Source organism: Barbus barbus (genome assembly GCF_936440315.1).
Source record: "Barbus barbus genome assembly, chromosome: 44".
NCBI lineage: Eukaryota > Metazoa > Chordata > Actinopteri > Cypriniformes > Cyprinidae > Barbus > Barbus barbus.
The window spans coordinates 22,882,002-22,942,949 of record NC_136722.1 but is presented as its reverse complement, the minus strand read 5'-3'; the positions used below and the strand labels follow the sequence as shown (position 1 = coordinate 22,942,949).

The following is a 60,948-nucleotide window of genomic DNA, read 5'->3' as shown; positions in this document are numbered from 1 at the left end:
CTATTTTATTAAACCATGTCTTTGCTGCTGATCTTCGATGATCCAATTCAACCATATTAATAAGCAAAAATTACTTTAGATTAGCACAACATTTGTTTCTTTCTTTCTTTCTTTTTTTGTTTGTTGCTGAAGAGCAATAAAAAATTGCGTTGAACTTTCTTCTCCTGTGTCCTTTAGAGACATTAATTTACATTTCCTTCAGCTTGAGGCTTACTCATTTCACTTTTTGGTGTGAAAGTGCTTTTACATTTGTCAAAAAAAAACTTTTTATATTTAAAACAAATAAGCAAGCCAGCCAGCCCAGATTTTCAAAGTAACGCAAAAACACAAATAAACAAACAAATAAAAAATAAAGCATTACTTCCCATAAAAAGTAAAAAAAAAAAAAAAGTTATGTAATTAGTTCCTTTTTTTAAGGAGTAACACAATATTGTAATGCATTACTTTTAAAAGTAAGTTTGCCCAATGCTGCTTATATGATACTCGTGTTTAATTTGAGAATATATATATCTATTTTCCATGAAACAGTGAAATAAACATTGAAATAAATCTAAAACTTAAAAGCACTGTAAGTTGTTTTGGAAAAAAAGTCTGTCATGTTTACATTTATACATGAGAGTTTATTAAAAAAAAAAACTTTTACATTGCAATTCCATTGACACACATAGGATAAGAATGTTTTAGATCGAGTTCACTTAGTAAACAACACTTTGTCAGAAACAACTCAGAAAATAAAAAGACTTGGAGATTGGAGCTGACCTTAGATTTTACTGAATACTAATTTAAGTCCAGCAATTTATTGTTGTTCAACGTTGTCAATATAGAAAGCTTACATACATTTGTTTTTATATTATAATATTTTATAAACTACAGCCTATAGACAGGCCACATGGAGAGCTGAATATTTTGCTGGTGGGTTTCCCAGACACATCACTGGACTGACGGACACAGACACGCTACATGTGAGTGATTCTATTACAGAGAGCATCGGTGCGTGTAAATTCACATACTTGAGGTAGTAGTTGCTCCTACTAAGAAAAATCCAATTATCTCACCAACTCAGTATAGTGAGAAAAGTAGCCTAACTTTATAATGATTGTACTGGTGCACAAAAAAAAATCTTTATAAATCCTAAAATGTTATCAAACCCCAAATCAGAAAACAAAACTAACCAGAAACACATTATCTTCTCTAAAGGCACATGATTTAAGTTAGCAACATGGCTAAAATCACTTGGATCAACTTTATTTTTAGATTTCAGAAATATGAGAATGATTCCTGATCACTCCATAACACATCGAAAATGTAGGAAAAACTGTGACTGTTACAAAATATATCTACTCTATACAAATGCTTAATCACAACAAACCTGTAGTAATTAAGAGTATATTTAACTACAAAATTTGGCATTTTCTCTCTCTTTTTTCTCGTCTCCTTTGCCCACTGCCCTCTGGCCCCTCGAGTGTTTGTGCTGAATGTGATAGCGATGTTTCTTCTCTTTCCTGTACCTGTGGTTGTACAGCTGGGGAAGATCTCTCTTGCTCTACAGCAACAGTCTCTTGTCTCCTTTCTTGAGTGCTTTGCATTGTTGCTTCAGGACTCTCTTGGGCTCTTTCTGTTAAACTTACCACTTCTGATCTTAGTCTTTGCAGAACTTGATCTGGGGATGATAACTCTTGCTCAGTGGCAGTACTCTCTTCTCTAGGTTGAACTGTTCTTAGACTGCCACACTCTCCTTCCACTGCGGTTATTGACATACAAGCAAAGAAACTGGCCATGCATAACTCTGAACTAAATAAATCACACATGCAAGTGTCTATTAAGGAGTTAAAGTGGTATCTTACTGAGTGGGGAAATTCCTTCCATACTTCTACTGGTGCATGTAGAACCTTAAAATGAAAAGAAGTTAAACAATGCAGGTCAGAGGAAATCTCTAAACCTCGTTCTGTAATTTTATATAATTTTCTAGTGTATTTTTTTTGTTTATATGCTAGTAATAATCTGGGGGGAGCTAAAAGTCCTCTTTTCTTGTTTCTCAGAATCCTTCAGACTAACCGACAAATGTCTTTTCATTATTGTGGAGGTATCTCTTACAGTGTCAGTAGATAAATTATATTTATACTGTAATTCTGAAAATACAATCTATGATAAGCTTTAGAACCTAAAAGCCAACATTTGGCACTTCAAGATACTGTGTGATATAAAATATTCCCCACCAGAAGCATACAGCAAGTATCTACCTGCTCTCCTGTCTTCTGTGTCACATCTTTCCTGTTTGCTTTGATCTTGCACTGCAGGAAATGACAAGATATTGTGAAAATCATGTCATTTAATGTCAATCCCACATAAAAATGAAGTAATTAGTTAAACCTCAATCCAATCAAAGACAGAAAGTTTCATTACAGTTACAGTGATATGGTGTTAACTGCAGGGTTGTGCAAAATTAGATTTGAATGAAATGCTTTCCTTAAATTTATAAGTTTGAATTTAATTGGCCAGTCCATTGCAATGTAATGACATGAAGAGGAATTTACTGACTTGCATTTCAAAAGTCAAAGTCTTTTTTCATAGTTTTACATTTTTCAAAACTTTCAAACAAGGCTTTTTCAATCTAACATGTAAAGAATGTCTTGATAAACTTTTAAAATTAAATTTATAGATTATAACATTAGATATGTTTTATAAGCTTGTTTCCCCATGGGGACACAAGTCTCCTTGAGTTGGTGTGTATTCAGGTCAGGATAGAAAAACGTACACACACACACACACACAACACAAAAACAACACACACACACACACACACACACACACACACACACAACACACACACACAACACACACACACACACAACACACACACACAACACACACACACACACGTTGGTTTTTGTGGTTTATGGGGACTCTCCATAGGCGTAATGGTTTTTATACTGAACAAACTGTGTGTGCTATTGCCCTACACCAACCCTACACCTAAACTTAGCCCTCACGGGAGACTTTGTGCATTTTTAGATTTTCAAAAAAACACCATTTAGTATGTTTTTTAAGCCTTTTGAATTACGGGGACATAGGCAGTGTCCTCATAAACCACCTTCATATTGTAATACCTCTGTCATACCCATGTCATTATACAAATATGTGTCCTCATAAACCACATAAACATGCACACACACACACACACACACACACACACTTAACAGCATTTAAAGTGGTAAATTTAAAGTCTTACTGAATGGGGGTATTCCTTCCATACTATTTATATGCCTAAATGACCGATCTAAAATGAAAATGAAATAACATAATTAATAAAAGTTGTCATAATCCATCACAATCAAAAATGTATACATTCCCATGAAGAACTTGGTCATGCAAATCTCTGTATTTACTTTATTTTTTTATATAAGAATTTAAAGATATTTAAGTCTCTCAGACTTACCATCATGGTTGAGTGTTGCTTCAAGCAACTTTATGGTTTCGTTTAGTTTTTCTCTTTGTTGTGTAATGTCTTCATGTGCTTGCTTTAGGACACTGAGGAGATGGTTCACTCTCTCAAACTCTAAAATCAACCAAATACAGTATCAGTCTTCAATGGAGATGTATTTAAAGGACAAAAAATAATTATGCTAAATACAATGATACATGATTGCCATACATGTAAATATAAAAAGATCTTAAGCAATGTACACCTGCTAGTCACTACAATATTTTAATCAGGACACCTGTATGACTGTGCAGTAGTTCATACCATGCATGAATATACTGTACAGAAATAAGCTGTAGAAGAGAACCTGCAGCTGCAGTAAGTTTAATCAATACCTTACCTTTCACTTGCAAGTGAACGACTCCTCTCTTCTGACATCCATCATGAAAAACTTTGCATGTATAGACTCCTGAAACTGACGGTTGAACATTTCTCAAAGTCAGAGCAAGATTTCCTCTCTCCAGCTCCTGGATGGACAAACTCGCTCGGTTCTCGAAATCATTATTTGTCATCTCCTGCCCGTTATTATACTGATAAATGAGCTCTGTCCCTTTAAACCATCTGATGTCCATGGACACAGCACTGGTTTCAGGTGAGAGATGAACAGGTAAGATGACGTCTGATCCAGGGTCAGCAGATAACGTATCAGAAGGAACCACAAGACTGAAGTCTATAGCTGAAAAACATTTATTATCAAAAACATGAGTAACATTCATAATAACTTTTAACATTGTGGAGAATTCATTATCACTTTCATTTTTGATTTACTGGTAGATCTAGGGTGGAACGTCTTGTCAAAAGGCAAACTTTGAAATATGGCACAGTTTTATATTTGACTGTCATTTCTGCTCTTTTCTAGCTTGCTTCTTAATCTAGAATAATCACTCTTTTCAAACAAGCGATCCATTATTTTCTTTTAATGACTAAAAGAGGATCTTACAATAGTTTAAGATATTATTACTGCATAATGTTTCTGTAAAGCTGCGTACATTGTGGAAAACTAACTGACCTGACTATACATTTGATCAATACATGTGCTTGTGATCATTTGCTAGAACAACACTCTGCCAGCTGAGAGGAGCTATTTCAACTTTCCACAGCTTCAAACTGAAGATGTTTTGACTAATGGGGATTATCTTTTAAATATGTTTAGTTGAATACTTACAGCTGATATGAAGAAAAACAGTATCTTGTATTGATTGACCTTCATTGGTGACCTCACAAATATAGAGGCCCTTCTGTGAACTTCTGACGTCTCTGAGAGTCAAAGACACATTTCCATTGCGTAGATCTTCCAATGAGAGACTCACTCGACCCTCAAAGTCTATGTTCACTGTCACCCGTCCATCCTTATAATAGAAAACTGGATCTTCCTTATGCCACCACTGAATTTCCATTGAAGCAGCGCTGATAGCTGGCTTAAGACGACACGACAGAACAACATCATCTCCAGGATGGGAAAATACAATGTCAGACTGGCAAACAACAAACAACTCTGAAGAGAAGAGAGAAAAAAGAATGATTATTAATAATAAAATAAGTAAAAACATACCTGTTAGATGTGTCATTACTGTAATTGTGTTTTATGTACAGGGAGCATTACAGTTATACATAATTCTCCTTTTGACCTGCCTTGACTAGTGTTTAAGACTTCTTCAGCTGCAGCCATTTTCAATATTTCTGCACATCTGAGACACTGATGGAAAATCCACTGAAAGCCTAGAAAACAAACTATGACAATATGAATGTGTCCAGGAATATGTCCTCACATCTTTTATTTCACCTTATTTAACAACCTTAAGTTAATGAGCAATAAATCAACTGAATTCAAACCTCTAAATCAGAGGTCTCCAAACTCGGTCCTGGAGGGCCGCTGTCCTGCAGAGTTTAGCTCCAGCTTGCTTCAAAACACCTGCCTGGAAGTTTCTAGCATGCCTAGTAAAACCTTGATTAGCTGGTTCAGGTTTGCTTAATTAGGCTTGGTGCTAAACTCTGCAGGTCCCTTCGGGACCTAGTTTGGAGACCCCTACTCTAAACTCATAGGCTATATTGTAAACTAAACTGCTCAGCATGGCTAAAATAGATGTAAATATTATGTGAAGGAATAAAAAACGATCAATCATAAATTCTTGTAAATGTCACATTAGCCTAATAAAACAATAAATTAATATATTACAAATGTCGATGTTGCTTTGTCTAAAACCTCCAAAACCAAAATATATTATTATGCAAACTTTACTATAAACTTGTCCTTTTTATATTAAAATATAATAATAATAAAAAAATAAAATAAAATAAAATAAAAGTAACTAAAATAGGCTGACCCCCATACTGGCGAAACATACAGCAGGCAAACTCTGGTTTGGAAATAATAAATACAAAAATGAAAGGCACTTTTCTGGTAATACACGGCCTTTGTAAATAATAATAATAATAATAATAAAGAAATAAAGATTTGCTACATTAAATATGAAAAAACTACACTATATTCATCCAGTGTTATCTATAACATAAAATAAAATAAATAAGAAATAAACGAGGCATTTTGCTTTCAGATGCATGTCCATTTAAAGACATGTTTAAACTCTGAGAAGAGCAACCTTTCAATTATAAGCCCAGTAATGTGCCTCTATATTTGAGACGCAATCATAGTGTGGTTATAATTCAACTTACATACGATCAAACTTGTATTTTAAACACGTAAACTTCCTAAATAAATAATTTCCCTTACCTTCCTTGTTGTTCCTGCTTCGTTAACTGGTCAGGTGAGATTCTGAACTGAACTACAACTGAACAACAGAGATTTATTTCCTTAAAGCTGTTCCACTTTCAGTCGCTTAAATATTCTGCTAAATTTGCATTACCACGCATAGAATATTAAATATAGAAAATATAATACATGATGGATATTTTCAATCATAATTGTATAGAATATTTATAGATAAGTTTATGTAAAAAAAAAAAACACTTAGCCTACATTATTATCCCGTTGACACAAAACAAATAAATAGTTTTATTATTATTATTATTATTTAGTTCATTATGCATAAAAAGCGTTGTTTTGAAGTTGAGCTGACCTTCGTTTTTTCTGAATCCTACCAAAGTCGAAACTTGTTCAGCAGGTTTTGCAACTTAAACTAATAGGCCTAATCTTTTTGGTAATAATTATAAATTATAAATAAGTTTGTTTGTAACATATGTATATATATCTATGTATTCTACATAGAGACGATATTCTAGATGTCGCGCTGAATATCTATGGTCACGCGCTTCCTGTTGCTAAGCAACCGCTTTCCAAACTTTAGCTTGTGTTTATAAGGCACGAGGAGCGAGAGGTGAGTTTCACACATATCTGTTATGTATACGGCTACACATACTTCTGCTCATACATACTTTGTAAATGTAATCTTGTTTTTTTTGTACTAGCATAGCATCGATACATATATATATATATATATACACAATACGTCACTACTTACTTACTTACTATATTGCTATGAAATGTAAGTTCAGTCAGCTGCTAGCCAACTGAAGTCAACATCAGTCCGCTGAAACTTGATACTAATATCAACCGTGAGTTAATGGGTTAATATTATTTAATACTCGCAGTCAGGCACTATCCTAATTTACAATTTCTAACTATTTGTGAAGAATGAGCGCCGGTCGGACTGTTGAGGGAGCGGGGGGTGTGACCTGGTGGGGATTCGGGCCTGCTCGAGACCTCCTGAACTCAGGTAAAACCAGACTAATAAACCACAGAAAGAACAGAAGAAATCACTAATCATAGTAAACCATCAAATATCTATAAAACATCAAAGTTTGTTTATATTTGAATTCTCATGATTGTGTATTCACAGACACACACAGAGCGAGGCCGCATGGAGAGCTGAATGTTTTGCTGGTGGGCAGTGCAGATCCCAGACACATCCTCAAGACCATCACTGGACTGATGGACACAGACACGCTACATGTGAGGGATTCTGTTACATGCAGCATGTGAACTGAGTTTATTCACTCATTACAGTGTTCTAAATTAGTTGTGTTGAACATGCTGTATTAATAATGAGATGTGTGGTTTGTTGTAGGTTTGGGTGATTGAGAACAGCATGGAGGTGCTTGCCAGACAGCTATTACTACTTTATTTATCACTTCTGAACCCTGAGAACATGAGTCGACACAGTATGTACTTCATATATGACATTGCTTCTGCTATTTTAAAATTATATCCCATAATTTCCAACAAGAACAAAATAAAAAAATTATACACAGGGAAATATAGGAAATAATGCAATCTCCAGAAAATACAAAAAACCTTCTGTTTTAGTTTTTGTATACACTATAATTGTCACGTATTGCGTGCATGTTTGCATCAGGTAACATGGATTTGGGTTTTATTTGTGTTGTATTTTTATAGAGAAGACAGAAGTGTTTCTGGAGGTGTTTGGGAACTCTGAGATTCGCAAAGAGACGGAAGAGACGTTAAAACACGCTGCGGCTCAGCTCTCTCTGTCCATCACAAACACTCTGTCCTCTGACTCACACAGCCACCCTTGGCTTGATACAAGTCTTCTGAAGGTCCAGCACACATGAATCTGATATATTTGCATTTATACGGCATGTCATAATCAAACTCAGCTCAGTAGTATCCACTCTTCTGTTTTATCATAGTTTAAGGAGAGAGATGAGTTGGTCCGGATCTTTAAACTGTGGGAGCGGCCTCCGTCAGTGCCAGCGAGTGTACGTAAGGTCTGGGACGCCCGTGTTCGGCAGCACCTGGGGACTCGCTACGACTCACGACTGGGCTGTTTCGACTGGGATCTCACTATGAAACTGCACCAGAGCGACGTATGTACCACATCTGACATTATTATGCATCTTTACTCCTGACGATCAGAGCAGAGCAATGAAACTTACTTTTTAGACTTATACAAGCTTATAGATTTGTAATATTTAGTTATTGTAAGTGTTTAGGCAATTTTGAAATTACTAGCACCTAATTTACGTATTAGCTAATAATAGCAGACACTCATTCTATATTTCCATGTATGTTATTTTAATATACTATTATTTTTAATTTAGTTTTCATTTTTATATTTTAAGTTTTCACTTCAATTATAAAGTTTCAATTTTGTTGTTTTTGCCATTTTATTAGATAATTAAAATATTAAATATTAAAATATGAGTTAAACTGGAAAACAAAAAAGTTATTATATAATATTTACTGTATTGTAAATATTATTTTATTCATAATATTTATTGTATTTTAGTTAACAGTTAAGTTCAGCTTTCAATTTTTTTTTTTAATTAAATTTAATTTAATAACTAATTTAATTTAAAAACAAATTACTTAATGATAATATAACCCTTTTTCATTGCTATTCTACAAAATCTACTGTTTTTTTTCTCAGTGTGGTGTCATTGGCAAACATCAGTATGTGAAATGGAGGGAAAGCGGTGTGGCTTTTGAGATGAGGGAGGGCCTCTACCAAACAGCCAATCAGAGTCTGCTCTCCACACGAGTGTTCAATCATGTGAGTAGATTGACTTTTTTACTATAATAGCTGTTGTTATTGTGTGGCCCATGAAACACTGTCATGCAACTCCAACTGTTGTGTGTTTGTACCAGAGAGGAGATCGGGTTGCTGTTAGAGGATATTGGGGCGACATCGTCTCCAGTCCGTATCTATCCTTTGGCATAGAGACAGAAAACAAAAACCTGCTGAAGAAACAGAATAACCAACATTTGAAGGTGAAAGAATTAGTTCATTACCTCACATTCAAAGTCACAGATGAAAAGTTCAAGACCGCATTTGAAGCTTTTAATTTATACTGAATATTACAGTGGGGATCGAAAGTTTGGGAACCCCTTGCAGAATCTGTGAAAATGTGGATAATTGTACCAAAATAAGAGAGATCATACAAAATGCATGTTATTTTTTATTTAGTACTGTCCTGAGTAAGATATTTTCCATAAAAGATGTTTACATATAGTCCACAAGACAAAAAAATAGCTGAAATTATTAAAATAACCACATTCAAAAGTTTGGGAACCCTTGGTTCTTAATACTGTGTGTGGTTCAAACATTCACTGATGCTCCTGAAGGAAACACGATGCATTAAGAGCCGGGGGGTGAGAACTTTTGAACAGGATGAAGATGTCCAAATTTTTCTTATTTTGTTGAAATATCATATTTTTCCATTTAGTACTGCCCTTCTGACGCGACAGAAGATACTTGCATGTTTCCTGGAAGACAAATGAAGTACAATTTACCTTGATCTTCAAATTCAAAGTTTTCACCCCCGGCTCTTAATGCATCGTGTTTCCTTCAGGAACATCAGTGAATGTTTGAACCTTTTTTAATTGTTGTGTTTGAGTCCCTCAATCATCCTCAGCGTGAAAAGGTGGATCTCAAAATCATACAGTCACTGCTGGAAAGGGTTAAAATATGCAAAAGATGCTGGAAAACTGAAGATTCTGCAGGACCTGGAGGATTTTTCTGAAGAACAGTGCTCAGTTTAACTGTTCAGAACAGGGACTGTTCAAGGGACTCATGAACAACCATCACAAAACAAAAAAACAGTCGTAGATCATCCAGGTAGCCACACACAGTATTAAGAACCAAGGGTTCCCAAACTTTTGAATGTGGTTATTTTAATAATTTCAGCTATTTTTGTGTCTTGTGGACTATATGTAAACATCTTTTATGGAAGATATCTTACTCAGGACAGTACTAAATAAAAAATAACATGCATTTTGTATGATCTCTCTTATTTTGGTAAAATTATCCACATTTTCACAGATTCTGCAAGGGGTTCCCAAACTTTCGATCCCCACTGTATATATTGTATTACAATCACATTTGCATCATGAGTTACCATTCTCTGGCCATCTTTCTCTCTCAGACGGCTCAGGACATTTCAGAAGTGAACGTCCTGGCATTGTTTGAATGTCTTTCCACTAGAGGGAGCTCTTTACTGAATGAAGACCAACCAAATCCTTCAAGTTCCTGCTGTCAATCCACAGACAGTATCACAGAGGAGAAGATACAGAAGGATGCACCTGCTTCTCAAACTCACACTGAACCTGAGCAACATCCAGCAGAACAAAAGACACACGCTCATGGTAACATCATATTATGCAAAAATATAGTTAATGTAATTTTATTGACAGTGAAATGTTGCAAACAAATCAAACCGAAACAAAACTGTTTTAAGTTACAGTTTCCCATAAATTTGCTTTGTGTCTCTGTGTGTTTTTGCAGATTTGTTGAACGTGAGTGGAGTGAAAGTGTCATTTCTGTCTCCAGACTCGCTCAGCAAACTTCCTCTCAAAAATAAGTACAGGAGCTTGTTTAACACCATCTTCTGTTCAGCCAGGTGAAGCCCCTTCATAAACAGAGCATTTGAGTTTGTGTGTCAAGTGAACAACATAAAATACCTGCTGATAACACAATCTCTGTCTTGTCTTCTCAGTATGGTTCATCAGCTGGATTCTTCTCTGAGAGAGATCGCAGCGCCTGATGCTGCTCTGGTAATAGAGTTAGCAAAGTGAGTCCATCACACACAGACAAAAATACAAACATTGCCACTAAATGACTTACATTTGTGCTCATGATAACCTTTTTATACACAGCTTGTAAGCAAAACTCCACTAAATATCCATGATGGGTTTTTTTTCAGCTTTCTGCTAGACCTTTCAAAAGAGCAAGTGTCAGGTTTTGCTGACAGAGTGAAGGAGATCGCTGAAGAATCAGGATTCACAGCAACGCACGACCAGAGCAGTGACGTATATGCAATATTCACACGGAAAAAAGACTAAAGGACATTTTGAGATACTTACATTACAAATGTACTCTGCACTACATCAGCCATATGCATTTGATGAACTACAAAATTATGTGTATATAAATTTATACAAGATGTCTGCACATTTCAGCACAACTTGGAAGTACTGATAAAATGTACCAAATAACAACAACAAAAAACCCTAAAAGGATAAACATTCTTATGGTAACTGTAGTTCCCTCATTTTCTGTAAAGGTAGGTGGTTTATGTTAGCAAAAAGCTGAAACCACTAATACTGCAGCAACTTAAATTGAGAACAATTCCAAATGACTCCAACATGACAATTAAAATAGATGAAACTATGTAAACATCAGTAAACATGTTACAACTTAATTACATAATCTGGCAGTTTTTCTCTGTTCGTTAATGTCTCCTTTGTGCTCCGTCTTCTGGCCTCCTTGGTGTTTGTGTCCTACTTCCTACTTCTCCCAAGTAACTTGCAATGCAAACTATATGTGCGCTTTGAAGACTCTAACCTGTGACTTTGCAGTTGCACCATGCTTTACAATTTAAAACTGAAGTTTTTTGGCTTATGTGGATCTCATGTTTAGTTTTGGTCAAACAAGAGTGCTATACTTAAGTAACAAAATCTGCATAATACTTACATCTGATATGAAGAAAAATATACTCTTTCACTGATCTCCATCCATGGATGATTTCACAAATATAGATGCCCTTCTGTGTTCTCCTGACATCTCGAAGAGTCAAAGACACATTTCCATTGTGTAGATCTTCCAATGAGAGTCTGTGTTCACGGTCACCCGTCCACTAAATAGCCATGTCACCCGTCACCCGTCCATCCTTATAATGGCAGACCAGATTAGCCTTACTCGTCCACTTGATCTCCATTGAAGCAGCGCTGATAGCTGGCTCAAGATGACGCGACAGAACAGCTTCATCTCCAGGGTCAGAATATACAAAATCAGACGGGCAAACAAGAGACAACTCTGGGGAAGAGAAAGAGGCAACCACAACAAATATTCCTATTATGTGTCATTTTTGTAATAGCGTTTAATGTGCAGTGTTAAACACAGTCAAAACATTAGTTAACTTTTTTTGCTTTAGCCATTTTCAATTCTTCTGGACCTCATAAGATGGAAAATCCGCTGTAAGCCTAGAAAACATACTATGACAGCGTGAGTGTTTTACTGACCTAAGTTAGACATGAGTAGTAAATCAATTTTAATCTGTTCAGGTCAAATAAATAAGATAGAAATTGATTGAATATTTTAGTATGGATAAAACATATGTAAATGAGACAGTAAAAATCTAAATTGTTTTAAGCTAAGCAAAAATCTAATCATTTAAGTTTGAAGTCTGCAGTTACTTCAGGTTATATACAAGAGACACTCCACCAATTAGTATTCTCTCAGTTGAGGCAAATCCTGCTAATTCACACTTTCATTAATAAATTAAATTAAAAATGAACAAGTGACATTCATACAAAATCCAGACTTGACTAGAATTTAACATTTAGTACAAAAAGCATTTAAACAAAACAGTTGTTCAAAGGATTAATCATATATTCTAATCATAAATTATACTAAGCCTATAGGAAAAAATCATACAATAACTGGTACTTATAAGGTGACTGATGTTGTGTCTGGCTGTCAAACTACCATACCACAGACTGGGAAGGGATACATTTGTTCAAGTACAAGGTTTTTAAGCACACACTTTTTCCCTCCGTCCTAGAAACTAAACTATGTTTCCATGAATGTCCTCACATCTTATTGTTAAATGTATGCCCCATTTGAATTTTACCTGTGACAAATTACAAATGGAATTACATGTTGCTCAATACCATAGTAAGTTACTGATACATCTTTAACGAAACGATTAAACAAATTCCACTTAAGTTAAGCAGTATATACACTTGAAGAGATAAAAACCGATCAGTTATGTACCATCTGTTTCCACAAATGGCTTCTTGGATCACTTCCACTTGATGTCATGTGAAATGTGACTGCGGTCAAGCAGGTTTGACAAACCAGTCGTCATTTCACAACAACAAAAATGGTTTTAGAACACTTTTTTTTTTTTAATTGCCCAGTGAATTGTGAGATAATATAATAAAGTGTCCTGTTTTAAGATTATTTTGCTCTTTTGTACTTAAACTTTGTTCTCCTATTATCTGAGGTGGAATGTCTTTGAATAATAGTTTTCTATATTTCTCTTTAAGCAAAATGTATAAAAATTACATCGTTTCTAACTACTTGAATATACATGAATGATTTTAAGCATTGCATTAATGCATTTGTTTAATACATTTTAATGAAGTGTTTCCTAAATGAGCTAATAAGTTACCTAAACAAATAAATGATCAACAAAATCACAAATAAGAGTGGATGGGTGATTCAAGAAAGGGCATGAATGACAATTAGTCTACACAAATGGAAACAAGACATTTCTCAGGTGAAGATAACGCTACAAAATCTGCTAAAGCAATAAAAGGAAAATATAACGACAACAAACAGGCTAAATTAAAATAAAAAGGACAAACGAAATGACAGCTGAACAAACAATAAAGTCAAAGTAAACAACTTTATTGTAGCAATAACAGCAAAAAAAAGGAGAATAAAAAGTGAAACAAGTATACAACTGTTCAAACACCTTATAAAAGTGATTTTTTTTGCATAATAGGTCCCCTTTAATGCAGCACTGCGCAGAGCAGACCGATCAAATGGCATATCAAAGTATCGCGAGAGCTATGCTTTCCAATTGCTCTCACGATACTTTGATGTCATACAAGTCCAACACACCTCTTGGCATTGAAAAAGTTTGCCTTGGTGCCTTTTCCAGTATATTTTCTCTCACATGTGAGAGTGTGCAGACTTTTTTCCAAGTAACATCATGACAATTATAATAAAACCACAAACACTTGTGTGCTTGAACAATTTTAATTAAAAAAGTGACCTGTTGTCTTTTCCTTTTCATTCATATACAAAATGTCAAGGAATGACAGATTGCCAGAGTAAGAGAGAACGTGTAAAGCTCTGCGGTGGACAGATAACCAAAGAAAATCAGAGAAAGAGTCAGGCAGATACAGAATACAGTACTGGCCCGGGAGAGAAGAGAGATTGATCGGATGATTCAACATTCATCAGACAGATGAGGTAAAACACTGCCGCTCCAGACTAATACCAGCACTACACAAACGCTTGCATTGCTACTGTTTTCAGGTTCAAGTTAATCATTAGAATAGTGACAATAATAATAATATAATAACAATAATAATAAAATTCTTCAGTAAGTTTTAAACTCAAGTGAAAGATACAGTGTAAGCAGTGTTAAGCAGTACAGAAAAAGACCTTTTTGAAGTATATATTTCAATATTTCCACAATGACCATACCTAGTTGTGCAAACAAGATCTCGTGCCCTTGAAAGGCAACTTTATATTGTTTAAAATGCCAAATATGAGGGCATAACAGAGATAATAAAGAGTAGAGCTGCCAACGGATTGCAAAGACAAAACAGAAAGATTAGAAGCCCTTGCTCTCAGTCCGGCCAAGTGAAGCAAAGGGCCTTCAGCAAAAACACATTCTAGTGAAATACCACATTAATACAGACTGTATATCGATGTTGATGAGCATTTATAATTCATTTAGCTGTGAAACCAGTCACCACCTTCATGTCCTTCACAAATGTAATAGTTTTTGGTGTTATATGTTCTAATCCAACAATTGTGTTCAATCATATAGTGGTTATAATAGTAGAGTAGTTATAGAAATATGTCCTGCATCTCAACTATAATCGGTCTATTTCTTCATATTATCATACCTGATGTTTTCTTTTCATTGTTCTGTCAGTAATTTAAAGGAATGGCTCACCGAAAAATGAAAATGAGCTAAAAATGTGTTCACTCTCAGGCCAATCTAGATGTAGATGAGTTTGTTTCTTCATCAGATTTGGAGAATTTTATAATTATATTAATGGTTCCTCTGCAGTGAATGGGTGCCGTCAGAATGAGAGTTAAACAGCTGATAAAACGTCACAATAATCCACACCACTCCAGTTCATCAATTAATATCTTGTAAAGCGATAAGTTGCATGCTTGTAAGAAACAAATCCACCATTAAAGCATTTTAACACTTACCCAAAATATAGGCCAAGTCTATAATCCATAAAAAAAAAATTATTGTAAACTGTGCTTGATCTGTGCATATTTTTCTCCTGATTCAGATGAGATTAAGCTTTTAACTGGACAAAGCAATTATGGACTCATATTTTAGCCGGAAGGAACTGTTAATGCAATCTTAATGATCAATTTGTTCATTACAAACACTTCAGGTATTGCGGTGACTCTCATTCTGACGGCACCCATTCACTGCAGAGGATCCAAGCAAGTAATGCAATGCTACATTTCTCTGAATCCTATGAAGAAGCTCATCTACATTTTGGATGGCCTGTTAATTCACAGAAAATCTTCATTTTTGAGTGATGTTTTCCTTTATAAGTTTTCTACTTTTTTGAAAATAGAAGTTTAGTATAAATGGTTTAGTATTATTATTAAATACATAATAATCATATTTAGATTTGAAAGCATCCTAATGCAATTTAATCAGTTCGTTAGATGGTTAACCATATCTTTTAATTCCAAGTACACCATTTAGAATTAAAATCAGATCTTGTACTTTACACTTAGCTTTGTTAAGGGGACGTCTCTTCAGGTACAAGTAAACAGGAACTACTTAACTGGCCTTGATTTAAAGTTAAATTGTGCATTCGAAACACCTGAGATAATAACAGAAATGTGTCGTGGCGTAAATTATTTCTTCTCGGGCATCGCTTTCTTTTGACTAATTAGACATATTCAAACTTACTAAATACATTGAGAATAGATATTAAGTTTTTTTTATCTTAACTTGACTGTGTAAAAAAGAAACAGAAAAAGACAGTACATTTAAATAAAAATAAAAAAACAGTTAAAAATTAATAGACTTAATAGTGAGATCAACACATTAATATATCTGGACAATCACATTAAAACTGCAGTCACATGTAATATTCTGAGTCATTAGTCACTGAAATCTTAAATATACTTCTGCTCTGGGATTCAAGTAAAATCACTCTGGATTTGAGTCCAAAGTCAAGTCAACATATCCAGTTTCGATGGGGAGTTTCTATTTGGATGTGATTTATGTTACTGTAAGAGCAGTGAAGTGCCTTCATCAGAAGGTACAGAGGTGATGCGTTACTGAGATCCTCGGTCAAGCTTACTTTTAATGAACCAACAAACATTTAACTAACTGATCAGATCGTTAACCATTAGACTCCCATCACCCTGGTGGTGATGCACGCTAATAATCTCGATTCTTCATTCTATTTAAAAATGAGGACCAAATTAAATCTAAACTAACTGGTCCTTCTGGAAAACACAAAAGGCTTTCCGCTATCAAACTATCTCTTGCTTTTAATGCTCTTTTATACATTTTATTAAACTAATACCTTTTTAGACGAAGCAGCTTCCACCATTTTTACATCATTATGTTGTTCATGGCTTCATGGCATCGATTTGTACAACAAGCATGGAATGTATGAATGCATATTTGTATGTAATAACAAACATGCATTCAAACGAACATACACTAAACACGCTATTTCCTAGTTCTATGCAACCTCATGTCTTCTTCTGACCGTCATGGGCGATCTGTTCGACCTCTACAGGTCTTTTTTGCTTTTCTTCGAGTGGTTCTGCTCAGCTTTGGACGGGTCTGGTTTCTCTGGTGACATCAGCTCCAGAAGATCCTCCAAAGCCTTCTTGATATCAGCTCCAAACCTGTGAGAATCCTGCAATCCAGAAAGAATATGAGAAACAAATTAACATTTTAATCAAACACTGCCATAAACCGGTATAAAGAAATCCAAAATGTTATGTTGTTCTCCCAAGCCTGTATGAATTTCTTTATTCATACAGATTTTTTTTGAAGAATGTTGGTAACCAAACATAACATATATGTACTTATTCTAATACTCTAGTACTAATACTTATTCATATTTTATCTTTATATTTTCAGTTTAAGATTTAGTAGTTTTGTTATATGTAACAACATTTTTGTACTTCAACTTCATTCTATATCAGTTATTTGCCATATCAGTTTATCTTTTAGCATATATATTAAATTTTTTCAGCTTTATTTCAATTACCAAAAATATTTTTAATGGTTTTAGTTTGAGGTTTTGAGGTTTTTAGTTTGTTTTATGAGTTTAGATCCTAACCAACTTTAAAAAAAAAAAAACACATTTTATCGATTAGTTTGCTAGTCTCAATTTTTCCCTTTTCTGTAGTTTCAGAAAAATGGTAATGGAAAAAAAGCAAGCTTGTGTACTAACAGTCTGAGGACAAGAGTGTTTGCAGGAAATGTGCAGGTTGATCATGTTTTCTCCGATGATAATGTAAGACACGCCATAACCATCATCTGCAACCTGTCAAGAGCACACAAATGAAAATAAATTAAATGCACACACAAAAATAAATAAATAAAATTGTGAATTTGCATGAATATTTCTGACCGGGCCAAATCCTCCACCGCAGGTGGTGTACTCTGGGTGGTTAACGAAATCAAACAGCTCCACCTGCTGAAGAGGAGTCTGACTGGTGGACAGACGCCATGTTTCTGAAAGCACCTGAAGGAAACACATTACATAATTTTTTTTAAGAGTATAAATATTTTAAGTATTATGTCAGTAACAAGAATTCGTTTTTTAGCCTAACGGTAATGAGAACTGTCATGAATGCAAAGTCGCAATGCAAAAAAAAAACGCTCAATCTGAGAAAGAATGAGAACATTTTCTTTGCGCAATTGTTTCTTTCACTCATGACACACATGCAAGGGCATTTGCAAGGAAGCAAGAATCAGATAAACTTGTTCAGTAGATCTATAGTAACTGCCTGGCCCTTCCCAGAGTTACACACCTCTTTAAGGAAAGGTGACTCCTCTCCCAGGTATTTGGACACGATGTAGAGGCAGAACAGGTGTCTGTCTATTCCTCCTCCTGTCATTGCCATCCTGTACAGATGCTGGTGTTTCTCAGACGCCGTACTGAAGAGACGCCAACACACTTCCTTACTCTAAAGTCACAGAGAAAGAGATGTTTATGCACTTGTGTTTGAATTTGTGAATTAATTGTTCTTAAACGATTCACAATGTAGCAATACAGGGTGAAATGATGTAATAAAAAGCAAAATAAAACTATTGTATTAAATTGAGAATTTCAGTAATTTGAAGGCATTTTTATGGCAATCATCATAACCTGAGGCATCACTCATGGCAATTACATTTAACAGCATTTAACAAATGTTTATGTCACTACAAAAGCAGAGCATGTAGAAGAGTGTGTACTGGAAGTGTCCTTTATCAATATGTTGATATATTAGTGGATTGTTACCTCTCCGCCCTCCAGAGCTCTGATGAAGGCGCAGCTCTCGCTGGTGCAGGAACGCACCGTCTCAGTCCGGCCCTCGCGGAATAAACGGGTCATAGACGCTTCGTAGGTCAGAGAGAACGTGCCTCGATTCTGGATGTGGGGAAGGAACAAGAACAGAAGAATATTATTGTTTGATCAATTATTCAGTCAAGTTTATATTTTAATACAATATAACTAAATTTAAAAAATTGTGGTTACTGGGCCTTTTGTGTAGCTACAAGGGCATTGCTGCGGTGTCCTGGGTGGTTGCTAAGGGTTTGGATAGTTGTTAGAGTGTTGCTATGCAACTGTTAGCATATGTTATGTTGTTAACTTGTCTTAGAATGTTGCTGGGATGTTTTTACATTGCTATCATGTTTTAGAACACTGCTTAAATGTTTCAACGTACTAATAGAATGTTTTAACATGTTACTAACAAGTTTTAAAATGTTGCTAACATTTTAACGTACGTGTTAATATGTTTTAACATTAACAACTTGGTAACATGTTCACCATGCTTTTAACATGTTTCAACATTGTTTTTACACATTTTTTGGCAAGTTTAATAAGCTTTTAACTAGGGATGCACCGAATGTTCGGCAACCGAAATTATTCTGCCAAAAATAGCAAAATAAGCGAAAAGACCGAACAATGACGTGATGCGATCAAATAGCAACCAGTGTAGAGTGAAAGGCGCACAGCAAACATGTCGGCAGTGTGGAAGCATTTAAAACTGTCCGAGAAAGACACAAAAATCATTATATAAGCACCGACAGCGAGAGACTGTTTAGGACTGTATCACATGTCTTCGATGAGAAGTGGAAGGGTGGTTGTTGCTGGTTAATGTATGATGATTGAAATCACAAAATAAACTGTATTTTTTTTACTTTATGTATTCTAATACACGCAAGAATTGCATGTATCCAGGCAACGCTTCACGAGATCGTTAGCCAGGTTTCAATGTCCAAAGTGCGAGGAAAATGTGCGCTGAATCAGTGTTCCTCGTCAGTTGCTCAGTCACATTTTTATGATTTTTACAAGGCATGTGACAGTGTGATACGCGTGACAAACATCTTCCCAAATTCATAATGAGAATCATTTATAAATCTGCTGTTCTCAACAAAAAGATGCAGGTTTCCTGCCAAAATAAAAGCAACAACTCATTAATTCATAAATGTTGGTATGGTAATTTTACTGTTGTTCGGTTAAATAAAATAAAGTAAGCCTATACATTTATTATAACATTCACACAGTGTTCAAATTGGGATCTGTAATATTTTCTAATGTTTTAAAAGGCTACATTTATTTGTACAGTAAAAAATACATGCCTGATTCAAGAAGGGGTCTCAAATGGCCAAAAAAATATTATTTTACTAATTTACTAATTTAAATTAAATTGTGCTTTGTTGGTATAATGTCTGCTAGAATGTTAAATAAATATTTTTTAATTGCTTTGTAATTTTTTATTCTTTGAAAAGCAAGACAAAACAGTAAAAAGCACATTTTGGCTATTTAATTCATGCAATGGTAAAACAAATTGAAAAATACATAGGGGAAAAAAGGCATTTCATTTTGTTCAGTTTCAGCCAAGAATTTTAATTTCGGTGCATTCCTACTTCTAACATGTTTTAACACAATGTTAGCTTCTAACATGTTTCTAGCATGTTTCAACACATTGCTACACTTTTTTTTTAAGCAAGTTTAGTAAGCTTATAACAGGTTTTAAAACATTGTTGCTATCATGTTTAACATTCTTCTAGCATGTTTCTAACATCTTTAACATTTCCAACATGTTTTAACACATTGTTTGTTGTAACACACGTTTTAACATTGTTTCAATATATAATATAAATATATTTTAATAATTAATCAAACTCGTATGTGTAAGTAATAGTCAAGATCACTACCTTAATAAAAACAATTATCTAGGGTTAAAAAAATGAAAACAAATCATATTGTGCCACAGTGTTAGTGAAACACATTCATAATTAATGTGATTCTCTACGTTCTGTTAGTGTGAAGTTGAGGAGAACTGACTTCAGTACACTACATGTGGTTTTGTGTGTTACACGGGTTCAATCTTACCCTATAATAGGCCAACTGTAGCGCAATCTGAATGAAGGCATCCGGGCTGATTTTACACTTTTTGATGGCGCCCTTGCCAAACTCTTGTATTGGCAACACATGAAAGTCGACGTCATCGGCTAGAGCCTGTGCCACAGCGAGAGAACGTTCGATACGCTCCTGACACTAAATACACATACAGGAAGATGAATTATTCAGTGTGTCCATTAGCGGTCACTGTATACGGCGTGTCTGTAAACATGAGAAGGTGTGACGGTGTGTTTGTACCTCTGCAGGTATGTTCCAGGTTAGTCTAGTAGGTGGAGGCAGGGAGGAGGCCACGTCTCCTTTACAGTGACCTTCTTCAGTATAACCCAGCTGGAAACTATCAGTAGTCATCACATACTGAGAGAGAAAGAGAGACAGCAGTATTAGAGAACAAATTTGAATGTAGTCTTGGAAAATTACTGAAAAAGTAAATTACTAAAGTTAAAAACCTAAAGATAGCGATTTTAAAAACTGGACAAAAGCACAAAAAATGACTTGCACTAAATTTAAAGAAAACTGAACTTATAAAAATAAAAGCTAATTCAAAATATTTAATATTTATTTTAAAAATGGGTTGATCTGATTAGTGTTGTCCTTATTATGTAGGAATGATTTAATTCAAACTAGATTATTATGTTTTACGCTTAAGAAACAAGCATCATTATTTAGCTTCTCTGATATTATACTCATCAGTACTCTTTTTCCCTCCTTCTGTCTCTCACCTCCCACACGTGAGCCATTATAGGTGCGTCTGCCCAGGAGTGCTCAGCATTGAGGCCGTTCTTCCCATTCTTATACACCACCACAGTGAACGACTTATCAAACCACCTGAAACACAAACACAGTGCAAAACACTGGCATGGCAAAGACAGAGACTATCACGCCTAGCTGTGTAAGAGACTACTGATTCTATTTACAATTAAGACAACATTTAGCATATTTGAAAGGTTTTAACTGATGGACGAATTTGGATGGACAAACATCTCACCTGTCGTAGCATTTGCCGTGCAGAAGGGACTTGGCATAGCGATCCAAATTGCCGGCAGGATCATCTCCCCTCATGCCTTGCTCATCGTCGTCCAGGGCAACGAAGAACGCCGCTTTCTCAATGCAGTCCAGAGATCTTTTATTCACTCCTGAGCTGAAGAACTCTTTCCTGGCCTGAGCCCAAGGGATTCTGGGAAATGAAGTTCAAAACATTTCATAGCAAGAATTAAAAAATGGAAACTTTGATTTCATATTAAAAAGATTTATATAAGGAAGGATTCTTAATATAAATGCATGTGAAATAATAAAATCAGGGTTGTTATATTTAACTAGACACAAAAAAAACACTTGAAATAAATGTCAGCTGAAATAAAATATAAAAAAACCTTAAACTTATTTTTAGCTAGTTGTCAAAGCAGCATTTCTGATTTTTGTTTAGTTTCACTTGAAGTACTAAAATAGTAGAAAACACAACTGATAAAGAAACTACATTTTGAATACATAAAAACTGTCTTATTGTTTATTTCCATCTATTGTATCTTGGCCTACTTCCATAAAAGCCGTATTTTAAATTTCTTTACATATAGATCACATGCATGTTTGTTTTGTGTCAAATAAACCCTTTAAAGTGCGTCAGCAGACATTACCTGTCTCCTGCCGTCAGGGCCGCAAGTTTGGCCTCTCCGGGCACCGGGGGTGATGGGTCGTCCATTATACGCTGAATCTGTTGCTCGATCTCTCTGGGAGACAGCATGCGGCCGGCGTGGTACAGCCACAGGCGGAAATAACGGCCTTGGTGGAACACCGCCACATACTCACTGTCCTGCCAGTGGATCAGGGAGTCTAAATACACATAGAAAACTAGTAAATGCACGCAAATTCTCACCGTTCACAATCATGCTTTGTGTATTATGTGCTCTTCAAGCATCAGCGAATGGTGCCAAAAGCAGATTAGAAGACACTCGGAGAGAAGGACACATCTGAGAGTGTTTGTATATCTGGGTCAGTCTGTGTGCGCAAAAAAAGGTCTGTCCAGGGTGTGTGTGTGTTTATCTGTGTAAGTTTATACAGTAAGATGTGTTTGTAATTGGGACCCTTCCAGGAAACTACTGGAAATATCTTTTGATCCTAGAAAGTATGAGGAAATGTGGTGGAGGAAAGACTGAAAAATGAACATTTTGAAGAAACTGTCAATTTAAAGAGAACAAATATACAGTAAAAATATATTAATTATATATATATATATACAGTTGAAGTGAAAACTTTACATACACCTTTCAGAATCTGCAAAATGTTAATTATTTTACCAAATGAGATGATTACCATTAATGAGATGATATGCTATTGCATGAACAGGAAAAAACTAAATAGTGTTTCAATCCCATCAGTTCCACCTAAAGAAAAGCTGTAAAGAAATTCTTCAACCAAAAATGTTATTCGTTTACCTATATGTCATGTAAGATTCAACAAGGCTGCATTTATTTAAACGAAAACACAGTCAAAACTGTGATATTGTGAAATATTAGCATAAATATTTAATTTTTATAGTTTTGCTAATGTAATTTATTCCTGTGATGCAAACCTGGATTTTCAGCATCATTACTCCAGTCTTCAGTGTCACACGATCCTTCAGAAATCATTCTAATATACTGATTTATTATGAGTGTTGAAACTGTTGTGCTGTTTCTTATTGCTTTTTGGAACATGTGATACTTTTTGGTGAATACAAAGCTAAAAAGAGCAGCATTTGTTCAAAATAGAAACATTTTCTAACAATATAAGTCTTTACTGTGACTTTTTATTCATTTACCCATCCCTCCTGAATAAAAGAATGAAGAAAGAAAAAAATGTACTGACCCCAAACTTTTGAATAGCATTGTATAATGTAACAAAACATTTATTTTTTAAACAAATGCTGTTCTTTTAAACTTTCTATTCATCAAAGAATCCTGAAAACATTTATAATTGTTCCCACAGAAATATGACGCAGCATAATTGTTTTTAACATTGATAATAATAATAAATATTTCTTGAGCAGCAAATCTCAATGAAGACTGGAGTAATGATACTGAAAATCAGATTTGATCACAGGAATAAATTACATTTTAACATATATTCAAATAAACAACAGTTATTTAAAATTGTAATAATATTTCCCAATATTGCTGTTTTTACTGTATTTTTAAACAAACAAATGTAGCCTGGGCAAAGATAATAAAAGAATCTCGGCTTACCCGTCTCTTCTCCTGGAATGCGTGTGGTGTTGAAGATCCTCTCACATTGAGCGGCACACAAAGGAACATTTAAAACTGGCACACGGCTCTAAAAGACAAGAGTTATACTGTTAATCAAGGTAATTTAAACCAAAATCTAGTTTTCATAACTATTTTCCACCCTCCTTCAATTAAATGGACAGTCCACCCAAACATAATATTCATTCTTATTTCACATTTTTGTTTGGACTACCACTTTAAGAATGCTGTTATTGCTTCTGTAATTTAGCAATATGTAAATTACCTGTTATAATTATCTAAATTCCACGTGGCATAGATTAAAAGCTCAATCATCAAACTGGGCAAAATTGCTAATATATAAATGTATATAAGATTGCTAATCTGCTTAATATGTAAATCGGACTCAAGTTTAGTTGCCATGAAGAATCAGAGTAAACGCATGAGGACGTTTTATGGTGTACATGTACAAAGCACACTAAACTTTCAAAAGAGAAAATGTTTTCCTGTTTTAGTTCTCTTTAACACAAGTATGCAAAACACAGACTCAATGCACACAGCCCTGCGGGTCTTCTCTATTCACACACACAGTCTCCATCAACCATCCATAACCTAACAAAGTTCAATGCACAGCTAAAAACAGCTCTGCAATCAATCTTTGTCATCACTCGGGGCGATGAGAGTTTCACCCCACCCTCGCCCAATAACATCTGTCAGCGCTGCAATGTGGACTCACAGGTTTGATTTCCTCTCTGTTGAGTTTCCTGCGGTACAAGAGGCATGCATGCAGTGTGTTTCCTGCTCTTGCGGCTTGAATCGGTGTAGGCGTCACGTAGAGGAAGTCCTGAAGATGAAAGAGAAGGACTCAAGAAGGTGGAATATAAAAATATCACTTTGAACTTCCTGCTTGTTTTTGCATCTGTGAGCCGTACCATTCCATAGTAGTTGCTATTGACCATGAGTGGGCCACGCCCCCTCAGGTAGACATACTCCTCCCACCAATCACTGACCTTGAAGATGCAGACACAAGAAAATCAATTCTCAAAAAATAAATAAATAAATAAATAATATAAAACAGGTTAGGAAATCTTTGTACCATCTTACAGTTTAAACCCACAAGCAAAATATGATTTTCAGGTAAACGTGAAATTAAAACTGACGTGAACATGAAATATTTGCCTTCTTATTGAATTAATATTAAATGTAATATTCATTTTAATATTAAATTAAAATCAATATCAACTTCAATATTAAACTTTTTTAATAAATATTAAATTCCCTGTTTTTGCTAATTAACATTTATTTTAATTTAAATATAAATGTTTGTTTTTGTAATTAAAATATAATTGTTCTGTGAACGACTTGGATTTTCGACTGATGTCACAAACAAAGCTCTCTTACTTCCCAACCTCTGTCCTCAAATCACCTTTCATTTGGTATGTAAAGCCCATATTAAACTAAATATTTAATAATGGTAATGTTATGTAATGCCGATATTAAACCTAATATGCAATAAATATTAAATTCCTCATCTCTGCTTGTTAGCACACAATTTAATTCTAAATAAAATATAAATGTTTGTTTTCATAACCTTTCATCAAAATGAAATAAAAATGCAACTTCTTCCACTCCGACATATCCCCTATAGCATTCTAAAACAAAACCAATCAGAGCGCCTTATCACTAGTTTTATTTAGATTTCTTCTTGACATCCTGGGCTGACGCTCACAAGTCCGGGGTAAGTATACAGCGCGCTGCTAACACTCCCACCACCTCTACTCCGTGTGTTTCTCTGCACAGGCCCTGTACACCCAGGACGCGATCTTCCCAGATGTCCTTCACTCCGGCGCCGGGACGCCACGGACCCTGGGTGCACCAGCAGCAGAAGACGCGAGCCAGGCCCCGGACGACGACCTCTCCCCCTCCACCGCCTCCGGTCTTCGAGATCTCCACCCGGAACCGCTTCGCTCCCCTCCGCGAGACGGAACGTGACGCTGTGATCGTCGGAGACTCCATCATCCGGCACGTCCGTGCTGCGTTAGCTGAAGGTAAAGTGCACACTCTCTGTTTCCCCAGTGCTCATGTTCTCAATGTTTCTGCGCAGATACCCACGATCCTGAAGGGCGACGAGAGCATCGGTTAACGACACCAAGCTTTATATTATACGGTTACAATCGGTTAAAGAGACACTGAAGAGGGACTTCAGGAGCCTGATCGAGACGGTACGCAGCACATCACCCGCGACGATGATCATCGTGTCAGGACCGCTTCCGACGTATCGACGAGGACACAAAAGGTTCAGTAGACTTTTTGCTTTGAACGAATGGTTTTTGTCATGGTGTAAAGAACAGAAACAGCTCTTTGTTAATAATTGGAATCTTTTCTGGGAGCGTCCTAGGCTTTTTCGTTCTGATGGCCTGCACCCCAGCAAAGTCGGAGCGGAACTCCTGTCGGACAACATCTCCAGGACGCTACGCTCCATCTGACTAGTAAGCCAATTCTCAAATAACTACTATGATGACTTTTGTTCTACCCACTTAAAAGATAGAAGTACTTGCGTTGTCCAATCTATACAGACCGTGTCTGTTCCCCGAATAGCGAGGTCAAAATATAAATTTAATGCAGGATCTAGAAAAAATCTGATCGTGATTAAACCAGAAATACGCAAAATAAATGAACAAAAACAATTTTTAAAGCTTGGGCTCCTAAATATTAGATCACTCGCACCCAAAGCAGTTATTGTAAATGAAATGATCACAGATAATAATTTTGATGTACTCTGCCTGACTGAAACCTGGCTTAAACCAAATTAATATTTTGGTCTGAATGACTCCACCAAGCTACTGTTATAAACATGAGCCCCGTCAGACTGGTCATGGTGGAGGTGTTGCAACAATATATAGTGATATTCTCAATGTTATTCAGAAAACAGGATACAGGAGGTTTAACGCATTCGAAATACTTCTGCTTAAATGTTACACTGTTAGATATGCAAAATAAATCTCTCCTATCTCTTGCTCTGGCTACTGTGTATAGACCGACAGCGCCAGAGATAGGTTTCCTACAGATTTCCTAAAAGAATTTGCAGATTTCCTCTCAGATCTATTGGTCAATGTTGATAAAGTGCTAATTGTCGGAGATTTTAACATTCACGTTGATAATACAAATGATGCGTTAGGACTTGCGTTTACTGACCTAATAAACTCTTTTGGAGTCAAGCAAAACATCACCGGGCCCACTCATCATTTTAATCATACGCTAGATTTAATTATATCGCATGGAATTAATCTTACCGATATAGATATCGTACCTCAAAGTGATGTTACTGATCATTTCCTTGTATCGTGCATGCTGCATATTACTGATATTAGTTGGCTCCGCGTTATCGTCCGGGCAGAACTATTGTTCCAGCCACCAAAGACAGATTCACAAATAACCTGCCTGATTTATCTCAACTGATCTGTGTACCCATAAATACACATGAACTAGACGAAATGACTAGCAACATGGGCACTATCTTCTCTAATACATTAGAAGCTGCTGCCCCCCTCAAATTGAAAAAGATTAGAGAAAAACTTACTGCGCCATGGTACAACAGTTATACCCATTCTCTCAAGAAAGAAACTCATAATCTTGAGCGCAAATGGAGAAAAACTAACTTAGAAGTTTTTAGAACTAAAGGAGGTAGAGCTTTTTCACATTTGGCTCCCAAACTCTGGAATAGCCTTCCTGATAACGTTCGGGGTTCAGACACACTCTCTCTGTTTAAATCTAGATTAAAGACACATCTCTTTAGCCAAGCATTCACATAATGCCTCTTATAATCTTGTACTGCAGTTATATCTGATCAAATGTACATTATTATTATTCTTTAGCTTGGGTTGAACAAATCATTTTTGCTTAGATGGAACAGCAGCTACGCTAATTATGTCTCTATTTGTTTCTCTGTTTCTAGGAATTACAGAAGCTTCAGTCTGGATCCTTAAATGATCTGAGATGACCGAACACCTGAGAAAAGATAATGCCAACCCCTCAGAGGACCTCAGAGGATGCCAACGCTCAGACAACATACAGAATTACAAAATTTTGCCATAAGTTAAATATATTAAGGTTCTGCACGGTACTGTGGAAACTTAATTTCCTGTAGAGCTGCTTTGCAACGATTTGTATCGTAAAAAGCGCTATACAAATAAACTTGAACATTTTCATTTGATTTCAGAGCCAACCTGAATGTTTAATTTCAGGTTGCAAACTTTTTTTTATGGTTGCATTAGAAGATGACCTGTATTGTGTAAAGTTTGTGTGTATGGTTTGCTGGATGCTCTCACATAGTTGGATGCCCACATGGCTTTCAGTTTGAGGTACCACTGCAGGCGGTTTCCCAGACTGCTCTCAAACTCCTTGGCCAGAGTCGTCATTCTCTCATATTCAGAATCGCTCATCAACAGACGAGCAGATTCCAGATACTACAAAGTGAGAGAGAATGTTAATAATTAATATTTTTTTCCCCATATAAAGTTGTTTAGTGACACATTTTGGTTATGATGATGACATAATGATGATCTCACCCTCTTAATAGTGTCCTTCACTGCTGGAACAGGTAGGTTGGGCAAAGATCCTTGGTAGCTGTACAATAGAGGCTGTCTGCCTGAGAAGATCCGGACCATGGCCTGAAAACAAGCATATTTGAAGGCAACGTGTGTAATTGTGATGTTAAAGTACTCTCCTATCCAGTTTAATATGCATTGACAATTATGCACAAGTAAATTATTTGTAGGATAGTTCCCTCAAAGCCCGACACAACAATACTGACTCCACCAGAGCTGCAAAAGTACAAACTTCACCTTTATTTACCGTTACAGGTTGGGTGATTGTAGGTTAGGTGTGTCTGGAAGTATGACTGTACTAACCGCCCAGATTTTGGTGGTGTTAGACACTTTCCCGTGTTGTTCAAACATCCAGCCGTGATACGAGAGTAACTGCTTCAGGCAAAGCCTCATGGTGAAGATCAGCGAGAGCCAGAGCAGAGTGCTGAACAACACAGCAGAAACCACCGTCCGACACTGAATGCTCAGGGAATCACTACAGACAAAGAGACACAATATTTACACTGCTGTATGCAATACTGTTATTAATGTTTTATTAGTTGTTGGGACACTATGAAAACAGGTGCAATCTGATAAGGCAATTTCTTAAGCACATTTTTGAAAGATTGTAAATATCCTATAAGACAAATAATGTATTTAAGTGTTGCATTATCACTTTCAGTGAACTTTTAGATGATTCATTTTATTATGCAAAATCAGATCAGATCTTTTATGATCGTCCTCTACTGACAAACAAGTTCTCTTCTTATCATAATGACAGTTTTTTTTAAGGAGTAAAGTATTATTTTAAAATGTGAAAAAATTAGTGCTGTCAAACAATGAATCGCGATTAATCGCATCCAAAATAAAAGTTTTTATTTACATAATATATCTGTGTGTACTGTGTATATTTAGTATGTTAATATAAATACACACACACAGTATATATTTTGAACATATTTACATGTATACATTTATTTTCATATATTTATATTATATACAAATATATTTAATATATAAAGTAAAATTTTTCTTAAATATATACATGTATGGGTGTGCATTTATATATACATAATAAATATACATAGTGCACACACATATACTATGTAAACAAAAACTTTTATTTTGGATGCAATTAATCATTTGACAGAACTAGAAAAAATATAACATCGACTGGAGATAACTAAAATTATTTTTAATAACACCTGATATTTTAAAAGAATTAAATAAAATATGTACATTGCTATTCAAAAGCCTTATTTTACTATTTTTTGATAGAAGTCTCTAATGTTCACCAAGGCTGCATTTATTTGATCAAAAAATACAGTAAAAGTACTATTCTAAAATATTATTACCATTTGAAATAACTGGGTTTTTTTTATTTATTGTAATATATTTTAGGATGTAATTTATTCCTGTGATGTAAAGCTGTATTTTCAGCATCATTACTCCAGTCTTCAGTGTCACGTGATCCTTCAGAAATCATTCTGATATCCTGATTTACTGCTCAAGAAACATTTAGTATAATCAATGCTGAAAACAGTTGCTTTTTGATGACATTTATTTGAAACAGAAATCTTTGTTAACATTATAAATGTCTTTATGGTCACTTTTCATTAATGCATTCTTGCTAAATAAAAGTGTTCATTTCTTTAACAACTTTTTTTTTTATTGCTCCAAACTTTTGAATGGATCAAAGAATAACGCCGTAATGCTAGCTGTCATTTCCAAATATGTTTTAATCAGAAATTCTAAAAGAGACGAAAAAATTTAGTTCCTTGTAGCGACTCAAAAAAAACAACTTAATTAAAATATCTGGATAATTGTTGATCTATTTAGAATTTTTTTATATTAAATCACACAAAGTTTGCATCGGCTATTTATTATTAAAGTCATTGTTACACACATAATGAGGGACACAAAATAACATCTGTCTGGTAGAATAACTCTTCTGCTTTTGTCTGAAAGCAACTGAATCAAGGTGTGTGAAGGTACACACCCTCTTTGGGTGTATGGGTGGGAACCCCATACATTTAAAAAGTTTCAATGCGAGTTACATAAGAGGATGACAAATGTTCACTGAAGCGGTTCACACTGCACATAATTCATTTGTTTTGCCAGTTTGTCTTTAAAGAGCAAGGCATCAGGTTTCCATGTGGTAATGTGACCTCTATTACCTGACCGGCAGATGTTCCTGGATTTTAGCGATGAGGCCCATGGAAGGGTCCGAGCGCGTGTACATGGTGGCCAAGATCGCTATGACAACGAACAGCCATGAGGACGGGCTGGCGGGATACACACCAGTGATCACATTGTTCTGTATGAGAGAGAGAATAAACAAACATCGCCAGAACAAACATAAGACACATCATGAAATCCAGCTGGGGAATGTGTGACAATAAACATTAAAAACAAGGCAACAAAATATAAAAATCAGCTATTTTCTTTTGTAATAGAGACTATATAGCGCATTGTAGTGTTCATTTGTGTACTTTTAAAAAAATAAATACATTTTATAATCAATTAGAAATGCGTTATCAACATTAAACACACTATTTACATAAAAATAAAATGGACAGATTTACCAGATGACAAAATAAAATCCTAATTAGCTATTTGCTTTTGTAATAAAGTGTTTATTGCTGTTGTTAATTTGTGAATTTTGTTGTAAAATAAATATATGTTTGTTTTTAGAATCAAACAAATAAAAAGCATTATCGACATTAAACTACTACATGACCTGCTTTTGTAATAAAGATTTAGTTTTGTCCATTTTATTGTTTGTTTGTGCATTTTATTGTAATATAACAAAATACTTGATTTCATGATGAAATATAAAAATGCATTATCAAAGTTAAACACACTATTACATAAACAAAAAAAATCTAAATAAAACAGACAAACTGAGTGGATGACCAAAAAAATCTAAATGAGCTAATAATATTTGGTATCATAATAAATAAATTATTGTGTATTTTGTTGTTCATTTTATCCTAAAATAAATAAATGTGGGTATTTTTTTTATAATCAAGTATAAAGATGCATTGTCAACATTTAATGCACTATTACATAAACGAAAATAAGTAGAAAATGGATGGATTTAATAGATGACAAAATATCAAAATTAAATTTGCTTTTGTAATAAAGATTTATTGTTCACTTGTGCATTTTAGTTTTTAAATAAATGTTTGTTTTTATAATCAAATATAAAAATGCATTAACATTTAAATAAACATTTTAATGAATATATGTAGCCTAGCATCTACAATACAAGCTGTTTTAAACCAATTACATTACGTAAAGGAAGTTAAATGCATTGCAAACAGCATTTGATGTTACTTTTAAAGCCGTTAATATGCGTTTACCTTCAGCCGTGTGACGCGTTTCTTCCAGGAGCGGAGGCCTGACAGATAGACCTGTCTCAGGGCCTGATGGGACAGCTGCAGGTCGATCCCCTCTGGAGTGATAGTGAACTGAAACGCCACGGCCTGATGGGCTTCTGCCATTTCTAAAGAGAGTGTGAGACAAAGACAGCAGCTCAAATTTCCCTGCAGCAAAGGTACAGTACTCTGTGCATGATCGCAGCTCTCCACGTTCATCGCTTTATCTCACTTACGCGTAGTTGAACACCAGCCAGCATCCATTATAAACCAACAATTTGAGTTATGATCTATTAACACAAGAGCATTGAGTGCTTCTGATACAGACGTTTCTGTTAAGGGCTCTTTTTATGCCTATAAATACGATCACCAGCTCGTGAGAGTCCGTTTCCAGCCTGTGTAAATGAAGGGAAACTGCCTTTATCCAGCCTTGTCATGCTTTCATTGCTCATTCAGACAGACTCGACACTTAGACTTTATATATAAATGAATCATATAAATAAATAAAATCACTCCCACATCTACATCCAGAGAAGATGTATCTATGGCAACAGTGTTGTTATGGCAACCGGGAGCAAAGGGTTTCCTCATGACTACCAGTCTGCTCAACCAAAACACTGTTACAGTATTCATCAAGATTCACTGCCATCATATCTTCATATATATATTATATTATATATATATATATATATATATATACAGTTGAAGTTAAAACTTTACATACACCTTTCAGAATCTGCAAAATGTTAATTATTTTACCAAAATAAGAGGGATCATACAAAATGCATGTATGATAATAGTTGAATTTATAAAACTGACCCCGTTCAAAAGTTTACATACACTTGATTCTTAATACTGTGTTGTTACCTGAACGATCCAAAGCTGTGTTTTTTTTGTTTAGTGATGTTTGTTCATGAGTCCCTTGTTTGTCCTGAACAGTTAAACTGTCTGCTGTTCTTCAGAAAAATCCTTCAGGTCCCACAAATTCTTTGGTTTTCCAGCATTTTTGTGTATTTGAACCCTTTCCAACAATGACTGTATGATTTTGAGATTCATCTTCCCACACTGAGGACAACTGAGGGACTCATATGCAACTATTACAGAAGATTCAAACGCTCACTGATGATCCAGAAGGAAAAAACATGCATTAAGAAAACTTTTGAAGAGAATGAAGATGAGTACATTTTTCTTCTTTTGCCTAAATATCATATTTGTTCATTTAGTACTGCCCTTCAGAAGCTACAGAAGATGTTTTCCAGACGACAAATTAAGTTAAATTTACCTTTATCTTCAACTTTGGCTTTTCCTTCTGGAGCATTTTGAACGGGGTCATTTTTATAAATTCAACTTATTTTCTCTTGTGGAATATATGTAAACATCTTTTATGTGAAATATCTTATTCAGGTCAGTACTACATAAACAATTACATGCATTTTGTATGATCTCTCTTATTTTGGTAAAATAATTAACATTTTGCAGATGGTAAAAGAAGCTTTACACTGTCAAAAAATTATAAAAATAATTTACACACCTATACATTTGCACATGCATAAAAACAATATAAACAAATGACAAACGGCAATATTGGTGTTAACTAAAACTAAAATAACCTAATCAGAAATATTTAAAAAACAATAGCTGAAATTATAATAATAAAAACTTATTAATAATATATAATATTACTATACCATGTGACATGCTTACGCATTTGAAAAAGTTATTTTTTAAATCAGATATTAATTTAATAAATATATTTTAATACATCAAATATTTATTTTAATTTCCAACTGCTATTTTTTTTTTTTTAAAGGCTACTAGTTCATTTAAAAATATTTATAAAAAAAAAAAAAATGTATAACAAGTGTATGCGTAAATACATATAATCAAAATTAGGGCAAAAATCGTTAAACATTAAGCAAAGTTCTGATAAGAATAAGTTCAAAACACTATCTGGGTGTGCAAATACTCAATCTACGTCATCCCATGGGACACCGCTTTCTGGCACTGAATTACACGAAACATGCAAATGAGGCGCTTTCACAAGCGACCAGCAGGGGGCGCTGCACAGAGATGAATTGAATGAACTTTAACCCAATTTAAAAAAAAACGACTTAAATTAATTTACATATATTGCATTAAAACACTGGAATATGGTCATTTGGAATAAAAAATATAAATAACGCTGAAACAATAAAAAATAAACGCGTAAAACGACATACAGGTGCTAGACTTCAGCATTTGTTATTCGATTAAACGACAATTTAATCCTCCCACAGACTCACCGACCTTTATAAAAAGGGTTTATTGCATAACAATAACAAAACAGTTAATCATTAATAACCTACTGATATCTAAAAAAACTGGCAGGCGAAACTTACACCGAACCTGAAAACACAACACACTGCCAAAATAAACAGCAGCTAGGCGCTTTAATCAGCATATGAGCTTTATAACATCGAAATGACTGAGAGTCGAATGTCATTAAAATAGAGCTGGAAAGGTAATTTAAGTATAGTCACGGCCAATAACCGGTATAAACACCCCACACATCTCCATCATCCATCATCTCATCACGCCTCAGATTAGCATTTGTGTCAGAAAGCATCATCCCTACCTGCTGTTTACTGATGAGGGGAACAATGTGACGGGCTCCACTGCTCCCGATTATAAACGTAAAAAAGAATTACTAATAAGCGCGTAATAACCCTAATATAGATGCTAAGGGCTCACTGGTATGAAGCGTAACTGGAAGTACCTTTGATACAAACTGCGAAAGAATGTAAGAGGGCGGGAAACAAGCGGTTCGGAAGTGAGATGTGGTTGGTCAGGAGGCAATGACGTTCTGTGGAAGAGCTTGACGAAAGAGCTGGCCAATGAGCGGATAGAATCCGCGCAAAGCGTTGGAGGCCTCGCTGTGATTGGACGGCACAGCTGTCAATCAAGGATTACGGCCAGGCAGCAGTGACATGGTTTACAGACTGAGCTTGGGTGTGGAGTGAGGAGAATAAAACACAAATATTTTGGTGTTACTATCAAGCAGAGGTAAATAAGCGTGCAAAACCGTTTCCTCCAACTCATATATAACCTCTACTATGATTATGGAGTCAGTTTAGTTTTTATAGGCCTGTGTATATATATATATATATATATATATGTATATATATATATATATATATGAAGAGTTTATTTGCAAAAACAGATAACTCAATTTTTTTTTTAAATTTTCAAAAAACATGTTTTTTATTATGTTATGATGTTTTTATTGTGTTAGCTGGGTTTTTTTTAGTCATCTTTTAATTTAGTCAAAATAATTTAGTCAAGAAGGCACTTCTTATGTATGCCATATATCCTTTCAAAAGTACAAATTCTCACATTACTGTATGTGGGATATTGATTGAAAGAGACTGTTTCGAAATGTTTGAATTATTGAGGATATGGCCGATCTCCCAATATTTAGCTGCACCCATCAGCCATTGTAAGGCCATGATTGACAACATGGTCCATAATAGTGGCCCTTATTTCATCTGATAAGCACCACCTATGTCCTTGGCCTCTTCTGCCTCTTCCTCTGTTTTGCCTCTGTACACTTCCATGTATCCTTACTCCTCGTCTTCCTCTCGTCTGTTGACCCTAATCATTTTCTGGATATTCATCCATCGTCAGAATTTGTCACTTTTGTGTTGTCCTCTGTCTATATATTTGCTTTCCAATTGAGGGTTCATGAGATGCACCTTTACAGTTTTTTTCGATTGTTTAAACACATTTCTTGAAATTATGCCTCTTTTTTTGCAAGACTCTAAACACGAATCCATAACTTCTAACTCAATTCCCCAAACTTCCTGTATTCAGGTCAAAATGAAGCTCTCCACTCAAAACAACTCAACCTTGCTGAAAAACCAAACTTTGCTCTCAGACATGACACACAAACAGTCAAAAACACACACACTACAACACAGTTTTACACACTGATGAGATCAATTCAAAACAATACTATAAAAACCGGTAATAAGTGTGGTACTCCCCAAATGTGTTATTCCTCAATTTAATGTACTGTAGAGTACAGTTCAATACAGCAAACAACAATAAAAAATAATTATTCTGCCCCAGTATCCTGTCTTTGGTCTGGGACAGGCCAAAGAACCTCTTCAACATCACGGGCTATACAGCGGGGGGTAAAATCCTCTCGCATGCCTGATGTCCTTGTGTCATTGTTCACAAACAAGATAGTCATGTTGTCAATATAACACTGCAATCTGTTAGTATTACCTGATGTAAACTATGGCAACAGTTTGGATGACAGTTACTGAAATGCATAAGGCTGCACTTCTTATGTATGCCATATATACATTTCAAAAGTACAAATGTACACATGACTGTATGTGGGATATTGATTGAAAAAGACTGGATATGATTCACAGTTACACTTTTACTAGTGGTCCAACCACTAAAAATAAAAGATATATATACATAAAAAAAACACACACACACATTATAACGTCATTGTGTAATAGAAAAAAAAAAAAAAGTGCACAAAGGCGAAAATAAAAATGAGAAAGGTAAAAACTACAAGGTAAAAATTACAAATCATGGCAAAATTATAAAAAGTCTAATAGAAATGTGAAAAAAAATATGCTTGAAAGTTTATGACAACTAGATCAACCATTTTGCATTTAATGACTTGTATGATGACCTAATAACTAGATGTTTTGAGGGGTAAGACAGTTGCACAGAGAACTATATAATATTATATAAATATAATAGCAACTGATAATGTAGGAAACCGCAGACAAATGTTCATAATCTGTTGCATGAATGTACCAAAACAATCGCAACTTGTTCAAAAGAATGAGAAACTGCTTTTATGATGTGAACAAGTGACTAGATGATGTGGAGGTTGAACAAGTAGTTTTGAGAATTTCATTTCTGATCTGAGAAATGCACCAAAGCAACTGAGAAAAACTGTAATATGGACTGTTGTATGAATCTGAACCTAGTGTTAAATTTATTGCATTTACTCTCACTGATGACCAAGTCAGATCAGAATAATCACTTAAATAGTGCCCTGTATGAATTTTCAGGCAACAGCTGCATTGTTTGCAGTCTTCCATGAAGAGCTTTTTATGGTGTGGAGTACTTCCCTGCAGCCCAATTTAAACACACACAGCTGTTCTGAAGAGCAGAAAATACTATAATATCACATATCACAGACAGTGTCAAATGATAGCTGGAATAACAGAACGATAGATAGATAGATAGATAGATAGATAGATAGATAGATAGATAGATAGATAGATAGATAGATAGATAGATAGATAGATAGATAGATAGATAGATAGATAGATAGATAGATAGATAGAACAGATTTGGAGAATTTTTCTGACGGCACCCATTCACTGCAGAGGATCCAATGATGAACGAGTGACGTACTGCTAAATTTCTCCAAATCTGTTTTGATGAACAAACAAACTCATCTACATCTTAGATGGCCCGAAGGGTGAGTAAATGTTCAGCAAATTTGAGATTTCAGGTAAACTGTTCCTTTAAGAAAGTTTTGAATTAGGCGTTTGAAACCAAAATCAATTCTACAGAAAAGATGAATTTTGATTCAAACCCTCCCTTGTAGTTACTGACATGAAGTCCAACTTATCGTGGTCTTATTTATGTAATCAGAACAGATTCCCAAAACAAATAGTAGAAACTACTAAATTGCTGTAGGTTTATTTAAACGTACCGCCCTGTTTGTCCACGCGAGGCCGCAGCTTTTCCTGAGAGGCGGCAGCAGCGCAGCATCCCGCACCACACTGAAGGATGCTGGCAACCATGTCTGAAAACACACACACATCCACATATGGCTGACGAGGTGGAAACAGCGATGTAGCTTTGAAGATGCCATCCTTTTTCGTCTCTCGTTTTCTCTTCTTGACATTTTTGTGCGGTTTTAAAGGGACAGCTGCCAAATCGATTCCTGAAAGGGAAGCTCTCGGTGAGTTGAGAATAAAGGGACGCATAGCGGGTTTGGGTGAGGGAGTGGTGGGCTATTTTTTGCCCAAAACATCGAGCTAACGAGCCAAATGCCTCTGCAAAAAACGTATTATTTGGATGCATCGGTCTATAAGTGAAGAATGCAAATTTTGAAACCCAGATTTTGACCAATTTTACTGTAAATGCTTCGAATGGCTTTAGAAAGGATTGCATTTGATTGAATATCGGCCTTTACAAATTAATTCCCAGTTTGGCATACTCAAGCTTTTTGGCTGCACGCAAAAGCAAACGTATAAGCTTTATAAATAGCTTTTTGTGTTTCTGTCAATTATGCAAATCTGAGATTTACTGAGGTCCACTGACAGCTCAATATAAATCTGCTTATTTGTTACTTCAACTGTCTGCTATATGATTGCATGCTATTGTTTCAGAGTGAGCTGTGAATGCTATATGAGAGCTACCTCATTTTCTTTTTTATGAGAACCATGCAGTTGTCTGTGTTCAAATCTTATACATTTGGTCTTTCAGTGCATCATATTTTTTGGTTAGAATCTTATGATTGACTTATTATTTTTGAATCTAAACATGTCAGAAGATGTTCTTGCCATGCATCTGGTCATGAACTTGTTTTATGTCTCTCAGAGGTGCAGGTGAGGGTCCAGGTGTTTGATAGTGGTGATCTTTCACCCCTGGCCAATGCTGCTATTGCTGTCCATGGTAACCAGACTCTGCTGGCACAAAGCAAAGCAGGCAGTGATGGCGTGCAGGTCGTTAGCTTCATGTACCGCACAGGAACATGGGTAATCATTACAGCATCTCAGAGAGATTACCTCACCAGCTCAGTGCCATGGCACGCCAGCCGTTTACCCTGTGAGTAAACACTATATGAACTGTGTAAATGGTGCATTATACATAAGTTGCATCTTGTTCAGAATCAGACATTTTTCTTCATTTTATGTCATAACGTTTCTTTGTTTTCAATTTTTCAAAATCCTAAAACTTTTAGTGGTTATTAACTGTTAGAAGTAACATTTAATAAAACATTTTATTGTAATGTTTTAATGATTTTTATTGTAAAATCCGTTACCTAATTTGGTGTTTCCTGTCAAAAATTGCTCATTGTTCTATTTTATCACCAAATCTTGGATTCAATCTTTTTGTCAACTTGATTTCTTTCAATTAGCACAGGTTTTGTTTTTCTTGTAGGCTTCATTGATCTGAGCTTATGCATCTCAGTTTTTGAGTGAAAAAAGCATAATTTGTGGACAATTTTGGCAATGTTCACTCAAAAACGGAGGTGTATAAGATCATTAAGACCTATGATCAATCAGTTCCAAAAAGAAATGCGAAGCCTGTGCTAATTAAAAAAAGCGCTGATAAAAAGACTGAATCCAACCAATGATAATAATATAGCTTAACAAGAAATGTAGAAGCATTTATTTGTAGGCCAGTAATTTTTGACCAGAAACACCAACTGTAACAATGTGTGTTTGTGTGTGTGTGTGTGTGTGGGGGGGTTATTATACACTGTGTGAGCAAAGACAGTAAGTTAACATTAACATTAAAAAAAAGATGCACTTTCTCAGACTTTTTATACTGCATTGCCTATCATTTCTGATATAAGTGAAGTTTATAATAACATACTTTAACATGCTGTTCACTGTGATATAACAGACATTTATGCATGTTTTAATTTTTTAACACATCTCTATTTCTCTCTGTTAGTATATGCCTCTGTCAGTCTTTACCTGATGGCCCAGAAGCCTGGCACACTGATCTTATATGATGATGTCATCCAGGTGTTTCATGGATCCCCAAGTAAGACCTTTAAAATAGCTTTATATACATTCTCACACACACTCACACACAAACACGATTATAACAACATTAAGAAATGATTAGATTATTATTGTGTATTGTGGGTGTCAAAAAAAGTGACAAAGTTGCATATGCATGTCCATATCAGTATTTTTATTCTTTCTCACCCTTTGAATCTTTCAGCTTATGTCAACCTGGCACTTCAGTTTTTTGCAGCTGTCACCATAGCAACAGCAGAAATATTCTATTTCCATTACAGAATCCTTTGGCATCTGAATCTGCTATCTAATTGCTCTAATTCCACTGTAATGATAGGGTGTTTATTGCGGCGTAAAGGCATCTATTGTAAGGTTATCAGTGACGCACCTCAGAGAGGCTTACATTTCAGAAAATAATGGAACAAAGTAAGTGAATTGCCTAAGTAGCAACCCAGTTACATAGCGCAATCATTACATTGCATTTAGTCATTTAGCAGACACTTTTATTCAAAGCAAAGATGTCCCACACACACACACACACATTGGAAACTGGCAAAAAGACATTTCTATTCCAGAATACACTACTTTATTCGGTTAAAATATCAAAATAATTTTGGTATCCACAAAATGTTGCATATCCATATAAAACATGACGAAAGTAAAAAATACTTTTGAAACGATTATGTGAACATTTTGATCTGGACTGTTTTGGTGATCAATGCACGAGTCTTCAAAGGTTCCAAATAATGAGAAATGCAAGACAAAATATCCACCACAAACACATTTATGCATATTTTATTAACTGAATTTAATTATATAGCATATTAGTTAATATCTATAAAAAATATACTATAGTAATGTTTCTTGCCAGTCTTCTTAATTTCACTGTTTTAACCTTCAGGTGGGCGGAGCCAGCCATGGCTGCAGGTTCCAAGGCGGAGCCTACAGTTTAACTCCTCCTACTCAGAACTGACTGCAGTTTTAACAACAGCCAGAGAGCAAAATGAAATTAACTCATTCCCTTACCCACTCGCTCTGGAACCAAATAACACAGGTACAAAAAACACTAGTTATTCTATGTAAATATTTTTAAATATTTGAACCATAATAAATGCTCCATACAAAAACCAATACGTGTATTGAAAACGGTGTAACTGTTTTAAGGAGGAGAAAATGGCTGGACGGACCTGACAACAATAGCAGCAGTCAGTGCACAACTGTTTGACCGCGAGGGTCGAGCGGTTGAGGTCAGCGAACACGTTCACATCTCTGTGCCACTGCCTTCTGATACCCACATACGATCTGCCACCAGCATACCCGTATGGATGTACGACACCAAGACAGGTACACACAACCATGCTTTAGGCACCTGAAAGATGTGCTTGTATTTAGCAAAAAGTAGTGTGTTTAACTGTGTAAAGTATTGTCCCATCTGTGATAATGGAAGTGCCAAGAACAGCCTGGTTAAGGCCAGTCAATGCTAGCTCCTCTTTTTGGAAATAATGCCATGCATTTGTTCTCTAGGACTATGGGTACGAAATGGAACAGGATTTATCACTCGAGAGGGATCGCAACTCACGTGGGACTTCACTGCCTCCCAGCTTGGCTACTGGATTGCAGCTTTCCGTTCTTCAGCAGGTAACATACTCAAATGCAATTACACTGGTACATGCCACATTATACACACTTGCACCTTGACTCAAACACAAAAACATGCAGACAAATGCTGATCATGCTTTTTATTTGAACACTAGGCTCAGGTTTGTCTCATCCAGGCCTGAGGGACATCACTGCCTACCACACCTTCTTCCTCCTGTCCATCTTGGGATCTCTTGCTTTGCTTGTACTAGTTTTGCTCTGTGTCCTACTCTATTATTGCAGGTGTGTACTAGTTTGTCTGAATTATGTGTAATTAAATGCATCATCGGCTCATTGGAAAAATGTGCCTCTATTTTGAATGTGCTTTTTGATGTGAACATTTCACTTTGAAAGGTGTTCGAAATGTGCAAGAAACAACATACCATTTTGGTATAATTTCACCGCAGGCATGTTTTCCCACTGAGCTTGGCTTGATTGTAAGATATATTTCACAAGATTACAACAAAGGACTGTTTCTGACTATCTGAGACTGCTTTTCCTAAATGTCAACATCTATTTTCTAGACGAAGATGCCTGAAGCCCCGACGACAGCAGAAACAGGTTCAAGCTCCATCTGCTTTGAATGGATCCAAGCGGGACCAAGGAACCTCCATGTCCCACTTAAACCTCATCTGTGGTGGCCATGTTGAATCTGCTGCCTCCAATGGCAACGTGGACGCCAACAAATCCGAGGGATCCCCATCCCATGCCTTCAAGAGTGCTCGGGATGAGTTTACCAGGCACATTCCTGCCCACAAGCTTCGGCATTCCTCTAAAACCAAGCAGTCTAAAGGAGCCCAAAAGAATGCAGAGAGTTTCCCCATGAAGGTACATCGATCCACGGATACGAGCAATCTGGATAGCAATCTTCTACATGATGACTACGGACGCAACTACAGCCCTGACAACAAGGATCACGACTATCACCGGAGGCACGTTGTCAATGATAACCGTGGCTACACATCCGACCCGCCTACTCCACCAATTGTCGACAAGCCACCGGAGTATTCACAGGTTTTGCAGGGGCCGGATCACCTCGCTCGTCCAACGTCGCTCAACACACAACCAGGTCAAATTATATTCTGCAGCTCACTAGATCAGATGAAGGAGAACATGTACCGTTCTATGGTACCAACTCTCGTGATCCCAGCCCACTACATGAGGCTTTCATCCGAGTTTGGTGCCACAGATCAGGGTAAAGATGGGGCAAACCAAGCAGACCGTGATGGACAGAGTTCACAAGGTACCAACAATGGGATTCAAGGCCAAAACCAAACCCCTGGTTCAGGCCATGCAGAAGCCCAGCAAGGTGATTCTCCAGCAGGCTCCGACGACAGTGTTTGGCCCTCCGGTGGAACACCAGCACCGGTTCACATCCCTGTTTTGTTCAATGACTCCACCATCTCCCAGATGAACGGGGAGCTGCAAGCGCTCACGGAGAAGAAGCTTCTGGAACTGGGGGTGAAGCAACACCCTCGTGCCTGGTTCATATCGCTCGACGGACGCGCCAACGCTCACGTGCGCCACTCGTACATAGATGTAGGTGCCGATCTCAGTCACAGTGGAGCACATAGTGGAAACCACAGCGCCCAAAGCACGTTGAGTGCCCCTGCCGGGAGTAGTAAGGACCGAAACGTAGACACAAGTCTCCAAGACACCCAACATGAGCGCAAGTTCGCATCCAGTCGCAAGAACAAAGAGGAACACCACGGAAGTGGGCGCAAAGGCCATGGAGGAAGCAGCTCCAGTAGTACAAGGGGTGGGAAACACTACTCCAAACCAACCTACCATGACCCTCTGGACCTAAGTGGAGGAGTGAGCCGCATGGGAGCCAGTTCGCCATTGGAAAACCCATTGACCCCTCTTTTGGATGACGGTCCTGAGGAACCAAGGGGGTCTTCAATGCCGAGAAGGGGTCGAAGCCGGGAGAACAGCTCACGTAGTAGCAACAGCGAAACCCAGCGTGACTCCGTCACCAGCCCGGAAGATGACAACGACCTGGATGACAAGGATGAGAACAAGAAGAGTCCCTGGCAGTGCATTGAAGAGCGCCCCCTAATGGTGTTTCATCCCAAGAAGTAGAGTGAGAAATCAATCCCAGCAGCTGCCTTGAATTATTGGACTAACTTGAGATGTGTTCAAATTGATAACGACTCTGAAAGTTTTACAAACGTCACCCAATGATATTTTCACAGACCGACTATTTGTGTCGTTATAATTTGATAGATGTTTCCAAAATTATAGCTGTGCCATTGGATTTTTTTGTCTCTCTTTGACAACATACTTTGACTGATCAATTTGAATGCATCTCAGGGGTCAAAGAACATTTGGTGACATCATACCATCTTGGTGTTTTGCACACCAAGAATCACATTAAATTCAAGACTAGTTATAGGAAAAAGTATGCCACTGCAGCTGGAGGAACACAAGATACAAAACAACAGGGCGAGTGCATTAAAATAAAGCACAACACAACATGCTGGTCTAAAACAGGAAGACTTTATCTTACAGTCCCTCAATTTCCAAACCAATCAGACTCATACAAACAATTGCATCCATAAGTACCCGAGTACCTTTTCACTCTAAATGGCTTGGTGATAGACTTTTTCAATGGATGGCTTTCGCTAAAGCTCGAGTCTTCAATATGTTGGATCAAGAACTTGATGTTTTCCAAAACTTCATGTAAAACTTTTAGAGACCCATTTTCTTATGTTCTGATGCAGTATATTCCTTGGTATCTCTTCCCAACTTGCCGTTCTTCTACCTTCGATACTCATTATTTTGATGTCAATTCCTCATTTAATCTTTCATACTATGTTATGTTTTGTGCATTGCTAATCTGACATTTACAGTTCAGGTTTCAAACATTCCAGATTTTTTACTCTTAGTCCTTAAGTAGATTGATTAAAATAACAAGGCTTAAAGTTCACATTTATGTGTGATGTGATGTGATGTTATAGCAATTTCTGAGTCATTACACAATGCATTTTGGATTTATTGTATTATATGTTATGCCATACCACATTTTCCACTCCAATGCTGTTCTTGAATCTAGTCTTTGAGGATGTGATAGGCCTACACTTAGCACTTGTTGCTTTTATGTGCAGATGATTTGCATAGGGAAAGCTGATTCCGAATCGGGACCCCAATCTCACTTACAATGAAAAAGCATTGACTGTGATACAGTAGATATGAATGTACGTTACCCTTTTCAGTCCAGCTTTTCATTTGTTTAAAAGAGAGCCATTAGCATTTTGTGTATGTGTATGATAGCCTATATGTGCATGAGATAATTAGTATAGGACAACAGATTTTTTTATGCCTACAAATTAAAATAGACACTATCAAAGCATGAAGGTGGATAATAGATGCATCTGATATCGATGCCTGATGGGAAGAAATTTGCCAGTTTACAGGCCAGTGTTTGGCCAATGTATTTCCATCCGAACTTTTCCAGCGCTGTTAATATTCACATTGTCTGCACTGCATTGACTGTGACAAAATTCTGACTCTGATCTTTTTAAAAAGCCATTCAAATATTAAAAGATAATAATTTATGGCACTTCTTAACGGTTACTTTTCTATTTACTATTCGATTTTTAAAACTATTATTTTTCCCATGTTTACCATTATTAAAGCAAGCACAAGACATGTAGTTTATAAAGCAACATTTTATGAATAATTAAGACAGGGTACCATAAGGAGCGTGAAGGCTGAGACACTCAAGAGCTATTTGACGACTATCAAAGATAATACAAAGAGACTTTAACTAAAATAGCTCTGCTCATGATGATCTGGTGCCAATCACATGTAGAGCAGTGTCAATTTTGAGCAGTGTCTCTTGTGATGATTGTCAACTTGCCACATATGACACCACTGTTGCAACATGTCTCATATGTGTGTCATTTGTTTTGCAACCCTACATAACTTCCTTATAATAACTGAAACAAATATAACTGGAACTAAGATTAAGCACTGGATTATTTTATACAAAGTTTGAGATTATGAGTGAGACTTAACATCTAGTGTAAGCTGTAGTGGGAGAATTCTTAAGAGGATTTTAGTATGTTTTATATAGGTGCTGAAACCCTTAAACTTTACATACTGACCCACAATTTCACTGATTTTAGATTTGCACACTCTTTTAAGCACTCAAACCTACTAGAACTGAAATCAAAGCCATTCTCTTCCTCTGTCTGTTTATATTTTGTTAACAGCCTGTGGGTAATTTACACAGCAAATCTCCATATGCCTTTGTCAATGTACATTTATTACGTGATGTGGTGCTCTGAAACACATTTCCTTCTGTACTGTGTAAATATTTCTCTCTCTGACTGAATATGAATATGATGATATTACGATGTTGTTTCCATTGTGCACAACGGCATTGCTTATTTGTTCTAAAATCATGTCAGATGGAATTTTTGCAATTATTTTATAATTTGTTCATATCCTAGAAAAAAAAATCACATGTGAAATAGACTGTTTCACTTCTGACGTGTCCAAAAGTCATGTGCTGTACAATAAAGAAATTCCATTTCCTGCATTTCTGTTGTTATTAAAAACAAAACTCAAAGTTTCACACAGAATATTGTGTAATTTCCCATTTTTAGTAAGTATTAATAGTTTAGAACTGTTAGGTATTTTTAAAACTTGTACTGGTTAAACATAATAAAGGCCAATGGTCATTATAAAAATCTAAAAACTGCATTGATGCAACAATGAAAAATATTATACATAAAATTATTAAAAGTAGAACAGATATTGATATAGAAATATATTACTTACCCACATTCACATGCTGTTTTACACTAAAGTCTGGCATGATCTTTGTTGATGTTTGATCCTTATATTAATTTTTCTTGGAAAAAATACATATACTTTAATAAGTATACAAGTTTACACTTCAATTAAAACCAAATTTAAGGGACAATAATTAGATTTACTATCATACACCAGGTCTGAAAATAACTCAAAAAGGTACAAAAGTTGTCACTGGGGCTGTACCTTTTCAAAAGGTATACTTTTGTACCTTTTTTTTACCTCTAAAGGGTGCATATTGTTACCTTAAAGGTACATTGTACTTTGCTCTATAGTTTCTAGCTCTAGCTAATTAAACACAGTCAAACTTGTTAATAATAATAGTCCTTATGCTCACTAGAAAACTAGACTCGGTGTGTTCGAACAAGATTAACTGGTAGATCTATTTTCCATCACCTTGGGTGGCGTGACCTGGAGGTAAAAAAACAACATTATTTGTTTAAAAAGAAGGATTGATTCATTGTCTACAAGCATAGAGAATGGCATAAGAAAACTAGACATTGTGTTGGATAAAATCATTAACTAAATGTCAAAATAGTACATAGTTTTTCAATATAATCTCTACTATTTCTGCTCTCGCTCTGAAATGCCTGTCCGTCATTGCATAAATGCCAAAGATGCCGTTAAACCAGTTTGTTGGTTCACGCAGGTGTTTAGCAATCATTATATTCTCCACAGGGTTGTCGTTGCACTCCAGGCCGCGTGGCGGCGCTGATTCGACGCGTTGGCTCCGTTTACAGAGAGGAGGAAGACAACATTACATTCAAGCGCACAGGTCAATGTTATGTACACAAATAATGGCATTATATTTATCTAGCATTATTAAACCCTTTAGATACTTTCTATTAACCGCCATATTTGTGTTTTGAGGTTTATATTTCAGTTCGTCTCTATGTTCTATGCTGAAACGCGTTTATAATCTCTGTTTCTAGTTTATGAAGTAGGTCATTTCTGTTGGGTAGGTGCGTTTTCTGTATATTTTTAATATTTTAAAATGTCATTACTGCTTATTAACGTCGTTAATCACATTATTATTGTGGTATGTGTGATTTTTAACCCAAGAAAAATGTGTTAACTAATTTAACTTAAGTTTTGCCACTTAATGTCCAGCTATAACAAGACAACTATCATAACCCAAGTCATTATTGTTATTAGAAATGTTGTTTGAATCTATGTTACCAATTACTCGTGTATTTACATATTTATGAGACCAAATTTTAATTGTAGTTCCAGTAGAGGCCGCTAGACCAATATTCATCAGCCATATAGTGTATAATTAGCTGTAGAGGGTAAATAACTATGATTTGTGTGTTTTAGCATGTTTCTGGTGGGGTTAACCGGAGGCATCGCCTCAGGGAAGAGCACAGTGTCTTCTCAGCTGAAAGAACTGGGCTGTCCCGTCATCGATGCAGATGTGGTGGCCCGGAGAGGTGTTTAGTGCTTGTTTGTCTTTAGTATATTGTAGCATTACTTTGCAAAGAAATTAATAGGTTTTTGTGTTTTGAAAAAAATTATTTAAAAATGCATTTTAAAAAAAGGCAGGCACCCTTTAGAAAACTCATTTGAAGCATTTAAAAAATAATTAAAATAGATTTTAAGATAATAAATTAATGAAAAATATAAGAAATTCAATTAAATTGAAATTTAAACACTTAACTTTAGTAAGTGTGTATTCTGGACTATTTTTTTTTTAGAAATATAATATATAAATAAATATAATGTGTATAGATTTTATTTAATTTAATAAAAATAATGTTTTTATCATTTAAAAAAAAAAATATATATATATATATATGTGTGTGTGTGTGAGAAGAGTTAATTTGCAAAAACAGATTGCAAACAATGCTCAGCTCAGAAATCATGTTTTTTCATTTTGCATTCCAATTAATTTCAATCAAACTGCAGTTGGGTTATTTTGACTAGGTTAAAAAAATAACTAAAAAAACGCCAGCTAACTAACACAATAAAACATGATAACATAATAAAATAAACATGATTTTTGAAAATGAAAATATATACACACACACACACACACTAAGTGATTTAAAATTTGTAAAAAAAAAAAAAAAATGTATATATATATATATTTCATATTTTATATATATTTTATAAAATAATATATTTATTACAGATTTTTAAATAAAAATTACGTAAGTGAAATACATTAAAATATTTTAAAATGATATTTAATATTTATTTAATTAGATTTATTTATTTAATATGCATTTATTTATTTAATACATGCTTTAATTGTGTGATTTTTCTTTGTGCATCAGTGGTGGAGCCCCAAAGCCCAGCGTACAGACTGATCGTGCAGCACTTTGGACGTGAAATTTTGTTAGAAAATGGCGAGATTGACCGACAGAAACTGGGGCAGATCATCTTCTCCAGCCCCGAGAAACGAAAACTTCTCAACTCCATCACACACCCAGAAATACATAAAGAAATGTTTAAACAAATACTGCTGTACTTCATTAAAGGTACACTCATACATGCATAAAATCAAATAAACTGATAAAAGTGTGCCAAAATCTCATGAACTAGTATTTGTGTTGGTTGCTCTTTAGGCTACAGGTATGTGATTTTAGATGTGCCGCTGCTTTTCGAAACACGACGTCTCACCCGTTTCCTAACCCACACTGTTGTCGTATACTGGTACGATTTTCTCTCTTTCACTTTCTTTGTTTTCATGAATTGCTGTAAGTCAGATTGGGTTGAGTATTACCTGTGTTAAGGTCGTTTTTGTTGTTTTACCATTATTTATATACCATTAGAGTATTTATACATTTTCTTGAATTGTTTTTAACTTTCTTTTCTTTTTATAATTTTTTTATTACTTGTTTAAAAATTTTATTTATTTACGATTTATTTTATTTTAGTTCTTCAGCGAAGGAAACTTTTATAAGTTTTTACTTTTTTTGTTGTAATTTTTAATGTAATATTTATTTGACTTTTTTGTCATATTTTTTTTATTTCAGCTGTATTTCAGTTAACAGTTTTAAATAATTTTAGTTAACAGTAATTTGCCTCATGTGTCTGTGTTTTGGCAGTGACCCGGCGACACAGCTGTCCCGTCTCATGCAGAGGGACGGTTTGAGTCAGGAGGAGGCCGAACAGAGGATCGGCGCTCAGATGCCGCTCAAAGAGAAGCGTGGACTCGCCAGTCATGTGATCGAGAACTCGGGCTCTCGCGAGGACATTCACAGACAGGTGCTGCGGCTGCACACCAAGCTCGAGGACTCCATGGAGTTCCTGGTCGTCAGGGCTGTTGCCGTGGCAGCCATCGCCGGGCTCGGCGGCCTGTTTTTATGTACAGTCAGACTGCTGGTCTCTTAGCAAACATACAGAACTGCTTTCACAACAACGGCAATAGGTCTTAAAGGGATAGTGCACCCAATAATCAACATTCTGTCAGAATTTACTCATATGTGTTTTTTTTCTTCTGTGGAAGACCTTTTGATAACGAACAACATTAACTCTCACTCAGTGTATGGACAGAGAACCCCCAAAATATTTATTTTGAATATTTCACAGAAGAAAGTAAAGTCATATAGGTTTCTTAGGACAGAATTTTAATTTTCAGTCTAAAAAAAACAATGAAGAATATGATTTTAACATAGGTTTCTGTTGTCTAAACCATTTTTATTTGATGTTTAACCTCACTTTGCTGGTGATGTTCTTACCTCACCACCGTCAGCCTGAGCTACATCTGTGAAAAAAGCCATATTTACAGTTCTTTGATTGCACAGGCTGCGTAACTCTATAATTAACACAATGATTGTGATATTAGTCCTAAATGTAACATACTGTATGACAACAGTGCTACTTTTTAACCTCAACGCACGTTTAATTATGAATTCACAGATACATGAAATGGACCGAATGTATTAATACAGTACCTTCTGCTGCTTTTTGTTAATATCAGATCATTTCATCTATATCTGAATAATAAAAAAAAAAGTCACAACTTGATCTGTTGCAGAAAATTCATTCTTTGTGATGCAAAATGACCCATCCAGTGAGATATATATATATATATATATATATATATATATATATATATATATATATAAAATATGTCAATAGGAGAATCACTTTGATGTAAGCAAAAAGCACAAGTATTGTTCAGTAGATTTTCATGATTATGCAAAAGTGGTTTTCCATACTGTAAAAAGCAGGGTGTATCAATATTAAATAAAACTATTGTGTTTTTAATAGGTTTTTATTATTCTTATTTTTCACTAAAATAGTACCAATTCTTTAAATGAAAGTCAACTTTAAAAAATCTAGTTTAAAAATAAATATTTTTAGTAAAATAAATTATATTTTGGTTATTTCCCAGACAAGCAAAACAAATAAAAATACACATGTATATTAAAAAACACTTATAAATAACAAAAAAAATTTGTTAAACTAATTAAAACTTAATAAACTAAAATAAACTACAATTGTATCCCAATGATACTAAAATAACACTGGTAAAATGTGGTAACCTGTAGCTTTTACCTAATTCAACACACATACAAAACGTTTTTGTAGGTATAGACTGGTGTATTTAGGTTGTTTGAGTGATGTTTAATAAATAATATTTTTTGAGTTACTTTAGTTACCATTTTTTCAGTGCATATGCAATTTTTTTTAAGGAATTTCAAAATCTCTTAAGCAACAGGTTTTGTTGCTGCAGCTCCATTTGTAAGAGCGTTTATGTTTGTCTCACGGTGTAAACGAGTAATATACATGTACATCAGACGGACACACAGACAGATACGACAGTTATGAGTTCTCTCGCTGTCTTCTTCACTCAGTCCTTCATCTTCAGGGTTGGCCTATGGTGATGTTCTCTGTCTTTAATAAGCTGTTCTTATGCTAACACAGAGTGACGCAGGCCGGCGGCCCTGCACAGTAAGACCTCTCTCTCTCTCTCTGTGTGTGTGTGTGTGTGTGAGGGAGAGAGATGGTCAAGGTTTTAAGATTGTGCATCTGTCTTTATGCAATGGATGGAGATTGTGTGTGTGTGTGTGTGTGTGTGTCTGTGAATGCGGTCCTGTCAGAGCACTTTAGTCTGAAACAAACAGAATCAAGTGTCTGCATATCAAGAGCTAAAGTATCAAGAGTGAAAAGTAAACTTTTTGAAGACTGTCACTTTGAGAAATGTTACGGGTGAAATTCCCAGAAATGTCTGGGTAAATCTAAAAAAATCACAAGAAACTAAACAAGAAGTTACATTTTTGGCAAAAAAAAAAAAAAAAGTAAAACATTAAGGAACATTAGGTGTGTTTTTGTTTGTTTGTTTGTTTTTTCGCGAAAATGTCCCTAGGGGAACTGCCCTGGTGCCTAGGTACAATTATTTATTTATTTATTTTTGCATTTTAAAAGTTACATATATATATATACAATTATTTAAATAAAATTATATTAATTTGTGGTCTGTAAAATGTAATATTTTTTAAAGAATATCTATCTATCTATCTATAGTAATGAAAATGGCATGTTAAAAATTTCTTATTGTTCCTTCTTATTTATTATTGTAAAATTTCTTATTCACTTACTTTTAAAAAAAAAAATCATTTTGATTTTTTAGGTGACCCAAAGATTGAATGAGAATAACTCTTTCACTGCTTCTTGAACGAGTGGTTTGTATGGAACAGGCAGCAATAGAGAAGCATCTGATTCCGTTTACTAGGAATAGCTGTGTGTGTCCTGTAGATATTTTCCCTAGAACTCTCTCTCTCTCTCTGGCCTGCAGGCTCGTCCACATCATAACACACTGTCGCTGGTCGAGTCACCCCACCCAATCACACCAACTCAGCTGGAAAACACCCACCAAATGAGAAGTGACAGCTGCTTTGTGTGTGTGTGTGTGTGTGTTTGTCAGTGAGCCCATGTGGGCACTTATTTGATATACTGAATTTGACTTCTTAAAGTATGGGATAAAAGTGCACATCAGGGCTTGAGAAGTGAGATTAAGCGCATTTCCATGAATATTTGGCATCACTCGTTGTGGTTTTCATTAAAAAAATGAACAAGCTTGACCTATAATGATATTCTACATTCATCTACTCAGGCTCTAAAAGGGACAGTTCACGCAAGAATGAAAATTATGCTCACCCTCATGTTGTACTATGCCTGTATATGAAACACAAAGGTCCATGCAATAAATTTAAAGGCATCCTATATTGTTTGGTTGCCAATGTTTTCCAAAATAGCTTTTTTTTAATGTTCTACAGAAGAATTCAATGCATATAGGTTTGAAAAAAACATGAGGGTGAATAAATGATAACAGAATGATGACAAAGTCTTAATAAAAAAAACTTACTCAACTATAACTTAAAGAAAGCATTACATCAGTGAAAAAAATAGTTTTCCATCTGCTAACGAGACAAATTAAAAATGTCTCTGTTTAGTTTGCCATGGTTTAAGTTCAGTGGTGCATTTAAAGTTCTGTATTAGAGTATAAGACTAATCAGTTTATATATTGCACTATATCTTTATTTATAGCAACATTCATTTTAACATTAATTTTAAATAATTTCATTAGTTTACTAAGGCTGTTTCTCATATTATATATTTATTTGTACTTTGTATCACTGTATTTTTGTGTTGTTTTCCATTACAAATATTAGAATTCCCTAAATCAAGAAACATTTGAGTAGGAACATTACTTAAGATATTAAGTATTGTTTTCTGGAAAATATATAAAAATTAAGTGAGTTTATGCTTAAAACAAGAAAAATTATTATTAAGTAGGCTATTGGTATATTGGTATTAAGCATTTCTTTTTTTTTTTTAACTAAAATTACATTTTTCAGAGAACAAAACTTAATATCCAAAGTAATTTTGCTTCTCAAGTAACTGTACCTTGATATTTGGAAAATAATACAAAAATACTAAGAAAATTGTATGTATGTATATATATATATATATATATATATATATATATATATATATATATATATATATATATATCATGGCCAAAAATATTGGCACCCTTGGTAAATATGATCAAAGAAGGCTGTGAAAATTAATCTGCATTGCTAATCCTTTTGATCTTTTATAAAAACAAATTCACAAAAATCTAACCTTTCATTGGATAATAAGAATCTAAAATGGGGGAAAATATTATTATGAAATAAATGTTTTTCTCAAATACACGTTGGACACAATTATTGGCTGCCCTAGTAATTCTTATGAGTAAAATATCTCTGAAGTATATTCCCATTCATATTTACAATTTTGAGCACTCCAGGGTGATTATGAACATGAAATTATCCAGCCATGGCTTCCTGTTTCACAGAAATATAAATAGGAGGGAAAACAAAGCCCAAATTCCCTTAATCATCCATCACAATGAGAAAAACCAAAGAATATATTTCTGATGTGCAGCAAAAGATAGCTGAGCTTCACAAATTAGTGAAGTGGCTTTAAGAAAAGAACTAGAGCAGTGAAAATTCCCATTTCCACCATCAGGGCAATAATTTAGAATTTCCAATCAACATAAAATGTTATGAAACTGCCTGGAAGAGGACGTGTGTCTATATCGTCCTAATGCACGGTGAGGAGGAGAATTTGAGTGGCTAAAGACTCTCCAAGGAATTGCAGAAAATAGTTGTGTCTCGGGGTCAGAAAACCTTAAAAAAAAAATAGTCAAACAGCACCTACATCACCACATGTTGTTTGGGAGAGTTTCAAGAAAAATTCTCCATGCTCATCCAAAAACAAACTCCAGCATATTCAGTTATCAGACACGACTGGAACTTCAAATGGGACTGGCTTCTATGGTCAGATGAAACTAAAAAAAGAGCTTTTTAGCAGCGAACACTCAAGATGGAGTTGGTGAACACAGGGATAAAAAGTACCCCATGTGTACAATGAAATATACTGCTGTATTTTTGATGTTGTGAGCCTATATTTCTGCTGGAGGTCCTGGACATCTTGTTCAGACACATGGCATCATGGATTCTATCAAATACCAGCAGATAAAAAATCAATAAGTGACTGACTCTGTTAGAAATCTTATAATGGGCCATGTTTGGATCTTCCAACCGTACAATAATCCAAACACAAACCTCAAAAACAACACAAAAATGGGTCACTGAGCACAAAACCAAGCTTCTGCTGGCCATTCCAGTCCTCTGACCCGAACCCTGTAGAAAATGAGTGAGGTGAACTGAAGAGAAGAAGCACCGTCATGGAGCTGTGAATCTGAAGGATCTGGAGTGATTCTGGATGAAGGAATGGTCTCTGATCTCTTGTCAGGTGTTCTCTAACCTCATCAGGCATTATAGGAGAACATTTAGAGCTGTTAAACTGGCAAATGGAGGTTTCAAAAAGTATTGAATTAGAAAAAAACATTTATTTCCTAATGATATTTCCCCCCATTTTAAATTCTTATTATCCAATGAAAGGCTAGATTTTTGTGAATTTTTAAATAAAAGATCAAAAGGATTATATATATATATATATATATATATATATATATATATATAATTGAAGTTTAAGGATGAGAATTTATAATATAATTTATAATATAGCTATTCTGAGATTTTATTCCTGATTTTAAAACTGATGGTGAAGCATCTCTCAAGTGCAACCATGTAAAATCAAAATCATTCATTTGTACCTTGCAAATGCAACTGGAACAATCTGAAAGCGCATTTCACACTTTCAATATATCAACTTAGTAAATCTAAATCGCACCTACAGTACGTGACATTAGATCACAGCAGCGCTACCGCTTGTCATTTACAGTTTGGAGGCTGCCAGAGCAGATAAAGCATCAGCTGACCCACATCACCCACCTGTCAGTCCGAGCTCAGCAGGCCGCATCTCGCTCTGAGCTAAAGGTGAGATCTGCTCCGCGTCCACTGCTACAGACCTGCCCTGAACTACCGTCACACTGAGACAGCTGCTGGTGTCATTGGCCATGAGAGGAGCGCCAGACAGATGTCTTCATCTGCTCTGCATCGTGTTACCTGAAGCGATGACTTTGCCAAGTGACATTTACATGAACTGAGCGCCGCAAACATCTGGGAGGAGACTGATAATATAATTCCACCAATCACAAGCAGCCCCGCCCCTTCATCGCAGACAGCGAGCCACGCCCATCTTCCAATTCCACACCACTTTAAACATTGTATCCAGTGTAAATGCTTAACTCGTGAACTGGAATTTGTTGTAGCCCTATTTAACATATTTAAGAAATATTCCAAGCATAAATGTCTTATGAAATAAAAGAGTTGAAATCATACTGTAACTTTCAGAAAATTGTCTTCCTAGGTCAAAAAAAAGTATTTATTGAAACATTCCCTACAAAACAGCCAAACTTTTTTTCCTTTCTATTTTAAAGTGTCTTCTGGAAGTCCGGCCTTATGGTTAAGAACCAGTTACCTGTTTGTAAGCATGCAAAATACACTGTTTTACATTATCTAAGCTTAAGGACCACAATTTATATGATTATGATAATACAGAATTATTGTCAGATTTTATTTCTGACTTTAACAATGTGCACATCTCAAGTAACTCCAGTAAATCCTATATATCCTATCCTAAATTGCATTATACGACTCCTTTAAAATATCTAGTACAATTTAACAAGTGTTTTTTGTTGTCAGTCTTTTGCATATGACAATGGCAAACTTTAAACAGAGATTCCTTGTATCGATAATCACATTACTGAAGATCTTGCCGGCCGGTGATGAGAGCGCTGTTAATGTAAGCAGGTGTCCTGCTGTAGTCTCAAGTCTGTCTTGGTGAGATAAGAAAACCGGCCTTATCAAAGGGGTCTGGAAATGCCATTGCAATCTCATTATGCACGAAAATGACCTTCATCTCTGCCTGTCTGAAAACATCCCTACATTGACTTGATCCGCTGATTTACACCGCTTCTAACTAGCTGAGCTGCCTGTGATCCTTAACAGCTTAATCCATGGAAAATAAGAGATTATTCCATGAGATCTGAAGTAAATGTGCAAGTTTTAAATACTTACTTTCGCAAAAGCTCAAAAGGCTATGCATTACGTATTAACATCATGTTTCATCATCGTTTTCACTGCAGGAGAAAAATCTGCAAGTTGTAAAGCTGATGACTGACAGGTGAGAAAAGTAACAGTCTGAGATCCCATCGATTGAGATCTGTCAAATACAGGCATCCAACAGTGAAACGATGATGAAACATGACAATAATGCAAAGCCTGTTGAGCTATTGTAAAAGCGAATCACAATGGAAAGTATTTAAAGGAATAGTTCACCCAAAAATGAAAACTTGCTGAGGGTTTATTCACGCTCCAGCCATCCAAGATGTAGATGAGTTTGTTTCTTCATCAGATTTGGAGAAATTCAACATCACTTGCTCGTCAATGGATCTTCTGCAGTAAATGGGTGCCGTCAGAATGAGAGTCCAAACAGCTGATCAAAACATCACAATGATCCACACTACTCTAATCCATCAATTGATGTCTTGTAAAGGGAAAAACTGCATGTTTGTAAGAAACAAATGAATCATGAAGGTGTTTTAACTTCAAAATATGAGTCTATAATCCATAACGCTTTCTGCAGTGAAAAAGTCATCTTATCTGAATCAGGAGAGAAATATGCACAGATTGAAAACAGACGATGGACTTTTTCACTGTAGGGAATGTTATTATGGATTATGGACTTGTATTTTAGATTGAAATGAAAAAGTCTTACTGATGGATTTGTTTCCTACAAACTCGCAGCTTTTCACTTCACAAGATGTTAATTTATGGACTGGAGTGGCGATGTTATGATGTTTTCATCAGCTGTTTTGGACTCTCATTCTGACGGCACCCATTCACTGCAGAGGATCCATTGATGAGCAAGTGATGTTGAATTTCTCCAAATCTGATGAAGAAACAAACTCATCTACATCTTGGATGGCTGGAGCGTGAATAAACCCTCAGCAAGTTTTCATTTTGGGGCGATCTATTCCTTTAGATACTTTCCAGTGCAATTTGCTTTCACAAAAGCTCAACAGGCTATGCGTATTATGTATATTATCATCATGTTTCAGCATTATTCACCACTGGAAGCCTGTTATGGGCAGATCTCCATCGATGAATTGTTTGTTTTGGGATCTCAGACTGTTACCTTTCTCACCTGTCAGTCATCGGCTGTTTGTTTTCCATCCTCCGCATCTTGATGTGCGCGACAGCGGGTATCTTTGTGTCTGAGATGACATTCTGATTGCGATGACTCTAATTTGAGGATACACATAGACACCCCCAGAGGAAAGGAGCAGGGGCTTATGGGCAGACTGACCTCTCTTGATGTTTGGTTATTGGCTATTTAGCAGACGCTTCTTTTCATGCACAGCGACTTACTAAGTAAAGTCCTGGGGTTAAACACCCGGCTCAAGGCCACAGTGGGGCAACTTTCCAGGTCATCAATTTGCCCCTTCTAGGACCTGCGACAGATTTTAATTGAACTTACAGTAAGCTGACTTTGATTGCTGCTTACGAATTTCAATTTCTTCTTTATCCTCAGAAGAACTCATAATTGCAGTTGGAAATGGACTTTGTCAGCTATCCAGTGGCTTTTTTGTACGCAATCTGCATCTGACGCTCAGTGGGCGGTCAGTGGCCGTGGCATCTGAGGCTGACACTACTTTCTTGGTATCGCCCATCATCTGAGATATACATTTTTGTAGCTGGAATAAATTTGTGGTATATTTTACAGGACGGTGTCTTACTTAATGCAGTTTGATATATGCAAACTCCATATGACATTCAGATTAAAGTCAGCATAAAATAGCATTCAAAGCCAATTTGGTGTGTGAAACGAGATTCAACTGTGAAAAAAAAAGGCGGGACTTGATTTAATTATTTTATTTGATCATGAAAATTGGGCGTTTAATAGCAAAATGGACCTGAATGGAGTTTCCGTCCTGAAACAACCAGCATTCAGTTGTTAAAATTGTTTACTGTAAAAAAAAAAAAAAAACAAGTTTAAAAATGAGAAATGCTGCCTTGGTATTGAAGTACTAAATGACTAAAATTTAAAGATGTCATGACTCATTATATAATGGTTCTTATGTGCATTTCAGCAAATCCCCATTCTGTTCATTTGGGTTTTGATTAGTTCAGCATGTTACTCAAGTCATGGGTTATTTTGGTTATTTTTATATTCAGACAGACATCTAGACACCATGTCCATGTGCATCCGTTATTGCAACACACCAACTAACTTTGGCTTAAGTTGGGGACATTTAGTATTCAAAAGCATACAACTGTTAAGCTTGAAAAAGAAATGTTAGTTGTGATTAATTAAAAATTGTCATTTTTATTTAATTTCTGTATATAAATACAGTATCTCACAGAAGTGAGTACACCCCTCACATTTGTGTAAATATTTTATTATATCTTTTCATGTGACAACACTGAAGAAATGACACTTTGCTACAATGTAAAGTAGTGAGTGTACAGCCTGTATAACAGTGTAAATTTGCTTTAAAAAAATATTATTATATATTAAAAATATTTACTGTAAAATATTTTTATAATAATAATAATTATAATAGTTGCTGTAAAATATTTATTATTGCTGTAATCTTTATTCCAGTAACGAGCAAAAATACTGCATTAAGTAGGCTACTGTAAAGTGTTTTGAAAGACTGCATTTTCTACAAGAGCAGACTAATTAGCAATATTATTTATCAGATAATTGGTTAACATTATGTCTGGCAAAGAACTATAAATGTGATTAGTTGATTTTACTTACAAAAAAGTGCTGAAAATATATAAAAAAATATAAGGTGTAAGATAAAACGTATGTGAATAAAGATAAGATTAAATGTAAGTGAATAAACTCAACTCCAAATTAATTCAATAAAAGAAAAATGTTTTGGTTACTGTTTTTTTTTTTTTTTTTTTTTTTAAGGTTTTAACTGCATAATTTGGTTGTTTTAACAGTCATCTTAAGCACTGAGTTTCTTTTTTAAAGTAGTCAACTAATCACATTTTACATTGAGGCACAGAAAGTTATTATATTTTGATAAAAGATTATAAAGACAAATCAAGCGTAGCGTTACTTCTGGCAGGTCATGTTAGTCAAGCTCGCATCAGCTGACTCTCAGCTGATCCCCATCGACCTATAGGAATACGACACCTATCTAAGCATCCATATATAAGGTCTGTCAGTATTATCAGCAGTTTTTGCATTGCTCAATAGCTAATTACCCTCCTCCATCCCCAACTCCTCCAGCCTTCTGATTCTCTTTTGAATCAGACAAATTCAATAATGTGTACACAAAATTACTGAACTTTAACAAATCTGCAATACTTTTGTTGGTTCTGTTCTGTTTACCCTGGGGGGGTTATTGCTGCTCTCATCCATGCTAGGCTGCATGTATGCTCAGGGAGTTCTTGCCCAGAACTGTCAATCATCTTTGACGATAGTGGTCCTGACAGAACCATTTTTTCCCTTTGGGATAACAAACCATATCATAACCTATTCAAAATAACACCAGGACAGTGTATTAACAAAGTAAATAAAGTGAACTCTGACTTCTTGTTGACTTTAAACCATACTACAACCTCCACTGAAGATCGCTGTGAGCTATTATACTTTGACATAAGGAGTTAATTATATCGTTTAACTAAGAGTTTTTCCATTAATGAAAGAGCAGATATGGTAAACATTCTTGACGTGAGGCTCAAAAATGTAATTACAAAACCCTCAAGGGTGGTGATGAACCTCTTTATATCTCCTCAAACGTGCGAGATGCTTAATCTGACCACGGTTACAGAAAATGAAGCGTAGCGTGTCTCGGCAGTAGACCATGTCATTTAAACTTCACATCTAAACATCTTGTTTGCATAAGCAGCCTTCATCTCTGGCCTCTCCTCCCAGCGTTCATGCAGCTCCAAGGCGTTGTCTCTCTCTCTCTCTCTCTCTCTCTCTCTTTGTGTTGTTTTGAAACACTGATCATCTCTGATTAGGAGGACGTGCTTTCCTTCCAGACATGCGGCATTTCACACTCATTATACCTAGCTGTGATCGCTCCTCATTTCTTTATCGTTAAAATCAGTCCTTTTCTGAATTCCTGTCTTTATAACAGAGACAACTAGTCATTTATAAGAATTAACAGCATATAGACTGGCACAGAAGGGAGTTATTTTTTTTTTTTTTTACAAATCGCAAATAAATAAATGAGAAGCTAACAGAAATATTAAAGTCTAAGAAAAATGACAAAATTACTAAAATTAAAATAAAAGTTGAAAATGTAAAAATAAAAGCTAATTCAAAGTATACAGTATATAATACTTGAAAAGTTACTGATGAGGTTCCATTTAAAGTAATATTTCACTCAAAAATCATAATTTGCTGAAAATCTACTCAGCCTCAGCCCATCCAAGATGTAGATGAGTCAGATTTGGAGAAATTTAGCATTTAATTTAGCATCACAATAATCCACACCACTCCAGTCCATCAACAAACATCGTGTGAAGCAAAAATCTGTGTTTGTATAAAACAAATCTATCATTAAGACATTTTTAACTTCAAACTGTTGCCTCCTCTATTGGGGAAATCGTGACCTAATGGTTAGAGAGTCAGACTCGTAACCCAAAGTTTAACAAAGGGAGTGAATGTAAAGCGCTCTCTCCACCCTCAATACCACGACTGAGGTGCCCTTCAGCAAGGCACCGAACCCCCAACTGCTCCCC

At 35.5% G+C, this 60,948-nt stretch overlaps 5 protein-coding genes across 12 annotated transcripts; 3 read left to right on the top strand and 2 right to left on the bottom strand.

The window, feature by feature from the left end:
- Positions 1-602: 602 nt before the first annotated feature.
- Positions 603-6,270, bottom strand: LOC306863337 (butyrophilin-like protein 2). 2 transcript variants are annotated; one of them, XM_079406606.1, is made up of 9 exons: positions 6,213-6,270; positions 5,114-5,200; positions 4,647-4,976; positions 3,822-4,157; positions 3,437-3,556; positions 3,230-3,277; positions 2,241-2,291; positions 1,845-1,889; positions 603-1,741 (listed from the first exon to the last, which is right to left on the bottom strand). In XM_079406606.1, the coding sequence occupies exons 2-9, from the start codon at positions 5,148-5,150 to the stop codon at positions 1,395-1,397; spliced, it is 1,314 nt and encodes a 437-aa protein (XP_079262732.1). In that variant the 5' UTR covers positions 5,151-5,200; positions 6,213-6,270; the 3' UTR covers positions 603-1,394. The 2 variants fall into 2 exon arrangements, with proteins under 2 accessions (XP_079262732.1, XP_079262733.1); XM_079406607.1 differs by having other exon boundaries at positions 603-1,660; positions 6,213-6,268.
- Positions 6,271-6,756: 486 nt separating this feature from the next.
- LOC306863336 (dynein axonemal assembly factor 3-like) lies at positions 6,757-14,246 on the top strand. Of its 3 annotated transcripts, XM_079406604.1 has the most exons (14): positions 6,790-6,816; positions 6,990-7,054; positions 7,133-7,215; positions 7,339-7,451; positions 7,567-7,660; positions 7,896-8,056; positions 8,150-8,326; positions 8,890-9,012; positions 9,108-9,230; positions 10,385-10,604; positions 10,744-10,858; positions 10,955-11,029; positions 11,162-11,592; positions 13,164-14,246. In XM_079406604.1, the coding sequence occupies exons 3-13, from the start codon at positions 7,134-7,136 to the stop codon at positions 11,298-11,300; spliced, it is 1,422 nt and encodes a 473-aa protein (XP_079262730.1). In that variant the 5' UTR covers positions 6,790-6,816; positions 6,990-7,054; position 7,133; the 3' UTR covers positions 11,301-11,592; positions 13,164-14,246. The 3 variants fall into 3 exon arrangements, with proteins under 3 accessions (XP_079262731.1, XP_079262730.1, XP_079262729.1); XM_079406605.1 differs by lacking the exon at positions 6,990-7,054 and having other exon boundaries at positions 6,757-6,816; positions 13,164-14,230; XM_079406603.1 differs by lacking the exon at positions 13,164-14,246 and having other exon boundaries at positions 6,814-7,054; positions 11,162-11,858.
- A 1,552-nt stretch (positions 14,247-15,798) lies between these two features.
- LOC306863332 (carnitine O-palmitoyltransferase 1, liver isoform-like) lies at positions 15,799-34,809 on the bottom strand. Its single transcript, XM_079406595.1, has 19 exons — positions 34,645-34,809; positions 32,016-32,158; positions 30,828-30,967; positions 28,975-29,146; positions 28,633-28,734; positions 28,393-28,530; positions 24,997-25,074; positions 24,801-24,908; positions 24,068-24,155; positions 22,481-22,676; positions 21,835-22,023; positions 21,569-21,674; positions 21,087-21,203; positions 20,820-20,984; positions 18,717-18,845; positions 18,244-18,399; positions 17,841-17,954; positions 17,661-17,753; positions 15,799-17,117 (listed from the first exon to the last, which is right to left on the bottom strand). Exons 2-19 carry the CDS (start codon positions 32,154-32,156, stop codon positions 16,989-16,991), a joined length of 2,361 nt encoding a protein of 786 aa, XP_079262721.1. The 5' UTR covers positions 32,157-32,158; positions 34,645-34,809; the 3' UTR covers positions 15,799-16,988.
- A 3,026-nt stretch (positions 34,810-37,835) lies between these two features.
- Positions 37,836-45,991, top strand: LOC306863331 (protein FAM171A2-like). The gene is made up of 8 exons (XM_079406594.1): positions 37,836-38,013; positions 38,655-38,882; positions 39,738-39,830; positions 40,710-40,862; positions 40,973-41,152; positions 41,333-41,446; positions 41,563-41,689; positions 41,971-45,991. The coding sequence occupies exons 1-8, from the start codon at positions 37,917-37,919 to the stop codon at positions 43,526-43,528; spliced, it is 2,550 nt and encodes an 849-aa protein (XP_079262720.1). The 5' UTR covers positions 37,836-37,916; the 3' UTR covers positions 43,529-45,991.
- Positions 45,992-46,980: 989 nt separating this feature from the next.
- LOC306863348 (dephospho-CoA kinase domain-containing protein) lies at positions 46,981-50,238 on the top strand. Of its 5 annotated transcripts, none has more exons than XM_079406622.1 (6): positions 46,981-47,042; positions 47,200-47,225; positions 47,585-47,697; positions 48,544-48,747; positions 48,835-48,922; positions 49,318-50,238. In XM_079406622.1, the coding sequence occupies exons 3-6, from the start codon at positions 47,586-47,588 to the stop codon at positions 49,601-49,603; spliced, it is 690 nt and encodes a 229-aa protein (XP_079262748.1). In that variant the 5' UTR covers positions 46,981-47,042; positions 47,200-47,225; position 47,585; the 3' UTR covers positions 49,604-50,238. The 5 variants fall into 5 exon arrangements, with proteins under 5 accessions (XP_079262748.1, XP_079262747.1, XP_079262749.1 ...); XM_079406625.1 differs by having other exon boundaries at positions 47,018-47,042; positions 47,200-47,229; XM_079406621.1 differs by having other exon boundaries at positions 46,989-47,225.
- Positions 50,239-60,948: the final 10,710 nt, after the last annotated feature.

Bases quoted from the DNA above. Each gene is read 5' to 3' on its own strand.
- LOC306863332 (XM_079406595.1), bottom strand. From the start codon at position 32,156: ATGGCAGAAGCCCATCAGGCCGTGGCGTTTCAGTTCACTATCACTCCA. The intron at 24,156-24,800 runs GTGAGTCCACAT...CTTGTCTTTTAG, and splicing joins ACAGAGAGGAAATCAAACCT to AGCCGTGTGCCAGTTTTAAA. The intron at 18,846-20,819 runs GTAAGATTGAAC...CCCCACATCCAG, and splicing joins TACAGTTGGCCTATTATAGG to AATCGAGGCACGTTCTCTCT.
- LOC306863336 (XM_079406604.1), top strand. From the start codon at position 7,134: ATGAGCGCCGGTCGGACTGTTGAGGGAGCGGGGGGTGTGACCTGGTGG. The intron at 9,013-9,107 runs GTGAGTAGATTG...TGTTTGTACCAG, and splicing joins CCACACGAGTGTTCAATCAT to AGAGGAGATCGGGTTGCTGT. The intron at 9,231-10,384 runs GTGAAAGAATTA...TTTCTCTCTCAG, and splicing joins AGAATAACCAACATTTGAAG to ACGGCTCAGGACATTTCAGA.
- LOC306863348 (XM_079406622.1), top strand. From the start codon at position 47,586: ATGTTTCTGGTGGGGTTAACCGGAGGCATCGCCTCAGGGAAGAGCACA. The intron at 47,698-48,543 runs GTGTTTAGTGCT...TTTGTGCATCAG, and splicing joins AGATGTGGTGGCCCGGAGAG to TGGTGGAGCCCCAAAGCCCA. The intron at 48,748-48,834 runs GTACACTCATAC...GTTGCTCTTTAG, and splicing joins ACTGCTGTACTTCATTAAAG to GCTACAGGTATGTGATTTTA.
- LOC306863331 (XM_079406594.1), top strand. From the start codon at position 37,917: ATGCCATCCTTTTTCGTCTCTCGTTTTCTCTTCTTGACATTTTTGTGC. The intron at 41,153-41,332 runs GTACACACAACC...TTTGTTCTCTAG, and splicing joins GATGTACGACACCAAGACAG to GACTATGGGTACGAAATGGA. The intron at 41,690-41,970 runs GTGTGTACTAGT...TCTATTTTCTAG, and splicing joins GTCCTACTCTATTATTGCAG to ACGAAGATGCCTGAAGCCCC.
- LOC306863337 (XM_079406606.1), bottom strand. From the start codon at position 5,150: ATGGCTGCAGCTGAAGAAGTCTTAAACACTAGTCAAG. The intron at 4,977-5,113 runs GCAGGTCAAAAG...TCTTCTCTTCAG, and splicing joins AGTCTTAAACACTAGTCAAG to AGTTGTTTGTTGTTTGCCAG. The intron at 4,158-4,646 runs GTAAGTATTCAA...AATGTTTTTCAG, and splicing joins TGTTTTTCTTCATATCAGCT to CTATAGACTTCAGTCTTGTG.